This window comes from Chelon labrosus, assembly GCF_963514085.1.
Source record: "Chelon labrosus genome assembly, chromosome: 3".
In the NCBI taxonomy this organism is placed as follows: Eukaryota; Metazoa; Chordata; class Actinopteri; order Mugiliformes; family Mugilidae; genus Chelon; species Chelon labrosus.
The window spans coordinates 27,475,610-27,546,170 of NC_140339.1; the positions used below are offsets into that span (position 1 = coordinate 27,475,610).

Sequence of the window (70,561 nt, forward strand, 5' to 3'; positions counted from 1 at the left end):
CTACAGGGTTGTGTGAGTGTGGATGACCTGAGACCAAATGTTAAAGTATAGCACAGAAAGAAAAGCATTGTCAGATCTAGGAGTAAAGTATTTTTCTTTTAAATCTTTACTTTTATTTATTTTTTTGTTGCCCAGAATGAGAGTCACTATCTGATTGTGGAAACCGTTTTACAGCTTCTACATGATACAGGACTGTATACTAAGATCTGATATGTAAGCGTTGTAAATAATGGTAACCTGCGGAGGGCAGTAATGGGCCCAGTGGGGTTAAGACTGCCAGAAATCCCAGAAGAAGAAGAAGAAGAAGAAGAAGAAGAAGTAGTAGTAGTAGTAGTAGAAGAAGAAGAAGAAAAAGAAGGAGAGCGGCGAATATGTAGACCCACTAAAAGAATAAATGGCAACTTGTTTACTTATTTGTATTATACGGTATTGACATGTCTACGACTGTCTGCGAGAGCAACAATCAGTTATGAACGACTCACAAATGTCCGAAGCTGCTTTAGAGGAAGTTTCCATTTTATCGTCCATTTACTGCAGAGAAGGAGAGTTCAGGCTCATCCAGCAGTCAGGTAAATGAGCTAACTTTAATTCACAATAAACCAAACTATGTCAGCATGTACTCAGCCAGTGCTTTATTGGGAATACCTGCTGCGTACCGCTCCTTAAACACTACGACGTCGTGTTTGGCTGTTGAATTCCATCCAGGTTTGAACAACTGCACTGTTTTTGCTTTTCACCGTTCTAAGTAAGCTCTATATCAGGGGAGTCAAACTCATTTTAGTTCAGGGGCCACATACAGCCCAGACTGATTTCAAGTGGGCCGGATCAGTAACATAATAGCATAATAACGCATAAATAAAGACAACTCCAAACATTTCCCATTGTTTTAGTGCAAAGAAATACATTATGAAAATGTTTTAATGAGCTACACATTTACAAAATATTTTGTGAACAACCGCAAATTTCTTAAGAAAAATATTTAGAAAAATATTTAGTTATGTCATTGCGACCCCTAGTGGACAAATTAGGATCGGCAGTTACTGTTATTGGAAAAATTGCATTTAATGTCTTCTATGTCATTTTTGCAATTTGCAGATTCATCCCAAGTACCAGATATGGCCCTCTGCTGGGCCGGCTTTGGCTCTAAAGCAGGGGTGCCAAACTAATTTTAGTTCAGAGGCTACATACAGCCCAATTTGATCTCAAGCAGGCCAGGCCAGACCAGTAACATAACAGCATAATAACCTATAAATCCACTACTCATTCTAAAAGAGTGAACAAATTAGGAATAGCAGTTACTTTTATGGAAAAAATGCAGTTAAAATCTTTGCAAATGTATGTCACCGGCCAGTCACAGATTTATGCCCACATCCTGACCTGGTGTTCCTAATAAAGCACTCTTTGTTTAGTTGCATGATTATATGTTATATGAGTTGTTTTCAATGAACGCACATAAAGAAGTCATTAAAGCTGGAGTGCTGTTTGTGCTGACATCACTTAACTCTTCTTTACATTTAAAAATAAAGTGACCTGTCAGTCACACGTCACTGTTCAATCTAACAATACGGCTGCAGTCAATGCTTAAGTAGATGTTTCTTGGCTGCCTTCACCCTGATCTAATATCACTTCCTGTCTTGTAGCTGAGGATGGGCTTGTGGTCCAGATCAACTGTGCTGGTGATGGAGACAAAGGGCTGGATGTGAGTCTGGTGTTCCACCTGCACCCTTGCTACCCTACTTCCCCGCCCAACATCTCTGTCTCTTCCACTGGTCTTTCTAGGACTCAGTGCAACAGCATCAGACAAAAGCTGCTTGATCGAGCTGCAGCCTTACCCCCAGAGCCAATGGTTCTCCAGCTGGTTGAGTGCTTACAGGTAGGCTTTTGCATGCTACACTTACTGAGTGTCTGATGAGCACTTTGAAAAGTAAAGAAACATTTATTATGTGGAGGACATCAATTAATGTCCCCCATGTGCACTTTCGTCTGCAGCAATGTATGGCGATGATGGAGGACACTAGAAGAGGCGAGGAGGTAGCAAAAGAAAGAGAAGAAGAGACATGGACATCAGTGTTGTTGCTGGACCACATCCGTTCTCGAAATCATTACGTTGGACTGCTGGAGCGCTGGAGCCTGCAGCTGCGTCTGGCTGGGAGGCTATTACTGGGACAGATTATATTGGTGATTGTGCAGGGAGCCAGATGTGACATCAAGGTACTTCCTCACATGTTTACCACTACAAAGTTTTTACAGCAGTACTATTTTTTTTTTTTTTGTACCAAAGTGGACGCAAACTAGAATCAAGAGTCTGTTCCTTAGATGTCTGGCTCACAATTTCTTCACAGAATTACGATATTTGGTGTAAAACTAAAAGAACAGCACCATCTTCATGCCATGTGTCGTAAAGCAATCAAGGTTGTGTCAGAAGGTGTGCAACAGGACTGTTCTTATTTCAACAGTCGCAGGTAGTTGTAGCTTTACTTTTAACTAATGAATCAGAAGCAAATGGCCAAAGCTCTGTCATCCCATGACTACAGTCATGACCACTGTTCATTTGTCTCAATGTCTCAGTCAATCTCAGAGTAAACTCACATCAGTAGTATTCTGTCTAGCTGCAACAATACAGATATGCAACAAGGTCCAAATCATTCCACTATAGCATGTTGATCCTATAGCGGAAAGTAATTATAGCTGTCCACCCTAGAAGTCTGCACTGTGTAGTACCGTCTAATGGTTCTGACTGGAATAATCCCTCTCCAGGAGTTTTGTCGCCGGCTGAAGACAGTGAAGGTGGATGTTGATTCTTCAGGCAAGAAATGCAAAGAGAGGATGATGAAGGTTCTCATTGACACTGCTTTGCCTTCCTCCAGTCAACATAGGTATGGATCAGACATATCAGGCTGATGTAGTAGAAAATGGAATTAGTTAATTAATTGGTGTTTGCTCACACAGTAGTACTATATGTTTTATGTCTTACTCTCTCCTTATCTCTCTTTCAGTCTCCAGGGTTTCATAGTGAAGAACTACCAAGGACTCCCAGAACTGACTGCAGCCTTCCAGGACCTCCATATGTCTGAGCTTTACCAGCAGATACTGCCATCATTAACTAAATGACAGCAGACAGGCCATGTACTAAGAAGTCTGAGAGGACATACTCAGAGGAAGAGATGGCTGTCCACAATACTGACGTGAACAAGGCTCCTCCAAAAGTTTATTAACTTCTGATAGGTGTAATCTTGATTTCCTTTGATAATGAATGAATAAGCTAGACATCCTTTCTGTTATTTATGTTTATTGTATGTATTGTACCAATAAAGCTCATTTTTTGGGCTGTTACCATAGATGGTCCTTTTATAAAAGACAAGAAGGAACACTCAAAAGCCCAGTTTTCTGTGAAGGCTTTTCTCCACCATAGGTCACACAGCTTTTTTGAGAAATTATTATTATAATAATAGAAGAAGTAGAATTGTTCGCACAGACATGCTTTCTTGACATTGTTTCTATCAGTGTCATCGTCATGTGGACAAGCCAGAAGTCTATTGAGAAAAAAAAAATGTTTTATGGACAGATGAGACCAATAGTTTGGTTTAAATGAGAGGCTCATGTCTGGAGACTAAACAATACTGCATTCCAGCATCAGCACCTCATTCCGTCCATGAAACATGGGGGTGGTAATGTCCTTGTTTGGGTCTGTTTCGCTACATCTGGGCAGAACAGTTTCCCATCATTGATGGACCAATCAATTCTAAATTATATCAACAGATGTCAGGACATTTGTCTGTGAGCTGAATCTGAAGAGAAACTGGGTCAGTCACAACACCAAGCACACAAGTCGTTCTAAAAAGAATGGTTCAAGAAGAACTAAATGAATGTTCTGGAATAGACAAGTCGAAGTCCTGACTTTTATCCAAAAGAAAGGTTTTGGAAGCACCTAAAGCAAGCAGTTCATGTGAGTTTACCCACATCTCAGAACTGAAGGAGTAAAGTACTGAGGAATGAGCTTTTCCTTGAGGCCTGCCAGGTAGAGACAGAAAAAGTGGGAGAGGAGAGCAGCATGACGAATAAGATGATATACATACAGTACATCTGATGAATGTGTTTCTATAAAAACACGATTGAAGGCAGAAGGTAGATGTTTTTAAGAGAGATTTAGATTTTTATTCTCACCCAATGACAGCTGGGATAGGCTCCAGCAGACCCCGCGACCCTTCACAGGACAAGCGGTTAAAGAAGATGAATGAATGAACTTAAAATCAGTTCTAAAAAGTACTGCCTTAGTGAGGATCCTCCCTTTTGAACGAGGTGTTACATGTTATTTGCTATACATTTCTACAAGACATTATTGAGTTATAGAAGCTCTCATTATGTTTGCAGATATGAGACAAAAATAGTGGTCGGATTACGCGAAAAGTAACGAATTATATTTTGTAAACAGGAATAAAATTTAAAATTTAAAATGGAACCACAGACGTTCCAGCAAAACTTCAGATTCCAGCATCAGTAGTACACAGCATAGCATTCGTTACTATAAGAATGCACTATGTTGTGTGCTTTGACCTAAATCATGATTGTAATGTCTCAAATAGTCTGTTTAAAAAAAAAAGGAATATCCATTCTCTGTAGAACCAGAGAAAAAAAAGGGCAGTTTTAAATTAGTCTGGCCAAGGAGTGAGGGACTAGAGAGGGGTTTTCTCAGAATGGGTTGAATGATTTTGTTGTTGAAAAAGCAGGGATAGTACTAATCTATGTGATAATCATGATCTGTTAATGCTATGCTCCGTCTCTTGTTTCAGTTTTTTATCCCTGTATGTTAAATAGCACGTGGTGGCTGGTGGATGGCAGACTGATGGCACTCACTATGAACTGCTGCTGACGCCAGTCATGCTTCGACTATTTCCTTCACTGCACCAATATACACTCACTCAGGCGGTGTAGTCAGGGATGAGGTTGAGGTCAGGCCCCGACTTGTGTCCCACCACCCTCGTCCCCTGCACTCCTCTAGCAGTCCCTGGTAATTGACATATTGTTGTCATGCTACTACAAGAGCAATGGTCGCAAAGAGCGTACAAAGCACCAACAGAAACTCATTGAGGGGTCAAGGGTATTTCCAAAGCATAAGATATGGAGTCCCTCCAAAATTAATGGGAAGAAAAAGAGATAACCAGGCTATTTGACTGATACTGTATATATTCAGTATACATTATATGGGTTGTAATATTAAATTGTACTATTGAAATTAAAGGTGGAAAGTTCACTAGGATGATTTATCTTTGATATATATATATAAAGGTCCCTCTCACCTTCTTGGGGTGGTATTTGTGTCATCCTCAGTCTCGGGTCCTCTACCAGAGGCCTGGGAGTTTGAGGGTTCTGCGCAGTATCTTAGCTGTTCCTAGGACTGCGCTCTTCTGGACTGAGGCTTCTGATGGGATTCACTCCCCCAGCCACTACCACGGGGACCATGTTCGCCTTGACCTTCCGCATCTGCTCCAGCTATTCTTTTAACCCTTGGTACTTTTCAACGTTTTCGTGTTCCTTCTTTCTGATGTTGGCGTCTGCTGGTATCGCCACATCTATCACCACCGCCTTCTTCTGCTCTTTGTCTACCACCACTATGTCCGGTTGGTTAGCCAGGACCTGTTTGTCAGTCTGGAAGCTGAAGTCCCACAGCACCTTGGCCCTGTTGTTCTCAGCCACCTTCTGTGGTGCGGCCCATTGGGATTCGGGTACTTCTATTCCATACTGGGTACAGATGTTCCTGTACACTATTCCAGCCACTTGGTTGTGTCTCTCCATGTCGCTGACCTGGCTAGCATCTTACACCCTGCTACTATGTGCTGGACTTTCTCAGGGGCATCTTTGCATAGTCTGCACCTTGGATCTGATCCACTCTTGTAGATCTTGGCCTCTATGGCTCTTGTACCTAGGGCCTGTTCTTGTGCTGCCATGATCAGTGCCTCTGTGCTGTCTCTGAGTCCAGCCTTTTCCAGCCATTGGTAGGTCTTCTCGATATCAGCCACTTCTTCAATTTGGCGGTGGTACATGCCATGTAGGGGCTTGTCCCTCCAGGTGATCTGCTCCTCTTCCTCTGCACTCTTATCGGGTTTCTGCTTCCTGAGACATTCACTTAGCAGTTCATCCTTTGTGGCCATTTTTCTGATGTACTCTTGGATTTTTGATGTTTCATCCTGGATCGTGGCCTTGATACTCACTAGTCCTCGGCCTCCCTCTTTCCGCTTAGTGTACAGTCTCAGGGTGCTGGATATGGGTTGAAACCCTCTGTGCATGGTGAGGAGCATCTGTGGCTATATATATATATATATATATATATATATATATATGGCTCATTTTTCTGGAAGGAAAATGGATAACTGAAATAAAATATTAATAAATATAATAATGTGTTATATTTTTCTTTTCTTTAAATATTTAAACTTATTAAGCCATTCCCAGCAAATGTGTTTACCCTGAAGTAATTGGTGTTCCTACTTGAAGGCCCTTGAAGCTGACACTAACAGTAGATCTGATATGAGACAGAACAGACCTCCGAACTCCATAATGAGAGAAGTCTTCATCATTACAAGAAACAACATCAACAAATAAACTGCTCTGGTCTCAAATTAGACTCTGATAGCACGTTCCAGCTGGTTCATCTGAAGAATTTAAACCTCAGGTCAGTCACCAGTTCACAGCTGGTTGTGTGATTTTCTCTGAAACATCCCCTAAGAAGAACATTTTGAATAAATACAACTGCTCTCGGTGTAGACATGGTAATAACTTCGTAATACTGACTTGAGATAGCTTCAGAATCACATAGACAAATACCTTCCAAACAAAAACAGCCAATACATACTCAGACCCCCTTTTTCTAAAGTTGAGCTGTATCGTTTTCTTAATTTAGAACACAAAAACTAATAGGTTTATGTTTTAAAAACGATGGTTAGAGTTGATGTGCTGCCGTCCACATGCACCAACTTTCTAAAGAGCCACTGAAAACTTAAAATTCCCACTGCACCACCTACCACTATTGTACAGTGCTGTTTTGACTTCCCTCTCCAGGCAGTCTTTAACATTTACACCATTCACATACTGAGAGCTTTTGGGTTTTAAGGGGCCCTTTGTGCACTTAGTAAATCTTTGTATCCATATATAAGTATGTAGACCTGTTGTCACTTTAATGCTGTGCTACATCACTGTAGCAGTTTTCCACTATGATACTGGGTACTCAGTTGCATGTGCTGTCCATAACAAAATCAACATGACAAAAACCTAGTGCACCTTTCTTCATATCAGTCCCCAACGTCAGGCCCTGGGATCACCAAAATCACTGCAGCTCTGATCTCTACCTATTTGCTATATGAAATGTTGTTACTGATCTGCCTGTTCATGTATGTCAAGTTTTTTTTTTTATCACTTTAAGTTGTGCTATTCATCTTTTATTTATTTTTATCTTATTTATTTGTTCATTTATTTATCCCTCAACACAATTAAAACCATTTGAAGTACATTTTACTTACTGCTATCTGCCTTTGATGTCATTCCTAGGATTCATTTTATGGATGGACTTTATCTGTGAGGGAGGGAGTAGTTAGAACAGTTAAAACTGGAAACAAAGTGTGGTATTTAGTTTTGTCCTGTCTCACACTCTGTTTTTGCAGATACTTTCTCAATACAAATATAGCAAGAATGGTAAGAATGGAACAAATGGTTTGTTCAGTACACCAATGTGAACTTTTCATCGTTAATTTAAAAGCGTGGTTCTGGCTGGTGAAGGGAAATCAGTGCAGGTAAAAGCCACTGGAGCACGCAGTGATGCTATCCTGCTTCTCTGCACGTCTGTGAGCTCATATCTCACAGCTGCTCCGCGGAATGGGGACTATTTTTTAATTGGACCGGGAATTGTCAGGGACGTCATGTCGCCACATGATGGACTTTTGATGGACTGTGTTTAAGCTGCGCTGCTCATCCGGACCAATATTCAACTAGCTTTCCGTTATCTGACATCGATTTCCAAGTTTAGAATTCAGGATGTATTCAGGATTATTTTTGATTTTGATTTTAGGAAGTTTTGACCCTGGTCAGTCGGTTGTCTCAGGACGCGGCGAGCTTTACACAAACCACTGGGCTGTGCGCATCACAGGTGGTCCGGAGAAAGCTGACGAGATCGCAGAAAAATATGGTTACAGAAATCTGGGTCAGGTAATGACAGTTTCTCTCCTTTGATTTGTGATTGCTGCTCTAAATGTCGATTGTTTAGTTATCTACATACTGTTTGTGACAATCTGGACGGAAAGGCTCAAGTCAAGAATAGGCTGCCCTTACATTTCAGGCGCTTCGCTTAGAAGCATGTAGGATTCAGGAATATTTATAATAATACATTAATTAAGTGTTAACAAAGCTTTGCAAACTTCTGTTAAAGTGTAAAAGTAATTTGGAAAAGAACAGTTATCAGAATCTACCGCGGACAGATGCCTAAATGCGTAATTGTCTTGTTGAATGTGTTTGATCAGATAGGAAGTCTTGAGGATCATTACCATTTCCACCACAGTCGAGTGGTTCGCAGGGCTGCGTACTCTTTGAGGGGCCCCCACAGCTTCATCCACATGGATCCCAAGGTGAGACTCAATCCAGTTTCTGTCATGTGGGTTCAACATGTACTGCAAAGCAGACTTCCAAACATAATCTGCCAAAACTAAAACTTGAGACAGTTTCGAGCAGGGGTGTCAAACATACGGTCCGTGGGCGAATCCGGCCTACCAGAGGGTCCAGCCTGTCCTGCGGATGGATTTGCAAAGTGTGAAAACTACATTGAAGATATTACTTGAAAATTTTCGATAAAATTGGCACCAATTCCTAATATGTCCACTAGGGGTCGTTGCTCCTAAGTGTAGTAGTAGTACAAAGTCGCAGTGTAGATTTAGTTTCAAGGTTACAATAAGCTTTTTATTGGTAATTTAAGACCATAAAATTAGGTGCTTTGCAAAATTCCTTTTCTCCAAATGGCTGCTAAACTTTGTGTGATTCATAAAGAGTACATCAATTAGTACTGGAATTGTAGCAAGTGATACAATGCCTTTTCCATTTCCTTTTTCAGGTGGATTGGGCCCAGCAGCAAGTAGCAAAACCACGAGTGAAAAGGTACGCACCAAGTGACCCAGCCTTTACTCACTTCAATGACCCTAAATGGTCCAACATGTGGTACATTGTAAGTATAATACACAGGTAATTTTTGCTGTCATTCTGACGAGACAAGGCCTTTAGTGTTTGTATCTGTTTTTCCCATCAGCACTGCAATAACAGGAGCAGTGGCTGTCGCTCAGAGATGAATATTCTGGCAGCCTGGCAGAGGGGCTACAGTGGCAAAAATGTTGTGGTCACCATATTGGATGATGGCATCGAGAGGACCCACCCTGATCTCACTCAGAACTATGTATGTGTTATCCATCTAACCGTCTCCACATGTGGGTACAGTTAAAATGTGTGCCTAGAAATACATTTGTTAGGCTCCAAATTCTTCACGCCTACACCACTTAAAAAGGACAATGACGGAAAAGGCACAGGATGACACTAACTGTGGGAAATGGATTTCTTTTTCTGTCAGCCTCACATACTTGTACCTGTATCATTTCTGTAGGACCATCTTGCAAGTTATGATGTCAATGGGAATGACTATGATCCTACACCACGTTATGACTCCCACAATGAAAACATGTAAGAATACCACCTGTGTCTCCATTTTGTCACAACTAATTTAAGTTGAACGGCAACAATATGCCACAGTTTACTTATAAATATGTATAGATTCATTATTTTGTTCATTCTGGGACAGTTACGCTCTTGTAGTCTTTAGGCATTTAGTGTGTTGTCCCCAGTCAATAACAATGTGCAGGGTGTAAGGATAGGGTTTCAAGCCCCCTTTGTCCATTGCTCCATGGTGCAGTTCAGATGCTCACATGTCCATTATAGGTGCTTTTGCCAGTGGACAGGGCTCATCAGCAATTTGTGCTACAGTAACTTGTCTGTTGGGTCAGACCCCACGGACCAGACTTCACTCCCAACATGCATCAGTGAGCTACATATGACTCTGTTGCAGGTTCACCTCTTTTACTTACTTACGTACTGCTCACCCCACAAGAGCTGCAGTTTTAGAGATGTTCTGACCCAGCTGTCTAGCCATCACAATCTGGCCCCTCTCAAAGTCTCTCAAATCCTTCCACTTTCCCATGTTTCTTCCTACTAACATATTACCTGCAAAGACAAACTATTCACATTCTGCCTAATATATGCCATCCACTGACAGGTGCCATGATAACAAGATGATCAGCGTTATTCACGTGAGCAGTGGTTATGGCCAGTCAGTCATAATCAACCATGATGTTATGACTGATCCAATGCACATGCATTACACGTTGAGCTAAAAGCTCAGCCAGCACCAGGTCACTTCTTCTGCACAGAAACGGCTAAATACTGAAGAAATGGCATACACACTCACCCAAATGATGGACAGTGCAGGAACAAGCACAACAAGAAAGCATCAAAGACTGTAAGAAGCTACACGACAAATGTTTGGATCCAGAAGCAGGAGATGAAACCTGATATGAGGAAAGTGATAGCGCTGACATGATCAAATTCTTACCTGGATTTTTCCCATAGATGCTGGGTGCTGCTAACTTTAATTCCCAGATGAAAATTAACATCCAAAACTGACCAGTAACTAAAGGCCACTGGTCATAATAGTGTGGCTGCATTAAAATACATATGAAAAACAACAGATAATGAATCTCAGGAGGAAGGCTGACTCACCCATAAAGGAGACTCACTACACATCTTCCCAGACATGAGTCCAGACACCAGCAAGCTTTGTGCCACCTACATCCCAGTAAAGAGAAGACTTTGAGGTGCTACCGTGAGCTACAGCCCGTTTTACCTACCTATTTTTCCCAACAAGCTGTTGAGGATATCTTCAACCAGAACTGAATACTTATTATTTGCTCTTGATGGGGGCGGAACAGTGGCGTGGTGGTTAGCACTGATGCCTCACAGCAAGAAGGTTCCGGGTTCGAATCCATGGCCCTGCCCAATGACAGCTGGGATAGGCTCCAGCCCCCCCGCGACCCTTCACAGGACAAGCGGTTACAGAAGATGAATGACTGAATACAACTGCAACAAAAATTACTTAATCTAAAAGGAAAACATGGAACAGACAGATTTTCTAAAGTTATGGTTCCTAAAATGTGGCTCAGTAGGTAGAGCGGGTTGTCCAAGAACAGGAGAGTGAGCGGTTTGATCCCTGAAACATGCCACATGCTAAATGGTCGTTGAGCAAGGCACTATATAAAAAGAAGATCGTTTAGACCATTTAAAAGGTAAGTAAGGCAGTTAATAATAACAAACACCATCAGTTTGATACCATAAATGTACAGAGCCTCTCTCTCTGTTTCCATCACAGTTGCACAGTCAAAACTTGAAGTATTTACAATCAGTGTCAGATTTTGATATCAATCCCAAGAATTAGATTCTGATGACATCATTCTTGGCTGAATGTGCTGCATTGATCATCATTCAAGTACTGTAGAATGGCATCATAGAACAGTCACAGTAATCTTCGGTGTCTTTTTTCCTGGGACATCTGAAACAAATGACATCTTCATTATCTATATAAGCATGCATATAAATGGCAGCAGAACTAATGTGAATGAAGGCAATTTGAGGAAGACACTGAACACTGAAAATGGTGACACGAGTTTTCATATTTTCTGCCTTCTTTATCGACCTCATGAAGGATCCTGTACTGATCCTTTTGATCAATTTTTGGTTGTTAGTTGGTGATGTACATCATAGAAGTCATACTGCTGTGCTTTATTTACTGTTGGATTGTGTTATCAATAATATGCCCTTAGATTTGCTATTGAAACATATCCCAGATGTACTAAATGTCAGTAAGTCATTTTTTGTGTCATCTCTGTTAACATGAGCCAGACATGGGACTCGGTGTGCTGGTGAAGTTGCAGCAGTGGCCAACAACTCCAATTGCATTGTTGGGATTGCCTACAACTCTCGCATTGGAGGTAGAGTTCTATGTTCTTTCCCCTGCTCTCTCCTTGCAGGAACACTTTCATGCTACAGCTTAGATTGTTTCTCTATTTAGTTGTTTGCATTGTCATATGTGTTTTTGTCAGTACCAAACAGTATACAGTTTATAGTCACACTCCACCAGCTGAATGCAATGACTGTTTTCTTGTGCCATCATCATCTCATTCAGTGACGCATCTTGCAATACACTGCATGGAACAAAATCCGTTTTAAATGTTTCGAAACAGTGAATCTTAATGAATTTTTTTATCCGGCACCAACATCAGGCCAAACTTTAATTTGTTGACTTATTATGTTTCATCCATCTTCTACAAACACCCATGGAAGGTTTCAGGAGGATGCAGCCAGTGGTGGAGCAGCAATTTTAAAAGTGGGGGAGTTCTAGGGGTAGCACATGAGCACCGCATCCGCCTTTGGCCCCTGTTTCAGTCTCTTTCTAGATTTTCTTCATCAGGATATGCAAATAATATTGCATTGCCTGGACTTCTCTTCCTCATCCTACATAAAGAACTCAGTGTTAATATTCCTGAACATGGAAGTGTTGAAATATTTTATGTAAACTTGATTTTGATGAGGAAACATTCATTTCTTTTGTTATTCTTTTATCTGCTTTATCGTACTCTATATTATTATTTTATTCGTCTTATTAGATAATAAGATTTTAATAGTTTTATTGCATTTCATTGTCTTCATTTCTATTCTTTTCTAGTTTCTGAGAGCAATAACAGGGATGAGTTGATGTAGGGGATTTTCTTCATTGAAAAGAAAGTCTTAAGCTCCAACAAATACCTTTAAGTTACGTAAATGAACACCTATATGGCATTAATGCAAGAATATGTACTACTACAAAATTGAATTAGTTCATTTATGGATTGACAGCTTTCTGTTTCCCTCCTGTCTCCTAATTACATGACAACTTGAGTGGAAAAATAAGTCAATCTTCTGCTGCCTTTTCCTTTTTGGCATTCCTGACAAAAAGAATAATGCTTGCAAAACTTTGCATTAACTTTGTTTGCCACCTGGCTTGCTTAATAGTTTCGTTATTTACAGAGAAAATTCGACATTATTAACTAGTTAAATTACCGTTTCATACCGCTGCTCTGTTTGCTGTCTGCTGCTGCGAGTGAATGGTCGGCAGCTCCGTGTTAGCGTTTACTTTGCCGGGCGGCCGGGACTAGTGGGTTTGGTCAAATGACTGTGATTGGCTGGATGGCTGTCAATCAATCTAACATCCCCCACTGAAAAAGTGGGGGGGATGAAATCAGCTTGTTGAAAAAGTGGGGGTGTTGCAACACCCCCATCCCCCACGGGTGTGACGCCCATGGATGCAGCCTATGAACAAATCAACATAACATAACATTATCACATCAGAACTTTTGCACCTTTAATCTATAATCTGCTCCTCAGGTCTCACTGTTGTTTGAGCGGTCTAGTTTTGTAAACAGAAACAAATGACGTATGTTGACCTGAAAGGGGCTGCTGTTGCACTGTTGACACTGATGGCATAAGAACACAGATGGTAGGCCTTACAAGTGAAGATATGAAGCAGCAGCATTGTTGGTGACTCAGAGATACGTGAAGTTTACCTCTTCAGTGATGGTTGCATTAACAGTCTTTTTGCATTATGAGCTGGACCAAATTTTGTCAACACCAGCAAGTTATTTAAATATATGATAATCAGGTTATACTAAAGCATATGTATATGCTTTTTGTTTAAGGTCAATCATACAGTTGACAGATATATAAGCTGCAAAATTATATTTGTGTGCTGTTTTTGGCCCTGCACAGATGCACATTAGACTGATGTTAACTAATTCTAAAAATAAGTCTGTTGTACTGACCCTGATGCTACATTGGACATAGGGATCCGGATGCTGGATGGTGATGTGACTGATATAGTGGAGGCCAAGTCCCTGGGGATTCGACCTGATTATATCCACATCTACAGCGCTAGCTGGGGACCAAAAGATGATGGCAAGACAGTAGATGGCCCAGGGCCGCTAACCAAGCTGGCTTTTGAGCAAAACATCAAGAAGGTTGTTAAGAAAAATTAAAATGACTGTATATGAAAATCCTCTATATGAACTTACAGTATCTTTGAGTGGAATTACAGCAGCACACCACTACATGTCTTTGTCACACAGGGCCGCAGAGGCCTGGGGTCCATTTTTGTCTGGGCATCAGGTAACGGTGGCCGGCAGGATGATCACTGTTCATGTGACGGCTATACAAGCAGTATCTACACCATCTCCATCTCCAGCACCACAGAAAATGGAAACAAGCCCTGGTACCTGGAAGTCTGTAGCTCCATCATGGCCACAACATACAGCAGTGGAGAGTTTAATGAAAGGAAGATTGTAAGTGCTAGATAAATGGCTGTGATTATATGATACTTAGACAGTTAAAATCTACATTTTCAAACAGACAAGTGTATGTAAACGGCTAAACACTGGTTTAAAGATAATGAATTGATCCTTAAATGAGCTGCCCAGGGATGCAAAAAGAATTTCAGCACAAACTGACAAATAAAGTTGTATCGTATCGTATCGTACACAGGGCAACGACTGGCCCATTTTCTTTCTATGAGATTGGCTAGAAGACATTCACATTTTAATGTCATTGCTAGCAGTCATTTGGCTGTAACTGTTCTTTACAGTATTATATCAAAATCATGATCTATTGTGGATCACTACTATTGGGATTTTGGCTCAATAGCAGGCCATTCTTTGTGAGCTAGCTTCTCAGCAATCGTTGTTCTTTGTAAAATGGTAAAATAGTTTCAGACATTAAGAATTTGTAAATATAGCACCTGTTTAACTTATCCAAAGTGAATTCAACTTTAAAATAGTCATCATCTGCTCGGCAAAGATCAGTGCAGACCATCTTTACTAAGACTCCGGAGGGCTTCTTACATCATGTGGACAGTAGAAAGATGACGAACTGCAGAGACGTGTTTTATGTTCCAGACAAACAGTAAGACATGCAGTGTTTTGCTTGAATTAACATCTACATATCTAAATCTGGAGCTGGTGATGGTTTTGGTTTGGACCACCAGCCATGTGTCTCTTTAAAAGACAACACTTTATATGACTACTCTTGAATTTAAAGGTGTGATAAGTATTTTCCTAAAAAAAGTATAGATTCATACAATAATAATCCATCTCAATCCATGTAATTTTATGACACACTAGAATTGCATGTATTTATCTACTGAAACCCTACTCTTCTTATTTTGCTGTGTTCATTTGTCTTGAAAGAAGACTGAACTAACCTGTAGTCTCATCAAATACGCTTGAAAATAGACTGTTCAACAAAACTATTGAACAGTGTCCGTGCTTCCTTGCAGGTAACCACTGATATTTTGCAGCGCTGCACTGATGGTCACACTGGCACTTCTGTCTCTGCTCCCATTGTGGCTGCAATCATAGCTCTCGCCCTGGAGGCCAAGTTAGTCACATTTTCTATAACTTGTTGTTAATAATGCATTCTATTATTTGTCTTTCCACCTAATGTCTGTTTTGGTTTTGTGCTCCAGATTTCAGTTTGTGGTTCTTTGTATGGAATACAAAATATTCAACAAACTTCTTTGACATTTTTGAGTGTTTAGCAATTCATGACTTAAATGAATGTTGTTTGGAGTCGAGAAAACGCTGCATTCCCACATCTCTGCCTGGCACATCGTGGTTGTTCAGTGTTTTCATGATGGTGGATATTCATGAGCCTCTCATTTAAACAATTCTACTTTGGTCTCATCTGTCCACAAAATGTTTGCCCAATAGTCTTCTGGCTGGTCCACGTGATGTTTAACAAGCTGCTGATGGACAGAAGTGTTAATTAATGTTTAATTCCAAAACAAACTGTACTTGTGCATTTAATTAAACCACTTAAAATGTGTGAGGCTGTGAAAGCATAAACCTGTATTGCTGTACTGATTGTAGTGAGAGTGGATGCATTTCACTGCGCGGCTGTAGATCCGACCATCACAGTCTGTCCAAATGAGTTGAGCGTTGTGTTTGTTCTCTGCAGTCTTTTACTCACATGGAGAGATGTACAACATCTTCTGGTAAAGACATCCAGACCGGTCCACCTGAAAGCTGATGACTGGAGGACCAATGCTGCTGGACACAGAGGCACATTACACTTTGCTATTAATAATCAAATAGTACACTGGCAGCAGTAAAAATGAATACCTCTGCTGAAACCGCCTCTTGTGATCATAGATGTGACTCTTTGTATGTTTTCCTAGTCAGTCACCTGTATGGGTTTGGCCTGGTGGATGCAGAGGCCATGGTGCTGGAGGCTTCCAAATGGAAGACAGTTCCTCCCCAGCACATCTGCAGTCAAATACCTGACCGACACACCAGGTGGGGTAAACTCAAAGCATATTACAAGAAACATTAATGATCGGCTACTGCCAGATGAGCTTATCGTGAAACTTAGCTTAGAATAACATATGAACAGTGATGAGAGAGCAGCTCAAATGTCGGTTTACCCTGCTAAATGACTTGATACAATCATACAACTAAAACAACAGGGTTAAAAACAAGTGCTATTTCAACTCTAAGTTCATGACATCATGTATAGGTTCATGGAAATTTCTTTATGTTAACTTCTTGTGCTACTGCTGTGTCAACTTGGTTATTCTCATGCTTATGGAAGTCCCATGCTCATCCGTGCTGGCCAAAGCCTGAACAGCAGCATTACCACCTCTGGATGTTCAGAAGAATCTGAGAAGCATGTGGCTTACCTGGAGCATGTGGTGGTCAAGGTCCACATAATCCACCCACGTAGAGGAGACCTGGAGATAAACATCATCTCTCCATCTGGGACAAGATCTCAGCTACTAGCCAAGAGGTGAGGCACATTCCTTGTCCAGCTACCAGTTCTACTTAATACCCTACTCTTTCCTGCTTGTGGTTTTGGCTTCATCTGCATAGATGTGGACAGGTTTTTATGTTTCCTATTGTGATAAGATACCTTCTATCAACAAGAGTTGAATTTTTACATGTTACGTTTCAGTGTTCCTCATGCATTTAGGTTTCTAATGAAGGTGTCTTCCAAATATCAAACATCTACATTGCAGGCAAATATACAAAGTTTGACTCACAGTGCTGCTCACTCTATGTGCCTTCAAACTTACTGACCTTGCCAACACTAGACATCCAAAGGGCAATTTGCTTTGGTGCAGTATTGGTTTGCCTCTCCTTTCTGTTCGTTGAGCCAGGGGCGTCCTGGTAGAAAATATAGTGGCGCTAATAACAGCAGAAGATGATTGAAATAAAGGGATAGAATAAAGGTAAATGTTCACGACTCCTAAAACGGTTCATTCAGATATTTTTTAATTTTTCATCAGGAGATATAAATGAAGTGTGAGACTTGGGACGATGACTGCAGAGGTACATTATGGTTGTGTGAACATATGGAGCTTGTACAAGATAAAGAATAGAGGACTGTTGTCTGAGTAGAATCCGCATGGTCAGGGTATAGGCTATGAGAATACTTCCATGCAGCCTCATTTGGCTTCGGCCAGAGACCTCCAATTTTGTCCATGGCATTGCAACCAACTTTCCTGGACGCGAGAGGCGATTCCTGTCTGAACAGGATTGTTTGAATGGAATAAAAACAACCACAAAAACCTTCATTGCACATACAGTACAAGCTGAAGTCCAGAAATAAGTGTAGCCCCACTTTTTATACAAAAGCGTGACTGAAGCTTTTAGACAGATTAAACAAACCGAAAGCTTTTAGCTGAGCCATTGTTAAACATGAAGAAGGCTTGGTTGTGTTATGGCAATGCTTATTTGCATCCAGTATACAGTGTAGTTAAAAGAATGAGCCAAAAACAATGCATATAACGTACGGTATTACATCCAAAATAGAAGAGGTGAAAACTGTATACAAGATGTTAAGTAAACTTAACATACTGTATATGGAAAATACTAAAGCTTAGGTTCAGCTTAAGACACTGCCTAAACAACCTGGACCTTATTTCTGGCATAAAATACGGTCGTTTACTCACCCATATAACTTTTGTGTAATTCGTATTCCTTCGGGAGATAATTAGATCAGCGTATATCCATGTAGTGGGAGTGACTGGGGCACCAAAACACAGCCTCTAAATAACGCATTATCTGCCGCGAAACTCGTTCATTTCACCAATATTTTGTTATCGTACGCTAGTGCTATTCCCCGTTGAGTCCAGAGTTAGCTGATGTCTTCTGACCTGGATGATGTCGTCTCTGAGCACCGCATGCACCCGCGACGGTCGGCTTGTTTACCTGTATACGCTGATCTAATTATCTCCCGAAGGAGTACGAGTTACACAAAAGTTATATGGGTGAGTAAACGACCGTATTTTATGCCAGAAATAAGGTCCAGGTTGTAAAAAACAGCAGTTCCCCTTTAACATGACATATCACAGTGAAGTCATACTGGCACCTTTGACACTTATAGCTTATTATCTCGTAAGAAATCAGCCTAAGAAATCCATGAACACAAACTTTTAATTCCTTCTTTTCCTCATTTCATTTCATGTCACTGCTGTGTTTACAGGTTGTTTGACAGTTCCAGTGAGGGCTTCAGAAACTGGGAGTTCATGACAGTTCATTTTTGGGGTGAGAAGGCAGAAGGCACATGGAATCTAGAGATCATTGATTTGCCTTCAAAGCTACGCAACCCCAGGGTGCCTGGTGAGATCCAACAACACATGCACCTTTGGGCATTTACATCTGAGGCTTGTTTTATTATCCATAGCAAGATATGGCTTTATTCTTAAAGCTTTATTGTTAATTTTATAATTGGTTCTTGGCACAGGCAGCCTAAAAGAATGGACTCTGACCCTTTATGGCACATCTCAAAACCCTTACCAGATCTACAGTTCTCAGCTTTCACATTCAAGCCCTGCCTCAGAGCTGTTAGTGAAGGAGCCAGAGGAGGAAGAGGAGGAGAAGTACAATGGTGAGATTGTCAAACGTCTTAACTGAGTCAAATATATCAAATTTCAGTTAAAAAATGAGAAAACGTAATATGATGAGTATGTTGTTTATCAAGGGCCATGCCATAGTGAGTGTGGGGAAAAGGGCTGTGATGGACCAGATGCTGACCACTGCCTCAACTGTATCCATTTTAGCTTGGGCAGCTTAAAAAGTGGCAGGTAAAGTGGTGTCCTGCTAGTCATAAAATGAACTTGTTCTGTGCTTCAGTCCGTTGCTCTTGTGCTCAAAGTATTTTGGTTCAGTCCCAATGGTGGAATGGTCTTTTCACTAAGGCGACCTCTGAAAGTCTATTTTCTTCTGGGAAGCTGTATTTGTCTCTTTCTGTACGTGTGTGTAGAACTTGTGTGAACCAATGTCCACTGGGATACTTTGAGGACGTGATGTCTCGACGCTGCAGACGTTGCTATAAAGGCTGTGAGAGATGTGTTGGCCCATCACCTGGTGACTGTTTCTCCTGCCGAAGAGGTCTCTACCTCAATCTACTAACCTCCAGCTGCACTGACACCTGCCCCCCAGGTTACTTTGCAAGTGATAGTAAGTCAACATATACACAGTACACACAATATTCACTTGGCCGTTCATTAAACATCTGATAGGAACGTAAAATGCAGCTGATGCGTCTGCAACCTTTTGTTTACGGTGGTCTCGTGCAATGGCCATCGTACACTATGTGTTGGGAGGAGGGCGTTGGTCAAAGCATCTATTTCATGACTGAAATAACTGTTTTCAGCAAAGACAACTCTGTTAGACTAATATGTGCAAGACGTTGCCTTTCCTCGTGGTTTGGTCTGAGGCCTAGAGGTTTCATGTTCTTTGATAGGAAAATGGTTACTGGTGCTAGCAAAAAAATGGGGTAAGACAAAGACTGCTAGCTAACAAACATGAATGTACACAATGCAGATTTCAAAATATTCTTAACTGTGATTTGAGACACATGAAGCATATCTACAGTATGTGCTGATGCTGGATGAATGCCAAATAGACTCAGTAAAAGTTTCAGTAAAAGCCCACAAGGTGCCTCCTTGTCTTATCTCTGAGATCATGGAACATTTGGGCTGAACAGACACACGTGTGTGTGTGTGTGTGTTTTTAAATTACACAAATAAAGAAATAACCTAATGTTATTTCCACTATTATATTGATGCCTGTCCATGGTGTTTATTCCAGATCTCTGTCTGAAGTGTAATGATGCCTGTACGGCATGTGTGACACATGCAGACAGATGCACTGCTTGCACTGAAGGCTACAGGTATGTAAAAACATTTAGACTAACCTTCATATTTGAACTTTGCATTAAAAAACACATTGTAATGTTATTTTTTTTTTTTCCAGTCTGGCTGGAATGACTTGCATTCCTGAATGCCCCAAAGGAACTTTCTTCCATCTGGAAGAGATGACATGCAGCTCTTGTCATTCTTCCTGTATGACTTGTACAGGTGAGCATGTTTGTCAAGTATGTACTGTGTCGTCACAGAAGCAGGAGAAGAACAATGTATTTTTTTAAATACCTGTGTGTCCCAGGGCCAGGTGAGGAGGAGTGCATCCAGTGTGCCAAGGGCTACCTGCAGCAGGAGTGGAGGTGTGTGGAGACGTGTACTCCTGGATATTACTCTGGAGGGGCAGCAGGACTCTCTCATACCATGTGTCACAGGTGACTGTTTCCTTTTTTTAAACATTTTCAATGATTCAGCCAAAACTGTATGTCGTTGTATGAATGTGATTTATGCAGGGATAATAAATCTCGTCACTGCTTTGTACCCTCTCTCTTTCTGTGATAGGTAATGGATCCACTGTGTGTTGTTATCTCATCTCATTGTTCTATCTTGCTCTGTGTCTCCAGGTGTGAGGAAAACTGTCTGAGCTGCAGTGGTCCTGGTACATGCACCAAATGCAAAGAAGATTACAGTCTGATCAACCGGGCTTGTGTTTTGAATGCATCCTGTAATAATGGTAAGTTTGAAAATGTAACAGCTTATTTCACCACTACAGTTGCATTGCATTGTGTGATATTGTGTGGTGTTCTTTAGGCGTGACTGGAGGACATGTCTGGATAATATCAACTAGCACTAGACACTTGAAATGCCTCTGATTTGCACAAATTATCAGATACTCCAACAGATACAAGTAGCATTATAGAGCTGTTATTCTCCAGACAATCATAAACCTTTTTCACAGAAGGCGGTTTAACTTATCATAACAGGTGTATTAATGATGGCTGCCTTCCACATAGGGGAAGTCTTGTTTTTTGCATCTTGATCATTTGAAAGCCTTCGGTCTGTGACACACCAAGCCGGTGGTCATCTATTTTCCGGTGTCTGGCTGTTGGTGACCAGTTTTTCTGGTGTGGCCCACACCGCTGGCACTAGTCGGACCCCTGTCGCCAGATTTTCAGCCAATTCATCATGCTGAATCAGTGGTGGACTGGGTGGGTTAGATCAGTTCTCAACCTTTTTTTCAGTTATCCTCTGTGAAATATGTAAAACATAGCACTGTCACCTCAGTGTCTGATTAAGTTTTTCCACAACTTTCTTGACAATATCTGTTCCCATTTTATCAACTCTGACAAAGGCGCAGTCTTAAAATTTTCTGCGCATTTTTGTCCAGCATGGTCTCAGCTAGCACAACAGCAGCGGGAAGGGGCAGGTCTTCACATATGGTGAATGGTTTCTTAGCTTTAGCTATGAGCAAAGACATGGCATAAAAGGCCTCCAGGACTGATGTTGTAGAGGCTTTCCGCATCATGCCTTTAGATGACCTGAATTCCGAATGTTTCCTCTTAAAAAACTCAGGTGGCTTACCAACATGACGTGTATGTTGCCTGAGATGGTGCTGAAGATGCTGGCTTCATGCCACTGTTGGCTAATTTCTCCCTACAGAGAAAACAAAATGCCATGGATGGGTTGCAACTCGTAGACATGAAACCCATCAATACATATTTCTCTGAATACTGCTGGAATGTTGTTGGCTCTGACTTCGCCTTCTTTGGAACTTGTGCTTCCATGTTTTCATGAGCATGGCCGCTACACTTTAACCACGACTCCATTGTTGTAGTTCTCAAAGCAACAGTGATTGACAGGTGATGCCCACTGGCAATGTGGCACGTGCCAGGTTGGGTTAAACCATCCTGTTTTGAGGGACGTGGGGGTTTTTGAGGATAATGAAATTTAATAGCCTACTGAAAATAAATAGAATTTTATGAACTTAAACTCAGAATACTTGATAACTTAACAATATTTATTAATATTTATTAAATAACTACTGTAAAAGATTTTTGAACTGATGTAATTTTTTAAATATATATATGTAAAATTTCACATAACCCTTGGAGTGCCTTCAAGTATGTGTACCCCCATTTGAGAACCAGTGTGTTAGAGCGATCACTCTTGTTGGTGGTTAAGCTGTTGCTATCTAACAGCCTGACGATAGAGGGTAGTCTGTGCTAATAAATGTCACGTAAATTTTGAGAAAGTCCTCGTGAAGTATGTCAACATTTCAGCCTGTGGCTGACAGCACAAGTAGTTGTAGCACAAGCTGTCTGACTTTGTGGAGCATACTAATTTTAAACTTACTGTTATGAAAGTAATATTAATGCAAACATTCACTTTTGGTTCATTGGCCATCAAAGTTTGTTTTATCATATAACTTCAGTAACCAATAAACACCTTCTTTTAACATCTAAGCTAGCGTTACGATGGGCTTGATACTTAAAATTCTCCTCCTGTTACTAATTGCAGTAATTTCAGCAAGGCATTATGTGTATTTAAAATAATCCAAGTGACTAAAACCACAAAGCAGGCCAAGAGGTTGTCATTAGTTAAGGACTAAGCTGTAAAGTTGGGCATTTTAACATTGGAACTCACACATATTCACACTGAAACACTGGAACTCCCAGTGCTTCAGTGTGAATGTGTGTGCAGTTGTGTGAGTGAATGGGTAGATGTGTCGCTATGACTGTAATGCGCTTTACCATCACCTTTTGGAGACAGCCTCAAGCGGTCATTGGTTTTATTGCTCATCCCCAGAGGTCGCCATTTGATGCAAACTAACAATCCTCTCTTAATAATTTTTGATTCCAACTAATAAGTATTTACCGTGATGCATATTAATGAACTGATTTTCATCATGCTAAATATAAATCATTGATATTAAGCATCTTAGCTCCTATTACAGCCCTAAAATTATCAATGGAGCAAGAATCAAACAGTAAAGTCTGCATAATTTTAATTGTGTGCTTCTGCTCTGATCTGTCTGTCAGCTCATGAGGTGTTCTGTGAAATGGTGAAATCTAACCGTCTTTGTGAGAGGAAGTTTTACTATCACTTCTGCTGCCGTACGTGTCTGATGAACGGATGAGGAATCACCCACACCTACTCCTGTCTTAGTCAGTTCATAAAAATAAAAAAAACTAAGTGATGTGTTACAATTTGATCAAACCTAAGTTAGTTACAGTCATTTTTAAAGAATGTTTATGTTGTTCATCATAGCAGGGCATTTACCATTTTGCTCATGGTGGATACTGGAGTGAATCTCTAGTTATTGTCCAACATCTGAAGGCAAATGGGATTTTTTAAACCTCAGTATGTGGAATGTGTACCAATATTCTGTACTACTGACTAAACATCTAAACTTCTGTTGTACTGAATGTGTACAAAACTGCAATATACTGTAAGGGACGTGTCATTTGTACTCTTTGAAATTGACACTTTTATTCAAATGTAGTTGAGCACTGAGCTGACAATAAAACAAATGTATTTTATTTGGGTTTATTCGTTTGTTTTTATTTTTAGAATATTTTAGCATAGTTAAAATAATAAACTGAACTAATAAGACTAATGGCAGTACCTCTGTCTTCTTGTATGCTTGGCTGGGGGCTCTACACCAAATGTCTGAAGGTTGCCCAGAAACTTCCTGAACACAGGGCAGGGTCTTGGATAAACACAACACCACACGCTGCTAGTGGTTGATGATTGACTGGTTAGTTTTCTATCAATCAGTACATTGGAACTCATACATGAACAGAAATTGTTTCCACACACAATTTAAGACATTCAGTGACATTTAAGTGGCATCAATAATTACGTACTTCCAATTCGTTGTTGGGCAAGTCCCCTCGACCACACTTAAGCCAGTACACACTAAGGCTACTTGCATTAATAATGGTTTAAACATTTTTTTTTTAACGCTTTATCATTCATAGTTCAAAAAAAAAAAAGGCTAGTTTTTATGTTTGGGCCTTGTGTGCTCTTGTGTGAGGTACATGTAGGGGGACCAGGAGTCCATCTGGGGGTCTGTCCACCTACTGGGGTTATGATCCTCCATCCTCTCCTCTGCCTCCCCTTCTTGACTAGAACGGCAGAGACCTGATCGGGGATCCAGGTAACAGCCAAGGTTGAGCTGTGCCTGTCGCCTTTGCTCTGCAGTATTTTGTTCTGGCAATCCTTCATGCGATCAAACCAGGCTCGCTTCTCCTCGTATGAGGCAGCGGCCACAAAGAAAGACTTGCGGGGTGCACGGATCAACCATTGGTTCCTCATTCCGGCACTATCCTCTAGGTCCTCCAGCTGGATGTCCTCTGAAATAATGAAAGAGGTGGTACGTTAATGCAACTTTTCTCACTAACAGGATTACACAAGACAGTTAAAGGAACAGGGTGTAAAAAGAATAACAGCCGCAGAAGGAGAAGTACCACTAAGCACGTATACCGTATTTGTTTTCAGATTATAGATGACAATGTGGTTACGACACATGCTGCTGGCCTTCTGCTGTAAAATTCAAAGGTATATGACTGTTTTGAATGAGGTCAGATTACCTGGATATACTGAATGACCAACTTAACTTAACCCCATTGAGAATCTTTGGGATGTGCTGGAGAAGGCTTTGTGCAGTGGTCAGACTCTCCCATCATCAATACAAGATCTTGGTGAAAAATGAATGCAACACTGGATGGAAATAAATCTGGATACAGTGCAGAAGCTTATTGAAAACAATGCCACAGCAAATGTGTGCTGTAATGAAAGCCAAAGGCGGTTCAATGAAATATTAGAGTGGGTGACCTTTTTTTTGTGGTGGTCACTTTTTTTTTTTTTTGGCCAGGCAGTGTATGTCGCTGAGGTCTGAATAAAATATGCTCTCATTCCACTACAAACAAGCAAGTTTATAGGACTACTAGCAGGTCTTTAAAATCAGCCTGTTTTTCTTTGGTCTTAACAAAGAAACTTGGATGGTACAGCGGCAGGGTTCCCACTTAATCATTTGGTGTTTCCAGGTTGTATTATTTGATATTGCAGTTGGACAACCCAACCCCCCTCAGTACCCTGATCTCAGCGTCATGAGGATCTGATTGTGGGATTACTTGATGAAAGGACAAATGACGGTCAAGCAGCCTAAATTCTCAGAAGAACTCCGACAAGTTTTCCAATATGCTGAAAAACCATGTACCTTGAAAACTGAGAAACCTCTAGAAAATCATCTCTTCTTTTCTCATGCTGCTCTCCTATCACCCTTGTTGTTTTCCTTATAAAGGCCTGAGTGGAAAACTGTTCAGTCAGGAGAAAAAGTATATTTCTATCAAGAAAGATGGTCTACACATAATTGATTTAATGTGCTATTATATTCTCAGAGGGAATTCCAGCTGCAGACCGATCTTTTTTGGCTTTCACTGGTTTTCTGTAGTTCGTCTTGAGTGTCCTGAGCTGCCTGATCTGTAGAGGGAGATGTTGTCTTGCTTGTTAGCATCTACAGTGTGTGTACCATATGCACCCTTTGTTAAGGGTAAATATGAATAATGGACAGACTTTAGCTCCCATTCATTTCCAAATGAGGAGTGAATAATGTCGCCTGGTTCCAAGTGGCACTCGTAACAGAGAACTGAAAAATATTTGTAATGCAAACTGCTGTATGTTCTTCAATTTTTTTAATGCTTTATCATTCATAGTTCACATCAAAGACAAATGTGAGGTAGCATATTTTATTGACATACACTGTACACATTAGTTAAATAAAAATCTAATTAAATAAATAAAAATGATTAAATGACATGGAGAAAACATACAGAACACAAAGTGACGACTTCACAGAATTAGTATTTGCACAATGTAAACAAAGCAGTCAGTAAAATATGCTCACGTACAGAAATGCTGTTTGTAAAAAATTACTTTACGCATTAATCTTGCCCTTGAGCTGGCACACTGTGTCCATGTTAAAAAAAAAAAAAAAGGCTAGTGTTTATGTTTGGGCCTTGTGTGCCCTTGTCTGAGGTACACGTAGGGAGACCGGGAGCCCATCTGGGAGTCTGTCCACCTACTGGGGTTATGATCCTCCATCCTCTCCTCTGCCTCTCCTTCTTGACTAGAAAACTCCACCTGATCTTCATCTGAATCTGTCCTCCCAGTGCTGCCCGCCCTGAGACGAGTCATTACTTGGCCCTCTGCCTCTGTCCTTTGAAGACCGGGGTGACACACGGTGCAGACCCTCAAAGGCTTAGTTGGATGAATGTGTTCGATCACTGCTCGCTTCTTGGAGCATGCACCGCAGACCACGAAGCCGCATTTCCGGCAGTGGTGTCGACGATGGGTTACAGAGAACTTGTGGGAGCAGCGCATGCAGACGGCAGAGACCTGATCGGGGATCCAGGTAACAGCCAAGGTTAAGCTGTGTCTGCCGCCTTTGCTCTGCAGTATTTGGTTCTGGCAATCCTTCATGCGATCAAACCAGGCTCGCTTCTCCTCATATGAGGCAGCACCCACATAGAAAGACTTGCGGGGTGCACGGATCAACCATTGGTTCCTCATTCCGGCACTATCCTCTAGGTCCACCAGCTGGATGTCCTCTGAAATAATGAAAGAGGTGGTACGTTAATGCATGGAATAAAGGTATGGAATAAGGTTTGGCAAAAGTATAGCACCTGAAATTTGTACAAACTCATCAGGACTTTACAGATTGTCCGTGAAAGACTGGTTAGAAGCAGTTGAACCCAGTTAACACTTTATTCTGCCACAACCTGCTTTTTGTCTGGAATTTTTGTCAGACGTTTTTTTTTTTTGTGTGTGTGTGTTATTGGAAAGCACATATCATGCTTACCCAGAGGGATGATCTGTTGGTTTTTGTGCCACCGGCCTCTCAGAATGATGCTGCCATACACTAGAACATCATTGAAGAGGAAAAAGACTTTAGGCTGTGGTCCCCGACGGCTCTGCTTCATCAGCATGCCCTCTCCAATGAGAACCCGTCCTGGCCGGGACAGGGGCTTCCCCGACGAACCGAATGAGTTTTCAACAGCGCGGATCCGCTCACTATTCTCCTGAGCAAATGTGTCCAGGTCCAACATGGTATTCTCGTATCTTGCGCCCAAATCAACAACAGGAGTCAGTTTTCAGCGTAGCAGTCTCTGCATGTGTGAGATCTTTTGTTTCTTGAAAAACAACCCCGTCGAAGTATTTATAGTTCTAGCTCTTGGTGACGTGAGAGGGCTTTCCAGAGAAGGTTTATGCAACACATTCTGCAAGAAGGGGGTGGGAACTAAATTTGACTGAAAACATGACAGAAAAGTAGCAGCATTCGGAATAAAAGGACTTTCTGGGGTTACATAAAAATCTGTGTTTATGTGCTGATTGTAGACATTTCATTTGTCTTTTGACTGGGTTTATAAGTAAATCTATTTCCCCTTTGACAAGAAACAATAAACACTAAAGCTGACCTTCCAAGAGCTCTCGTGCCCCAAGCAGTGTTGTCAGACTGGTTGAGCAGCTCAGTCAAAAGCCACTGTGAGAAAAGCTGTCAAACCGTTATTTCCTGTCAATTCTTCTCTGTCATTAATTTAGTGTTTGTCATTTGGAAGCTGTCATTCAAGTTTATTCATTTATTGTTCTTTTCAGCAGCTGGCAGACGGTGGCTGTGTAAATGAACCCTAATTATTAGTCATTACATCTGATACTGCAGGTCTTCTTAGCAAGAACGTCAAAACACACTGCTTTCACATGGTACCTGTGAACTCGTGATTGCCACATAGGAAGTTACACAAATATTGCACTCGACAAAATCGCATGCAAATTCTGAGAACTTCGCTGCCAGACAACTGTCAGCATCTGTCAGTCATTGGGCGAGAGGCCCAGATGTAACGTAGGAAATGAGCAGGCATTATTTAGAACCCTTAGCTTTATATTGTCCATTAGCATTATGCTGGAGTTTGCTGTCCTTTTAGTTCTGATTTGGTCTCTGCCAACTGCTGAGATAAATATGATTCTTTAGATGTTATTCTGTTTAAAACAGTGTTGCAGCTGCAGGTGAAAAACAGGTGCTTAATAGTCAGAAATAACCAAAAACAGCAATTCTTAGGGGCACAAATCCAAAACAATGAAGTAAAAGAGGCCATAACTGCATCTTCAGAGAATGTTTCAGTTGTATCAGTCCTCCTCATGCATCTCCATTTTAGTATATTATTATTAGTATATTAATATTTAATTACATTCATTCATTAGATTCATGTACAGTTTTTCTCTGTTAAGTTAGGGGATTTTTTTTAATTCTTCCGTTGCCTAAACCAGATCTGCAAATGGACCTGCTTTAATCTTGAATGTGTTTTCAGTGTAAATGCGTCCGTTTCCTTCCACTACACAGACTTCCTCAACTGTTCTAAGACTTCATTTTCAGAGAAGCCGTTTCACTTCAGGGTAAACAAAAACTAAAACCAGTGTCTCCTGACTTTGCAAATTGGGGATTTCTAAAATACACCATGTCCCATTTCCTCAAGACACTTGTGACGGCACTGTACATTATCTGCAGACAGAAGCAGACATTGACGTAAAAACTGAGTTATATCATATTTGAACATCTGCAATAACACTGTAAACCAAGACAAGATGACATATTCATTTATTCATTCATCTAACCGCTTGGCCTGTGACACATGTATTTTTTTTCTCCAAAATGTGTCACAATGTTTTTCAGTGTTATAGCATAGGTTGTAATTGTTTACAATAAAAGGTGAAAAGCTTATCATGTATCTATTTTTTTTCTTTAAGACAAAGACACATGCAGTGTGACTTACTGTATACTTTTAGCTTCACTGAACAGATCCAAATCTGTATATCTGGATTCTGCAGTCTCAGTCTACATCACTAATCTGAACTAAGTGAGACATATGAATGCAAGCCTCTTTAATGGAACTATACAGTTGTTAAATAAGAACACTATATGCCTCGGTCAGTAAGAGAACTGTGTGAAACCACAGATCAGCACTTTGCACACTTGGTTTGAAAACTTCTCTCACTAACAGGATTACATAAGACAGTTACAGGAACAGGGTGTAAGAAGAATAACAGCCGCAGAAGGAGAAGTTCCACTAAGCATGAATACCGTATTTGTTTTCAGATAATAGATGACAATGTGGTTACAACACACGCTGCTGGCCTTCTGCTGTAAATCTTAAAATTCACAGGTATGTGACTGTTTTGAATGAGGTCAGCTGACTACCTGAATATACTGAATGACCAGGTTATTCCATCAATGGATATTTTCTTCCCTGATGGCACAGGCATATTCCATGATGACAATGCCAGGATTCATGGGGCTCAAATTGTGAAAGAGTGGTTCAGGGAGCATGAGACATCATTTTCACACATGGATTGGCCACCACAGAGTCCAGACCTTAACCCCATTGAGAATCTTTGGGATGTGCTGGAGAAGGCTTTGTGCAGTGGTCAGACTCTCCCATCATCAATACAAGATCTTGATGAAAAATGAATGCAACACTGGATGGAAATAAATCTGGTGACATTGCAGAAGCTTACTGAAACAATGCCACAGAGAATGTGTGCTGTAATCAAAGCTAAAGGCGGTCCAATTAAATATTAGAGTGTGTGACCTTTTTTTTTTTTTGGCCGGGCAGTGTATGTCGCTGAGGTCTGAATAAAAAATGCTCTAATTCCACTATAAACAAGCAAGTTTATAGGACTACTAAACAAATTACACATACAGTATATGCTCTACAGAAATTATGTACAGCAAAATTATGTTTTTGTTTGTGACATTTTGAGAAATACAAAACTGTGTTTCCATTATTTCTTTACACAAACTTCAGAGTTTCATTCTGTCCCAAGCAAAAATTAACAAAAACAGTTTAAATATTGTAAAAGTATAATATAATCTACATATCTAAGCATGTCCAGAAAGTTAAAGGCATTGGAAACTAGGAAACACCAAGATCAATTAGGAGAAATTATTAGGTTTTGTAACCCTCTCTACTAAATAGTAGACAACATATAACTAAAACATTGCTTAGAAAAGAAAAATGCAACTATGGGTAGTGCATCTTCGTAGCCTTCTCACAGAGAGACTATTGTTGTAACACATCACCTCCAGGATTGATACAGCAGTTGTAACATAACAGCAGCAACCTTCAAGAGGGAGCCCCAGGCACTCCCACTGGCTTTTAACTAAGCCCTCACATGCAGCATACACCTGCAGCAAAAAAAACTAGGTGTCTGAACACTCATAATTCTGGATACTGCACTTCTTACCTTGTCAGCATCTCTCTATTACCAAGCTGACAGGCAAAAACTCCTGAAACACATGACATTATATACCCAACTTTTTCCACAGGCTTAGTGCTCACAATAGCAAATTAGCTGAACTCAGGTGATAAAAAAAAAGTCTTCCCCCTCAAAATGACCTAATATCATGTGAGACAATCATACACATGTAGAAAAATCAACTGATCATCGTTGTTTCACTTCCTTTGGTGGCCAGTAGAAGAAGCAGATTCATGAAAACGTAATGTCTCTCTTGTTGAGGCAGCATTTGGAGGAGGCACCGTGTTGTCACAGGTCGATGGTCCCTCTCACTTTAAACTTCTTGGCGGAGCGTTCGCTGGCCCGCTGCTCAAACTTGCTTCCATAGATGTATGAGACGAAGCCATTGATCTCCACTGCAAACACACTGTTCCTCTTAGGGAGCACTGCCACACATGGTGAAAGGGAACAAATGTGTAAACGTGGTGAACAATTGAAGTGGCAATTATTATTATTTGTGATTTTTGTTAATCTGCTTTACCATGACATTCTAAAAAGGATTATACATTTTATATAGACATTTCTAAAAGCAATAGAAAATATATATATTTCTATATTACTATTCTACAGGGCTCATAATCCTGCTGAAAGAGGCCACAGCCATCAGGGAATACCGTTTCCATGAAAGGGTGCACATGGTAACATAACATCCATATTGATGGCGGGACCCAAGGTTTCCCAGCAGAACATTGACCAAATCATCACACTCCCTCTGCTGGCTTGCCTCCTTCCCATAGTGCACCCTGATGACATGTGTTCCCAAAGTAACAGACGCATCAGACCAACCACATGATTCATCATCAGCATTCTTCTGTTGCTCCGTGGTTGTATTCATGTTCACATGTCCACTGTATGCGCTTCTGGCAGTGGACAGGGGGCAGCATGGGACTGCCCTGAAGCCCCACACCCAACAGCCTGTGATGGACCGTGGATTCTGACACGATTCTATCAGAACCAGCATGAACTTTTACAGCAATCTGTCCTCCAGTAGCTAGTCTGTTGAATCAGACCACATGTTCATTTGCTGTCTAATACTATATATCCCAGCCACTGGCAGTTGCCATGATGACAAGACAATCGGTGTTAATTACTTCCACTGGACATAATGGAATGTCTCATTGGTGTATATCTAACTTGATTAGTAACATTGTAAAGATTTAATTACAAATGAGAATCATCAATACTTACCTTTTTAACACACACATACCCACATTTTAACAAATACGTCTAGTTGAATATTAATTTCACATACATCAAGCCATCTCACCTTTGAGTCTGTCTTCTTTGGTGATGATTTTGAAGACATGTTTGAACTCTTGCACTAGGATGCCTGTAGTCCCCACATATGATGGACACGTAGACCTGACCACTATGACATAACAGACAGTGAACAAAGAGTGAGGAAAGCTACAGTAGTGCTTGAGTTATCTCTGTGCTCATAGAAATGGCCTCATATGACGTTGACACTCATATCAAACATCCATCATGCTGTGGCAGCCTATACGGGGTGCTGGTAATGTTTCACAATAAAACGCTGATTGAGGGATATGATAAATTCTACATTAGTTTACATAATGAATTGGCACCACACACAGGTCAGAGTCGTGGCACATCTCCATTAGGCTGTGTGACATCCATAAATCCTCTCTTCATCTAGCTGTCACAAACACTATGACAACTATGATTTAAACTTCACAAATGAAAACTTTGGATGACGCTGCATGGTGGATTTAACTGTACACATCCTTGTTAAAACAGCATGTTTCTGTGATGCAAAAATAAAATAAAAGGCAAACCTACTCATTTCAGATTTTTTTAAAATATCCAAAATAACCTAATTGCGTAAGTGTGGCCACCCCCTAATACTTGAAGGTTACATAGACGCTAAATAAACTAACCTTATCCAATGTTTACATGCCATAAAACATCAGTGAGACAACACCCTTTAACACCCAATGTGGTTTAAAAAAAGTGCTTCTTGTGAAAAGGAAAATCATTTAAAAAATGCTATTAGCAGCCAGCCATGAGGCTAGAATTTTACTATGAAGGGGTGCAAAGGTCCTGGTGTTATTTTACATTGTTTCATTTTACATCACAAAAACCTGCTATTTTAACAGTATATTCACTCTAATTGACCCTTTTTGCTTCTTCAAAATTATTTGTGAACCCTACACAAATGAATTTATCTGATTTGGTTTAGATTCTGGCTACTAAATATTCTAAAGATATATCTGTCGGGAAGCTCACTCCAGTATCAAACCTGCAACACTTGATAGTTACTAACTACATACACTGTGACGTTAACTTTAGAGACAACTGAAATAACAACCTTTGATTATGGCACCATGGAAGTCTGCCTTCAGGAGCTTCTGCTGCACAAACTGTGGATTGCTGTAAAGACACAATACAAATGAACACACCATGAAAGTGAGAGGGACACATGAAATGTCGACTAAGATAGCCAATCAATGAGGAAGGGTATGCAACGCCAAACTGATTTACCTGCTTGGTCTCAATCCACCGCACAGGTCAACAATGTACTGTTTCCACAGTTCATGTAAAGGCAGGAACAGGTCGTATCTGCAATAAGAATGACAAAGACAGTGATACTGGGGAAATAAACAGGAACAGCATCACAATCAGTTTTGACTGCTGTTTGTGAGTCAAGTAATGGCATAATTTCAAGTTAAGGGGAACTACTGTTTTTTACAACTTGGACCTTATTTCTGGCCTAAAATACAGTCGCTTACTCACCTATATAACTTTTGTGTAATTGTATTCCTTTGGGAGATATTTAGATCAGCGTATATCCATATAGTGGGAGTGACTGGGGCATCGAAACACAGCCTCTAAATAACGCATTATGCCACGAAACTCGTTCATTTCACCACTATGCTAGTTTTTTACAACATGCATGAGGTTGTGGACGAACAATAGCAGTAGCAAATTACAGGTTAACAAGCCGACCATGGTGAGTGCGCGGCTCTCAGAGATGACATCATCCAGGTCAAAAGACATCATCCTGGGTCTGTAGGTCAATCTCCAGACCCCGGATGATGATAACAGGTAACTCCGGACTCAACGGGGAATAGCACTAGCATACGATAACAAAATATTGGTGAAATGAATGAGTTTCGCGGCAGATAATGCGTTATTTAGAGGCTGCGTTTCGGTGCCCCAGTCACTCCCACTACATGGATATACGCAGATCTAAATATCTCCCGAAGGAATACAAATTACACAAAAATTATATGGTTGAGTAAACGACCACGTTTTATGCCAGAAATAAGGCCCAGGTTGTAAAAAAACAGTAGTTCCCCTTTAAGTACAAAGTTTAACTAACCAATTTCTAGTGTTCAGAACCGTCCACACACACACAGAACTAAATAGATAATCGCATCGTGGCACATTTGGACAGTAGAAGAACTGTATGCCTCATCACTATTAAGCAGAATGTGAAGTTGGTCTACTTTCTCTGCCCAAATAAAATACTTTAATGTTTAACCAAATAAAAAAAGAACTTTCACATGGTGGTTGGAGGTGTAAACACTATTAACACAAGTAAGCTAATCAATGATAGCAGTGGCTCACTCCACCGAACTCAGCTAACGCTTCATTTATAATCGCGCCTCACTTCTACGGCACAACCAACCTCTGGTGCTCAGGTTTAATCTGGAAGATCTTCATCGCCCTCTTCTCCCGTGCATTTAGCCCCTTGGCTTTCTTGCTCTTCTTCTTCGTCTTGTCGTTCTTGGGCCTGCTGTAGTCTAGAATCACAGCCTTGTGGCTCAGCATGCTCTTCGGATCAAGACGCGAGGGCTGCTGAATGCTGTTCTTCAAGAAGGCTTCTGTGAAGGCCGCTGCTTTACGGCTGGTCTGAGACTGGAAATAAGTACATGACAGTGCAAACATGCAACCATTTGTGTATATAGGCATATGAATTGTCTATGAATTGCTTTATTTATAAAAAGTCAGAAGTCAATTTTCTAAATGTCTGGTTGACTGGTTGATTTTTCGATCATTAGAACAATCTTCTACTGATTATAGAAATCAGTAGAAGATTGTCCTACTGATTATAGAAATAACTAATAATACATTTCCTTTACACTTTGAGACAAACTGAATGAGAGCGTGCAGTACATTTTCACGGTTAGACTGCACATCACAGTGCATGTCCACTACTCACCTCAACACCTAGAAGCTTGACCAGCTCACCAGGAATAGCGGCTCGAACAAGAGCTTCTGTTAAAAGGAAACAAAGGGAAACTAATCATAGCCTAGCTACAAGGTACAGACCCACGGGGAAAACCCAGTTCCACTTAATTCTATGTATACAATACCAATGATAACCACAATGTTCTCAAGACATTTAACAGAACACAGAGCAGAGCTAAAATGGGAAAAACTATTTGTGATGCTTCATTGTTTTGATGCCACTGTCTTGTTCCTTTCTCAAACTGAGCCACAACTGGTGAGTTTATATTTGGACACAAATAGTTCCAGAGCCTGCGGCCGTTCAACCTGCTTGGGCTTCATGTTCAACATGTCTTGTATAACAACTAAGTAGTGCTGTATCAGGTAAATGTGAATAAGATCGGATGTTGAGAACACCTAAGAAAGCATCATAAACTAAATAAACACTCCACTGATCTGATCACGGCTTTATCGGTGCGTCTCAAGCGTTTCAGTCCAGTTTGATTTGGTGATGCCTGTTGTCATACGGTCACTAAAAATTTGAAGGCAGCAAAAGAAATGAATGCATTTAATAAAGAAAGCAGGCAATAAATGGCAAATGTCGATGTTTCGATGTGAAACACAAACTGCAGTAACACAAATCCACAATGTCAGACCCTTCTGTAGAGCGTGCAGATATTAAATCATGGTCACAGCGCCCTCTACAGGCAACATACGGGTACAGGCCTTGCATGTGGTAGGTGGCTGGGTGCAGGAAGCCAAACTATTGAAATGGTTTGTAGTGTTTGTGTGGGTCATTTGTACAGTGCTCTAAGAACTTTCTACAATTCTGCATAAAAATGACTCAAATCATCTGTGGATTTTCATCCAATTAAACAAATAAAACTGAAACATTATACTTATATACACTGCCTATACAAAAAAGAAAGTCGCCACCAAACAAAAAGGTCACACACTCTAATATTTCGTTGGACCGCCTTTCGCTTTGATTACAGCACACATTCACTGTGGCATTGTTTCAATAAGCTTCTGCAATGTCACCAGATTTATTTCCATCCAGTGTTGCATTAATTTTTGTTGTTAACCATAGTGTTGCTAAACGTACACCTGACCAACTGCAGCAGCACCAGATCATAGCACTGCCCCCACAGGCTTGTACAGTAGACACTAGGCATGATGGGTGCATCACTTCATCTGCCTCTCTTCTTACCCTGATGCCCCCATCACTCTGGAACAGGGTAAATCTGGACTCATCAGACCACATGACCTTCTTCCATTGATCCAGAGTCTAATCTTTATGCTCCTTAGCAAACTGAAGCCTTTTTTTCCCAGTTAGCCTCACTTTTCAGTTAGTACCTCTGGGATTACAAGTTAATTTAAAAGACCAAATTAGAGTCAGTGCCCCCGTTGAGAAAGAAAGAAATAAATTTAGGGAGTGAATGGACAAAGGTGCTTCCTAAGGACCTCAGAAAAAGAGTTGTTGTTGATCATCAGGCTGTAAAAGGTTCCAAAACCATCTCTACAGAGTTTGGAATCCACAGTCAGATTGAGAACAAATGGACGAGATTTAGGACGACTGTAGCCCTCCACAGGAGTGGTCAATCAACAAAGATCACTCCAGAAGCAAGACACATAACAGGCTGAGAGGTCACAAACAAACCTAGGGTAACTTCTAAGCAACTAAATGCCTCTCTCTGCAGTGTGCTTAACATCCCACGGACTAGCCAGAAGACTATTGGGAAAAAGTGTAAATAAAAAGCTGAAACAAGATTTGGATGTACAATCTGGATGACTGAGAACCTTCACAGACATACTGGGAAAAGTATCGTGGACAGATGAGACCAAAGAAGAATTATTGGGTTTAACTGAGAGGCTCATGTCTGGAGACTAAACAATACTGCATCAGCATTAGAACCTCATCCCATCCATGAAACATAAGGGTGTCCTTGTTTGGGCCTGTTTGCTGCATCTGGGCCAGGACGTCTTGCCATCATTGATGGACCAATTCTGAATTATACCAGTGAATTCTAAGAGAAAATATCAGGATGAGCAAGCACAAAGAAAAAAAACTAATACTTTTCTGTTACTTTACTTTAGTTATGAAATCTTAATTGAAGATTACTCATTTTGTCCCCAACTCCGGCCAGGTGCCATTATTCAGCTGATGCGTCAATGGTAGCACTTTCTCTTTCCTTCCATTACACTGGACTTACAATAACATATTATTTACTTGGATTATTTAATGTGTTAAGTCTAACATACAAGCCTCTGCGGACTTCAAAATAAGAAGTTGGATTTCTCATTTACAACATAGTATTTCGGTGCTTCATCGTCTAAACGCCACCAGATGTCAATATAATACACGAGTTGGAAGAAGTAGACTATACTGCATTCATTGGTAGGGCAACAATGACTTGGGTGGATGTTATATAAATCATATTTACTGTTTGTCAGCAGTATACAGTGGCACTTGTTTTGAATCATGTATAATATAAGCTTTTTTGCTCACAGTAATGGGCTCTACAGTCTATGGTATAAATGCCCACAGTGTGCGATCTGAGTAGACCCGTTGAGGAAACATAAACCAAGTTTTAAAATGTACTTACCCTCCATCGTACTGTTTTTAGGAGTGTAGAAAAGCCTCTAAGGCTCCAGTAAGACAGAACAAGTAAAACACATGCGAATCCAAAACAACCTCTTCTTCCGCCTTCTTCTTCTTCTACTACTTCCTCGGGGTTTATAACATCAGTGACGGTGATTTACTGCCACCTCCCGGTCTGACAGTGGTTGGTGCCACTGCTGCCAGCAGGAGTCCTGTCTGTGTAGTAGAAAAATAACATTTCATTCAATTCAGCAGGTTCTGTAACTCATTATGATCATGTGAAAGTGAACATAAATGTCAGTGTTCACTGAGAAAGGCCAGAAAACAAAACCTTTATGCAGATATATTGAGATATACAGCGATCTGGCATAACATTGTGATCATAATATTGTGTAGGTCTCCCTTGTGCCTCCAAAACAGTTGCGAGTCATCAGAGAATGGACATGGGCCTTCTGAGGGTGTCCTGTGGTGTCTGGCAGCAGAATGTTGTTAGTGGGGGCCTTTGGGTCCTATGGGTTGAGGGGAGGTGCCTCTGTGCATCATCCCACAGATACTTGATCAGTTTGGGATCTAGTGAATTTGGAGGCCAGGTCAACACCTTGTGCTGTTCTTCGTGTTTTTTGAGTTGTTCCTAAACCGTTTTTGTGTGTGTGTCTGTGTCAGGCTGCATCCTGCTGGGGATGGCTGCTGCCATCAAGGAGTGTCATTGCTGTGGGGTGGGGGTGTCTGGTCTGGTCTAAGTGGGTGCTACATGTCTAAGTAACATCCACATGAATACCAGGTCCAAACGTTTCCCAACAGAACATTGTATTGTCACAAGATGGCCAATGTTATTTGCTTCTTGCATCATAATGTCATAATGTTATGCCTGATCAGTGTATATATGAGAAGGCAGACCAAAATGGATGGAGTACATGTACTGGTACAGCACAGTGTGACAAAATGAAAAGCTGTAATTCAGTTGTTTGATTTTGACGTACAGAAGAAGAGAGACAGAGCTTAAAAGTTCACACAGTTACTGGAAACATGGCAAGGAGAAGGAAGTGTAAAGATTATACTTTATTGTGGAGAGAATGAGGAAGACAGATGATTAATGTTTGACTTTTGGGGGGCAACAGGACTGGGAAGTCCAAAAAACTGTGAATTTCCTTAAGGAACGTAAGGAATGTGTGTGAGATGGAGAAAGTGGTGGTGTGGCAAAACAGAGAAACTGTCTTTCATTTTTTTGAAAAACATTTATTTAAAATCTGTTCATTAACAACCATACTTCTTTCAATAAAAACATTTTTCCACAAATAAAATAGATTCAACTGTAACAATACATTACACCAATACCAAAGCACACCACATTTTCTCATTCAGATAACACAAAGAGTGAGTCTTTCCCTTTTTATCCGTTTGGTTAATAAATCTAAATGCACTGATACAAAGTCCTTGTGTCATCACTCTAGGTGTAAGTGGGGGTGTTGATGTAGTTGACAAAGTAATTCCTCTTCTGTTGGCTCTGGGATCTGCTCTCTGTAGTGAAAGAGGAGGCAAATTACAGAAAAATAAGAAACAAGAGGAGAAGGACGTTTAGAAATGAACACAGCTACATAAGGCTTTCAACAAAACATCAGCATCAACCTACCTGAATATGAGTTGAACAGAGGTTTCATATCTGATCCTCTCCACATCTGTAACAGAGCAGCTGTGACTGCGGTCCCACTTGTAGATGAAGTTCTGTGACGTATAAAGAAAATCAAGGATTAAAGAATTGGAGTTAAGTACATTTAATATTTAGTTTAATTATAAAAGAGGTTAGTTTTCTGTCAGTTTTACCAGCCATTTTATATGACACTAGAGGGGGAAATAAGCTCAGTGGCATTGGTATGAGCATTGTAAATGTCAGAGCAATTATCTAGACTAGACTTTACTTTCAGTGGCATCTTCAGATGTAAAAAAACATAAATAGTAAATTTATTTTACCATAAGCAACAAAACAACGAACTTCCAGATGATCTTACTTAGTCAAGTGAGCAAGCTCTACACCCTAAACCAAAGAGCTCATAACTGACTACATTAGCAACCTTCACAGCTTACACATTAACTGTGAGCTGAAAGGCTGGATTCAGTCAGAGTTAATCCTGCAAATCCAAAACATCTCGTTAATTTGAGTTTACACTCAACCTCAGAGATCTGTCATGCCAGCCAACAAAGTGACTGCAGTCAGCATAATGCATGGTTAGTTCCTAAAAAAGGATTTCACGTCTACTGCTTGCTGCTGTTAAAACAGTTTCTGTATCCATATTAGAAGTGGATGTGTCCGTGTTGTTTGAGTGAACAGACCTCTAAGATGAGCGCCACAAACAAGTTGACCCACATGACAGAGGACGTGAGCCACCAACACACGAAGTAGATCTTGGACCACCTTGGGAAAATCATCATCATCATCTTCATCATCATCACATGAACAATTACATTCAACAACAACTGCATGTAAAATGTGTTCTTTCTTACTCGGTAGTGTATCTGCTGTATGCATCCATGAAGGCCTGCCAGTTGTTGACTATCATCACATTATACAACAATATGATGGCTGCCTGAATAGAGAAAGAGAAGAAAAGATATATTTTTTTAATTAGTTTCAATGAGACCAGAGTTTTGATTATCAAAGTGTATTTATGACAAATGACAGTGGTAAAACAGTCATCAAAATGTCAATTAAGTGATAAAGAATAAAGGGAACATATTTTAACACCAGATTTGGTCTTATCACTGTAAATTCCAAGTAAGAGAAACTAAAGCAAACTATGAAGATCTGACGGGTCTTGTTACTCACACCAAAGTCATCAAAGTTGTTTGGCCAGTAGCCTAGCTGTTCATAGGTGCCACACTCCATGCTGTAGTTAGAGGTGATGTTTTCCATTGAAGAATTGGACAGCATGCTGGGACACACGTACACATAACAATGATGAACAGAATTTACACATTTTTAATTCTGATCTCTTTGTAAGAGAGAAACACACTCACCCGGCCATTTAAAAAAAAATAATAACAACAACTTAATACTGTAAATGAGTAAGATGGAATATTTGGGAGAGAATGGTTATGTAGCTGGGACGGATGGCTCTATTTTAGATTTAATCCAGGTTCAACATTTACTGAAGTCCAAAGATCTTTCTTTACTTTTCTTCCAATAGTTTTTGCATAAGCAATCATTGTGGCTCTTTAGTAAAAAGAACCACTAAAAGGGCTGAAACGTGTCCCCTCATATGTTTTGCATTTGCAGCTCACAACTCACAAAACTGATGAATGAATTCAGTAGAATGCTGCTATTATTTGAATGTGTTCAGTACACAAATGGTACAGGCTGCCACTCAGAACTGAAGTGATACTGCATTCTTAGCCAAAAAGGGTGGAATTAGCTCTATGTCATAAGCTTGGTTCTGTTTGTGTCCTCTGCATCGTGTGTTCTTTCTGGAAAAGATGTCATACCTCATCTCTGGAGGAGGTTTAATTGCACCCTCAAACAGCCAGATGCCAAAAACAGCAAACACATAATACACCACCTGCACAGAGAGACAAACATATTATATTTCTGCAAACGATTTCATAGGCATTCAGAAAATGACAAGACGTGTGTGCGCGGGTGGGTAGGTGTGTGTGTGTGTGCACTTGTACAGCTAGCTTTCTGAGGACCAGTTTGAAGTTTACACCATCAGAGTGAAGACATTTTGGCCGGTCCTTATGTCTTTACAAGGCTGTTTGAGGGTTAAGACTAGGGTAAGTGGCTAGGGAATGCATCACGTCAATGAATGTCCTCACTAAGATAGCCATCCAAATGTGTGCTTGTGTGTCTGTCCATAGTTTGGATTTCTCTGACAGACAGGCCCGATTCTGCAATATATTTAGAAAAATAAAGGGCAGATCAGGATCAACTGGGTGAAATATAGCTTTGTCACTTACCACCAGTATCCCTGCAAATGCTCGGAGGTTTTTCACCAGATCCAACAGTGTGCTTGCAACCAAAGCCATAAGCTGGAGATGAAAATATGGAGGGTAAGAGGACATAATAAACTTCCCGATGGAGATCTCTTGACTCTGCCTCAAGCTTTCAAGACCCAACACCAGGAGGATGAATGGAAGTGAACTGTTCCATTCATCCTCCTGGTCTAAATCTATTGTTCTAATCTATTAACTTTCACCATGTAAAGTCAAGTTACAGTAGCTGTATGTGTATATTACCATTAACACCCTATCCATTACTATTATAATATTCTTCATGGCTATTATTAGGATTAATATTACAATCAGCAAAAAAACAAATCATCTCTATTTTTTCTCTCTTCTTGCATGTATTTATTATTATTCTCTCTCTCTAATCCTTCCTTGTATACATATACTTCCTTCCAGATGCAATACACACCCACAGATAACTATCCCTGGATTACTGCCGATGCTGTGACTGCTGTTTACCTTGATGTCTGGGATGATGCGCAGGAAGCGGAACACAATCAGCATGTTGACCAAGCGAACCATCTCCCATAGAGACATTACATCATGGGATGAACTGTCCCTGTTGACGCACCCGTAGTACCCATGTTTAGTCAGACATAGTACAAACATTTAAAATGAGTTGAAGAATACCCACCAGTGAGAATAAGGGAGCCTGTACGTGATAAACATAATGAACTGCAGGATCTAATGGGTAAAAAAAGAAACATAACATAACAACAGTGATACGTTACATTTCATTTACGTTTGTGCACAGGAAATGACAAAAAGTGAATTGTATATTATAGAATAATTCTCGCCAATAATCAGCTGGTGGTTACATCAAGATGTGTCAATCACATGTGCAAAATGTGCACGTCAGGTCAGCAGAGAATTACTACATACTGAATATGTAGTATGTATGTCATGTGAGAAACATGCAGCAAACATGGTAGACTGCCTAAAAGAACGTAGACTAGGATCAAGGAAGCTGGCAGAGATGTATTATCATTTAATATATCAAAGGCACTTTATATCAAAGGTCCATTGCTTTTCTTGGGTATTCTGTGGCTGTTAAGTAAAAATCTATGTGAATCCAGGTTGCAAAGCAGAGATAAGGGCAGCCCAGTCTTTGTCTCCCCCAATCCGTCAAAATTTGCTATTCCCACAGTTCCAGTTTGAAAACAACAAAGTTACCCAGAAGGCTCACACTTTATACACATTCTCTGACAGCCCACTCATCAATGGGCCTCACCTTCCCCTAACCCCATTCCCACTGAAGCCCCAGGGCTACCCCCTCCTCCTCCGTCTGGCCCTTCCAAATTCCTTCTGCCTGTCGTTCCTGCATGATCCACTATCTGACATGACCACTGTCAGCTCTCCCCAGCTGTCCACTTCTATGTTGTGCATGTCCTTATTTTGCACAAAGCCTATCACACACAAAACAATAAGACGAACAAGCCAGACTGCTTTTGCTCCTATCCTAGAATGAAAATGAGTGCAGCGCTCAAGTAGCACTGTGGAGAGACTGAAGATGTTTTCCCATAAACAGGTATTCATCAAGCAGAGTTGCAGCCTCAAAATCTGAGGCTGTAATCTATATTTACGTCATAGAGACATACTGTAAGGGCAGTATCAGTCTTCCCCTTTTAGTACTAACTCGTATTAACTCGAACTCTTTCTTTAATAATATGAATAACAACGACTTGTCCACTGGCGAGAAAACAACACTCCTGAAGAGATGCAGTTGGTTAGTCAGACAACATTTGAATGTCAGTATTTTGTTCTCATGGAGATTAATCACAAAACATGACAGGGAATCATCAACTCGTGGACTCAGTGGTGGCGTATGGTAACAGAATGCTATCTTTTATAAACTTCATCTTTTCATATTTGACTAAACCGCAGCTGTAATGTTATATATGGAAATAACGACAGTGTGTATTCTGAGGAGTGTTACCAATAACACGACGGTGAGAAAGCCATCAAAGATGTTGCTCCTGTAGGACAGGTACCCTTTCCAGCCGAAGGCAAAGATCTTCGCACACATTTCAAACAGGTAGTAGATGATGAAGCACAAGTTGATGATCTGATAGTGGGACAATGAAAGGACAAAAACAGTTCATTTCTGTGGTAGGTTATGTTCAGTTCAAATGAAGATGATATGCAAATTTTATTAAAAAAAAATTACATTAGATTTTTAAATGCAAAAATTTATGACAGTGTGCACCTCCAAGACGAAGTTATCCCTCTCTGCTGTAGACTTTTCAGCATTCAACACCAGGACAGTCTGAAAAACACAGAAAGGTTTGATACACACAACCAGCAGTAACGCTACCGAGCAGACCAGCTTGGTCATTGTGTATGTATGTGTGTGCGGGCGCGACTTACACAAATGCACACAACGTTGGCCAGGGCCACCGCGTTGCCGAGTATAATGAGATAGTAGTGGCTGAAGATCACCTGGAGTCTCTGCAGAAGTGGAGACGTGTACTGAGGGAGGGGAGGGTGCTGGGGAGGAAACACACGACAGGGAGACATATAAGACAGATGTAATCCTGAAGCAATCTTTGAATCAGCAGAGCCTGTGTGTGCGCAGCCCTACCTCCTTGATGCAGTCTTTATCCAGCTCATCAAAAATCTTCTTGAACTGCTCTTGATCCATGAAGCCAACTTCTTCATACTGCCGTGCCATCTGACATGTCGGAAGAAGCACAGGTGAGAAAAAAGCCGCCCAAAAAGCCAACATTAAAAATTTCCAAAACTGAACTGTGTTTAAACTAAATTATGTTCTTTCAGACAAAAAGCAAAGGAAACATTCTATGCATTTGTCAAATAGCTGTATACCTATACCTCTATCTAAATGCAATGTTTTTATTTGCACAATGAAGTTTGACGTGTCAGTTTTAAATGCACACAATATAACAACTTGTAACGTTTTGGTTCAAATCTAGTGCCATTCTGCAAATCCTGACTGTATGACAGCAGAATCTTGAGCTGAAGCAGTAAAGCAGATACTCATTAGTATGGTTATTTACACTGTGATTTCCCTGCTGTGACAGGTGTCTGTGCAGAAAGTGCTGTTGTGTAGGATCTGACCGTGGTGATGGCCGCTCTATAGTAGCTTTTCATCCCAGCTCTGGACAACACCTCCAGGACTGCGTCAACATGCACACGCCCCCTTACAGAGAAAGCAAAACTGAGTGTGTGTGTGTGTGTTTGTGTGTGTGTATGTGTGTGTCTCTGTGTGTATATGTGTGTCTTACTCAACAGCCTGCTGGCCTCCATTACAGCTGAGGACATGGAAAGCTGCTCGGATCCCCAGTCGCCTTCTCATGATGGATGTTTGGACTGACATCTGGACAAGAACACGAACAAAAAGCAATATCTTCACTGTGTCTGTAACGTGTCAATCTGCAGAATCTGTTATTTTGTTAGATATCAGTGATTATAGCATACATATTATATGTACATCAATGAAAGTTTGTTTGTGTATAGTCTGTTTGAGAAATCCACTGTCACATATTCACATTCGACTGTTTTTCCAATGGTTCCTACAAGCTGTTTTAAATATTATTATGACTTCCACAAAATGCAACAGTGTGCCGTTTGGTTTAAGAGTTCATTGTTCAGGCTTTTCTGGAGACATCAGGTGTCATCAGCTATATACACTGATCAGGCATAACATTATAACCACCCGCCTAATACTGTGTAGGTCTCCCTTGTGCCTCTAAGTAACATCCACATGAATACCAGGTCCAAAAGTTTCCCAGCAGAACATTGGATTATCACAAGATGGTCAATGTTATTTACTTCTAGTGGTTTTAATGTTGTGGCTGATCGGTGTATATTAGTCACTGCTGCTGTTTTTCCCAGTCCAACATGCGTCAAAGTTCTACTGACGCCCATTTTTCCAGTTGGAAACAGTGTAGTGGGATTTGGTGAGAGAAAATAAAAAGCTAAAAAAAAAGCTAACTGCTCATTCAGTGCTCAGTGGATAAAAACAGGCAGCATGATGGCCACCTATTTAATGGTGACTCACCAGTAAATATCCCCTGAACTGGTTATAGATGATGGCTGTCAGTAGGTTCATCAGGCAGTAAGTTCCTGTCAGGAAATACACAAATAAAAATGCATTTATAATCTACTCTAAAATTACTTAATAATGACTTACATAATAAGTGCTTCTTACCAATGACGCTGAAGGTGACAAAGAAAATAGAGTAGCCTCTGTTTAGGGAGTAGGCAGGGATCATCACTGGAACAGAACAGAAGATAAAGTTGACATTCCATGAAAGTAACAATATACAGCCTGTGAGCGTGGCTCGTTCATCATGTGACTGATAGTGTACCGTCCGGGTTGTTGGCTGTGGTGAGCAGCACCAGCAGAGAGGTCAGCGAATTCGGCAGGTCTCTGAAATGTAGCTCCCACTCCCCATTCTTCTTCGGATCCTGAACAGCAACACACAGTGAGAGATGAGGGCAGGCTGGGCAAATGTACATCTCCTATTGTACTCTTTACAAAGTTTAAACAGTACGACGGAACTGTAGCTTGACTTGACTGTTCAAAACTGAATCTCTTTAGAAGTTTTAGATAAAAGAAGAAGGGTGCATTCACAGAAGTAAAATGTGTTCCTGGGATTCCTCTCAATATTTTAAGGTAAATGAGATTGTACTCCGGTGCATGGTATTGAAATTTAAGTTAAACAAATTGGAATGTTGTTACGAGCCAGGCAGGGGGAATGTATTTCTGTCTGCTTTCTATCTCTCCCTCCCCTGTTTGTTTTGTAGGTGTTGGTTTCCACTTGTGAATTCTGTGGTAATGCAGGTAATTGGTTGACTCAACCCCAGACCAACCATTGCCCAGGGCCCTAATGAAACGGGGCCCAGCTGGAGGATCCAGTCTCGGCTGCTTACTCTGCTACTTGCTGTTATCCTGCCTGTGTAGACCTTGAGCTGTGTCGACTTGTGTGTTCTACGTCAGTGGTTATAGATATGTGGTGGAAGGCTGCGGACTACAGGTGAGCTTCCTTCCACATGGAAGTAACCTTTGCTATATACACTGCTTTCATTTATTTGGCACAGCCACATGGTCCCATCCTTCCCCACAGGGAGTATGAGTAAAGCCTTCTCAGTTACGTTTTGTTGAAATAAATCGGTTTAAGTTTTCCTTCCACCCTGACTCTCAACTAACTTTGTGTGTTCTTCCCTATATTTCCCTAGTGCCACGTTTTCACTTGGCCATAAAACAGCTATACTATTGTTGTCTGTGGGAAATGGTATCGGTTTGACCAAAGACCAAAATCCAAAAATACACTTGTCTTGCACTCAGTACTTTCTGATGTCCCATTGGTTTGCACTTTTTTTTAAACTGTCCTGCATCTATCCCTTTTTATCATAGTGTTAGCTCTGTGAAAGACTGGCGACCTGTTCACTTGCCCAGTGTCAACAAGGAGAGGCTCCAGCCACCCCATGACTGTAGTCTTTAATGAAACCTTATTCAAACAGGAGGAACAATGCTCTTTGTTGGGGACTATTTTCAGCTGTGGATTAAAATATATTTGATGCCCAGCATGATGTGTGCAGGGGTGTTCCTACATGATGTAGAGTCCTGGGTATGCCATAAAGCTTTAGGTGATGACACAGAATTCGAGTTAGCTTTGGACTGGACCTGCACAATTTGCTTTTCATTTTCCACTGGTGTGTGCATTTTGTCTATGTGTATGTTATGATGTGCAAAAAGAGCACAGTGGGCACAGAAAGCAGAACTATATTCACACATGTTAGATATTTTGCAATGCAACCTCTTTGTGGAAGTTCATGACATTATGTTTAGACATTTTTAATTTGTGTTTTCTTTGAACTGTGTCCCTTGTGGGAGTTACCATCACACACAAGACAGAGTGTAATTATTACAGTACAGTACACAGCGTACTCAACACAGTGTGACCACAAAGGCCTGAGCAGCTCACCTCAGTTTTAGCAAACAGCAGCATGCCAATCATAGTGAAGAGGCACAGATGGAGCGCCAGCAGCAGGATGACACTGAAAAGACAGGAGAACACACACATGCTCAAGGTGGGGGTGGAAAAGTCCAAAGGGATGCAGATCAATTGTCGTATCATTCAGATGTCATTAATTTAGTGTAGAAAGTGACTTGGGTGTTCTTTTTATAACTCTGCTTGGTATTGGACATTCTGCTTTAATGCACTTAGTCAAACTCATGAGTCTACTACTTTTGGAAAACACTGACAAGTGCCGTGGCAAATATACTGTCCCATTCAGATGCAACAAAATTAGACAATTCACCTTTTCTTTCAGAATTAAAAAGTCATATGGAGCTTTGTTTTGTCCAATTTTCATTGGTTTTATTGGGGGTTTATAGCAGAACCACTTGAGGTTTAGCTAACCTCATCAATTTTGAATCCATGATGTTGAATGCCACTGTGGATGAATAAGAACTGTCCTCTATACGAATCAAACAACTATCTCTATCTCCAAACAGACCCCTCCTACCCAAACCTTGCTTTTCATTATCATGTTTTGGAATATAGACAGGTCACCAGACACTAACACAGCTGAGTGCATTACAAAGTAGTGGTAGTGGAATCAGAGAATATCATCATCATTGCATGGCCACATTTTGGCAAAGCAGGAACTTGTTCACAGAAGTGAGAGTGAGCTGGAACCATTATTTGATGAATAGTGAAATGTAAATAACCAACTGTGAGTTTCATTTCAGTTTATATACTGACAGTGCTGAGCTAACTGTTCCTGAGCTGCTCCTTTCCATAGAAATTGTGTCTCATATATCGTAACAACTTATTTTTTAGTTTAGTACTTAGTACTGTGATACAACTACTTCTGCACTCTTTTTCTAGCAAATATTGTTATGATGCCTAACAATGAGAGGGTTCAGGTACCTGGCGATTTCCGGCAGAGTCCTCTTGATGCATTTCAGTGTTTTTTTCATCAGAGAAGAGTTTTGCAGAAGGAAGAATGGCCGGAAGAGCCGCCGCACTCTCAGTTTCTAAATAGTAAAGAAAAGAGAAGATGACTATTTTTAATATTAGATCCCATTTGAATCATATATGATTCCTTTGAATCCACTCTGCCTTTCTTATGTGCAAGCTTGGAGACATGCAACGTGATGCAGTACAAGCAAATGGAACAACAGTTTTCTTGCTATGATCATCTAAGCTGGACTGGGGCCAATACATGTCAGCATAACTGTAAATAGTTTAGACCTAAATGACCATATAGCAACACTTTTCAGAACTTACAAGATATTTAACCAACACGAGTAGTGCAATAGATGATATTAAATTCAGTATTCAGCACTGACTCTAAGAGATTTATTCACCACTATTCACTGAGTTTGCTGACATAGAAGTTCTCCTGTAGGACTGACTGGTCTCTTAGTTTACTGCTATGATGACTAACTCTGGGTCATCACACTAGAAAATCGCTGGTTGCTGACATTTCCATTTTTTGGACTGTGCATGAGAAGATGGGGAACTGGCATGCGACTGATGCCAGAAGCACAAGTGTATACAAAACCATAAATTGAGAGTGGTGCGATTTCTCAATTTCACGTTGCATTGTCCTGCTCCTTTCTCTACAGATACAAACACGCTAGCCATGCCTGGTGCAAGAGTCTGTGGATGGCAATGTTGGTCTGGTGTCAGTTAGTGTGGTCCAGACTAATATACCTTAACACCTGTTGGGCTTATTGAGATAAGACATCATACAAACATTCATAGTACCCAGGGATGGATATATTCATTTCTTCTCCACCACCAGCCTGACATTTGTTGTTAGACTCTTAGTAGTGCTTCAGGTTTAGAAGAGAAGCATAATGTATGACACTTTGACTAAAGGATACTGTTTAGGATGATGAATTGTTGGGTTTAAATCTTTTTCTGTTGATAATTAAAAGTCAGAAACATTTAATTTTACTTCTTTAACAGGCCTGATTCTCCTTACTTAATACTGCTGTTTGATTATATAACGCTTGTGCAATAATTCCAAGAAGAAGAAAGAAAGAAGCATGTGCCTCACCTCATCACACACCATACTGAGAGACAACACCCAGTCGATGACGGAGACTGAAATGACTACAGTGTAGCCAATCAGCCACTTGCCCTTCTTAAATTCTTCCCAGCCAATCAAGTAGCTCTGAGGACAGACCGGATAAAGTGAAGCAGTGGTGCAAATGGACAAATAACCAGCTTACTATTCCAACCTGTCTGCGCTTACCTTGACAGCAAGATCACAAGTGAAGATGACCAGACAGACCATCTCGATGGCCTCAGTGAGGCCGCAAGGAGGCTCCCAGGATGAAGAACGATGATGGGGGTCGGAGGAGATGGACAGGGAGGAGGGGCGCTCCACGAATGCCAGCAGCAACACCACCGCAATGGTCAGGCCCAAGCCCCTGAGGCAGGTGAAGACAGAGACATAAATGGACGTAGGTATGTTGGCAAAACATCTTGATTACATTCCTAACAAACTGTCATGCATAATTTGCTATATTTGTATCCATACTGCCAGCCAACTCACTTATGATGCAAAGGACTTTTCATTGCCATCTTGCATGTATCATGTATCGCCTATCTTTATCTGTCTCTCTCTACCCATGTAACGTCAAGCAGAAATGTCCCCCCACATGACTTGGGTTCTGCTCAAGTATTTTGTCCGTGCCAACATAGCTCTAGTGCTTCCACTGGAGGTTCCAGTTTTGTGTTTTGTGTCAGTGACAATTCAAATTGTCTCTAGACGCTTAAAGCCACAGCCTGAACCCCACAGAACAAGCACTTAAGAGACCATGACAAAGAAAACCTTTCTTCTCAGAAATGTGTCACTTTGCCTTTATGTTACATTAAATATAATGTAATTTTAAAAATAGTCCGTACCCAGTGCCACTGTGCCTCAAAATTTGGTGCCTCACTTTTAGGCAGAAATGTAAACAATTCTGAGGGAGTGCAAATACTTTCAAGTGGCACTGTCCATGTGTAATTCACCTGCTCTTTTTCAAAAGGTTGTACCGGAGACCTCTATGTCTTACAGCTTGAAAACCAACTATGAGGCATACAATGAATACAGTGGTGATAACATTTAATCTATTTACATGCAGGAACAATGGGCCTCACACATAAATGCTTTCTTGTCGTTCCCTTCCATAGGTTTACTGTATACTTAAAAAAAGTGAGAAGAAGAACATCCTAGGTGGGATTCATGAAACGTGCGCTGACAGGCAATTCTGTTTTTACTACCTATGTATGCTGATGAATCATGCTTGAACTTAAGAAGGGCCAGGCACAATTTATATAAGGAAACACCCAGCTGCATGCAAATCATAGGTCACTGCTCTCAGTAACAAGAGAAATAAATACCTCCCAAGAGCAGCAAAAAGAAAAGAGACATTACTTCTGCACAGGAAGAAACTTTACTTAATGAAGACTACTAAAGAGCTGAACAGAAGTAATATATTTATTATTTTCTACAGCAGTGCCAACTGTTCAGCCAAGTGCAAAGCGTTGGAGCATCTTAGTGCAATTAATGCAGTATGTGCAGAGTGCATCTGTATAATCTACCTGAGATCACTCAGATTTTTTAATAAATATCATATTTAATAATTGTAATCAGTTCTAATTATTAATAGAATGAAGGAGTGCAGATAGTTTTTCTTCTGTGTTTAATAACGTAAATTGCTTCATCGCCAGCACAGCTTATTTTTCATTGAACAAAAGGCAAGTAGGCTTTTGTGGTCGATGGCACTCTTAAATTTTTGTTCTTACCTAAGAACAAATGAAAACTAGGCAACAAAAGTTGTGCATACGGATAACTAAGGATCAAATTTGTGCATGAGGTCACTTAAGAGACCCCTGAAACCTAAATATACTCCTGTGCTTTTCCTGAAATTCCTACATCTACAAATATTTCCAGTCACAGTGCACATGTGCCACTACAACATCTCCTCAATAGTAACATAAACATCATCAAGTACTCATAAAGCTCTAGACCTAGGTAACTGTTAGAGTGTGGGAACTTACCACTGGCATATCCTGGAATAGTACCATCGATACAGGCGGAGTGAGCTGGCATCCACCCGATGATTGATAGACCGGTACTGTAGATAATATATTTTATATTGACAAAAGAACAGGAGAGACAATAAAAGAAGAGAATGAGACAATGCAGTAAAACAGGAAGGCAAAATGTATAAGCCACGAAACGTCACAGAAAATATTGTATGCAGAAAATTTGTATTTTTTTCTGCCTCTTTAAGATAATGTAAGGACCTACATCAGAGTAAGGAGGTGCGCTCTCTGCAACATAACTACTAGAGGAAACACTAAATTTTTATGTACACATGGATGTAGTATGTGAGGTCAGTGTCAATGACACTGGATGGATGTCAGCATCAAGGAGCAACAATTGCAAAACTATGGACTCAACCTTGACTGGGGGCAGCCAGATGTCTGTGCTCTTCTACTCTTTTAAGTGTACAGATGTTTTGTGTTCTACAGTATGTCAAGAGCAAAATTCTGATATCATTTCTAAAGGTGACACTAAGTCAATAAAGGAAAACTAAAGCTTGTGGAATCTAACCCATTACGATCTCTCAACAACTTCACCGCAGACATCAAGAACTGTTGGCGTCCAGAGAGGATTTACTGAAACGGGTGAATAGGGAGTTACACCAGTGACCAAAGTCGTATTACAAACCTCTTGACCATGTAGTATTTTCAGCCCCCATGAAAACATTATCAGTAATACTGAAATGTCACTGCACTTACGTGAATGGCATCTTCAATGAATACAACAGCTTGCTGGATATAGAAGTCCTCCTGATCTGTGTGAGACAAGAGAGAGTAGCATGACTATCTAAGCTTTCGCTCAGAAGCAGAGTGAACAAAGATTTAACCTGTATTTCTCTGCATCCCCACGTGTAGGTCCACCCAGTGAAAAACTTAGCATGGTTCCGGAGCAACAGAACAGAAACGACTTCTTTGACAAAAACATGCCAAAGACACAGTCTCAGAGAAGCTGTTGTCTGTAGAACGGGTTGGACTGGGAGCTGGGAAGGTGTGTTTTGTCTTGAGGCATATCTGGGACTGGTAATGGGATACAACTTTTATATCTACTGAATTACTAAGACTACCCACACTTTCAGAAAGAGTGAAATGGAACAATTAAAATGAGACCTGCACACCCGATGAGTCAGACCATGGCCACCCTCCCTAGGTTCTTCTGTTTCAACATTCCCATACTTCACACTAATGCACAAATTAGATAAAATAATTTTGTGTAGCAATAAACAGAAAGTGACTTTACAGTCTCACAAGAGTGATTGTGGATTAGCACTCCCTAATCCCAAACAGTACTATTGAGCACCGAATGTGCAAGGCTCCTATACACTGACTGGGTTATGAGTGTTTCTCTAGCCACGTGGGTGCACCTAGAAAAAACAGGTTTGCCCTACACACTGTGCTCAATTTAATGTTCCCAACTCCCCCTTCCCCTTTCACTCTTCTCTTCCCTTCCCTCGAGATTAGGAGGAACCTTGGATAAAAGGGACCTGTAGTGTTCAAAAATCACACTTTTAAAGCTTCAAACTTAGACCCGGTATTCAACGTTTAGCATGATAACAGTATCACCAGCATCAGTGAGTTATACAGCGACCAGCCACAACATTAAAACCACTGACAGGAGCAGTGAATAACATTGACCATCTTATGACAATTCAGTGTTCTGCTGGGAAACCTTTTGACCTGGCATTCATTCATGTGGATGTTACTTAGACATGTAGCACACACCTAGACCAGACCAGACACCCCCACCCCATAGCAATGACACTCCTTGATGGCAGCAGCCATCCCCAGCAGGATGCAGCCTGACACAGGCACACACACAAAAACGCTTTAGGAACAACTAAAAAAACATGAAGAACAGCACAAGGTGTTGACCTGGCCTCCAAATTCACTAGATCCCAAACTGATCAAGTATCTGTGGGATGATCCACAGAGGCCCCTCCCCTCAACCCATAGGACCCAAAGGTCCCCACTACCAACATTCTGTTACCAGACACCACAGGACACCCTCAGAAGGCCCATGTCCATTCTCTGATGAGTCACAACTGTTTTGGCGGCACAAGGGAGACCTACACAATATTAGCCAGGTGGTCATAATGTTATGGTTGATTGGTGTATAATGACGTCACATAAATGCCACTTGCTGAACTCTCATCTTTTTTGCTTTTTTTTCAAATTGGTGTTTTTTTAAAAACTGTCACTCTCACTTTCCAGATCATCCTCCTGAAACTTTGACAGAAACCCTCTTAGCAGTAGACCCTCCTCAAAGGAAATGCATCTCTATATTGTATAACTTTTTGTGGTCAGCCACCTTGAGGCCTCTTGCATCAATAAGGAGTGCATGGGAGGACAGGCTGAATACGAAACTAGCAGAGCAGCAATGGGATCCCACCTTAAATTCAGTCCACTCTTCTTCAGTATGTGCTCCACATGGCTTAATCCAATTGTCCCTAGCAACACAAGCAGCCCTCCTGCATATGCCTTATGTCCCTGTTTGGCTCTGACCTAAAACGCGTTTGTTCACGGGGTGGGAAGGGACAAAACGGTTATTGACAGCTGAATAATTGTCTGGATGCACAATTATTTTGATGATAACCGTCATCAAAATAGCTACCAATATGTGTCTTTATGTACAAAAATTCCTTTTCAATAAAAAAGGACAAAAGAGAACTGCAGTAGTGTGGGAAATGATAAAAGCTTGATAATAGAATGACAACAACTGAGGTTAGAAATTTAGATCTTCAGACATCAGAGTCTCTGATGACCGTAAAAGTGGTGCCTGATTTGGGGTTTTCAAAAGTTATATTTTGTTAAATAACTGAGGCACAGCTGTCTCTTCAGATACGTTTCCAGGAATAACTTTCCTTTTCCGCCTCACTGCAAGAAGGTTCCGGGGTCAAATCCAGGCCGACTGGGGCCTTTCTGTGTGGAGTTTGCATGTTCTTCCTGTGTCCGCGTGATTTCCCACCAGATACTCCAGCTTCCTCCCACCGTCCAAAGACATGCTCATTATGTTCATTGGTGATTCTAAATTGGCCGTAGGTGTGCATGTGAGTGTGAATGGTTGTCTGTCTCTCTGTGTTAGCCCTGTGATAAACTGGAGACCTGTCCAGGGTGTACCCCGCCTCTCGCCCGATGACAACTGGGACAGCTGACTTTCCTTAATCTGTCAGATACTGCAATATAGTGTTCTGCAAAATAAAATGGTTAATCTGGTATTATGTCAGAGAGGGTACAGTTTAGTAAGAATGTTTGAAATGATTTGCTGACATTAACATAGTGGAGCTTGTTGGGTTGATACAGCCTAGAAAATACTACTTTAGTAGTGGTTTATTCCTGTGCTGGGTGTGCACCTTTTCTTGGAATTAATAGTTAATCCTAGCCTCACCCAGATTTGACTTTTTCTAAAACTAAAACTTTCTAAAAATCTGGGGAAAACTGCATGGTTCAAATATCTTAGTAAAGAGCCCAGCAGTAAAAACATAAGGGTGTCAGACAGCTAGAATTAATTAATTCATTCATTCATTCATCTTCTATACCCGTTTTGTCCTGTTAAGGGTCACGGGGGTCTGCTGGAGCCTATCCCAGCTGTCATCGGGCGAGAGGCAGGGGTACACCCTGGACAGGTCTCCAGTCCATCTGGGCTAACACACAGAGACAGACAACCATTCACACTCACATGCACACCTACGGCCAATTTAGAATCACCAATTAACCTAATGAGCATGTCTTTGGACGGTGGGAGGAAGCTGGAGTACCCGGAGAGAACCCACGCAGACACAGGGAGAACATGCAAACTCCACACAGAAAGGCCAGCCGGCCCATGGATTCGAACCGGTGACCTTCTTGCTGTGAGGCATCAGTGCTAACCACCTCGCCACTGTGCCGCCGACAGCTAGAATAATAATAATAAAAAAAATCAACCGTAGACTTGTTCCACAGCTGTCAGGTGATTATGTGTAATGATTGCCTTTTCTATCCAGCAGACACACAGATACAGACATGATGATTCAAGTAATTATTTCCACACACACACATATTTGGTGCTGCTGACTCATTGCAGGATGTGTCATGGAGGTGGTGGTGGGTGCCACTGACAGGGTAACACATAAAACGGCTGCAGAGCTGCTGAAAGTCACCGCCAACATACACCAGATACAACTGACTGACAAGTGTGAGCTGCACTTCTCACACTGCAGCAAAAATGTGACCGGAGGAAACGGTTGCTAGAGCACCCTGATTTTACAACTCAACACCACTGACATTAACGGCCTGTAAAGCCACGGTAGTCCGGTTCATATTTTTCTGTTTATATGCAAGAATTTAAATGATGTACAATGCACACATTATCGACTGACTTCACAAAAATAGCAAAAGACAGTTCAAATCAAGGTTTTTTCATGTTGCATCACTTGTGGATTTCGATGATGGCACAAGTTTGTATGTGGTTCCCGTCTAGGGGTATTGTCAAAGTGCTCAGACTTCCCCCTACACTCCAAATAAGTGTGGTGTTCAATAGTGATTCTAAATTGGCTATAGGTGCACAAGTGAGGGTGAATGGTTGTTTGTCTGCGTTAGCTCTGTGATAAACTGGCGCACTTGTCTAGGGTGTAACCAGCCTCTCACTCAATGAGAGCTGCTATAGGCTCCAGCCACATGTGACCCTCTACAGAATAAGTGGTCATAGATAATGGATGGATGGATGTCTGACAGCATGAATGAGAGGATGTTAAGGTGACGACCACTGACACACTTGTTGGTTATTATTTTAAAGAATAAAGTTGAGCAACATTTTTTTAACAATGTACTAGATTTCTCCAGTTTTATATATAATATATCCCTTCCATTCATCTTACCAAGCAGTAGCTACAGCTGAAACTCATTTCAAAGGACGAGAAGACATTTGGATCGTGAGTTTATTCATCTATTGAGTCTAAGCTGGAGAGAAAAAAGAAAGTTTGAAATTCATCCGTAAGTGCGTAGGGAGGCACACTGTGTCCATAATCATACAATGTAGTTCATTCATTCATCTTCTGTAACCACTTGTTCCTGTGAAGGGTCAAGGGGGGGGCTGGAGCTTATCCCAGCTGTCACTGGGTGAGAGGCGGGGTACACCCTGGACAGGTCTCCAGTCTATCGCAGGGCCTTCTTGCTGTGAGGCATCAGTGCCTCCATACAATATAGTGTATCAAGCAAACAGTCCCACTTAATATGCTTGTCCGTTTATCTATTCAAGAAAATGAGCCAATGTATATCTGTGAGTTGCAAAAGTAAGTGCACCTCTAGGAGAACAAGTTAATTTCAAGGCCAAATTAGATAGAGTCTATCTGTTCAGAGGTGTTTCCAGTCAATGTAATGAGACTTAGGTGTTGTTCAGTGACACGTTTAGTTAAAGGAAAATCTGGGATTTGTCACAGTTTGGTCTTCATCGACTGGAAAATGTTGAAAAACCATCTCTGAGCATCTCAGAGAGTTTGGAATACAAAAATCCACAGTCAAACAGATTGTAAACAAAAAGAAGAGATTTAACTATTAGCCTCCACAGTGATGGTTGACCAACAAAGATCACTCCAAAAGCAAGACGCATAATAGTCGGAAAGGTCACAAAGGAAGCCAGGGTAACTTCTAAGCAACTAAAGGCCTCTCTCACATTGACTAATGTTAATGTTCATGAATCCACCATCAGGAGAACACTGAACAACCATGGTGTTCATGGCAGAGTGGCAAGGACAAAGACACTGCTCTTCAGAAAGAACACTTCTGCCAGTCTGCAGTTCGACCAACATCATGTGGACAAGCCAGGGGACTACTGGAAATAATTGTGGACGTTTTGTGGACGGATCGGACCAAGTTGTTCGGTTTAAATGAGAGGTGTACGCTTAAAATGCAGAGCAGTCAAAGACTTTACGCCTGTGTGATGCTTTTTGTCAGTGTAGCTGTGTAAAACCTCATACAGATATTGAGTTGAATCAGCTCATCCAGTTTATTTACTGCCTGTTTAATGTTCTATGGACTTTATGCAGAACACTTTACAAGATTAGCTCTTCTAACTTCAGCTAGTTCGACATCAAATTAGGAGCTGAATGAACATCTGGAAAATTATTAAATAAGAAACACAACAAACGTACTAGCAACCTGTCTAATTTGTTTTCTCTTGATGTCTATGGTATGCTACTGCTGTATGGTATGTTATTAGCTGTGTGCGTCATGATTAGGCTATATGCTATGCAGGCTTTAATCAGATATATGTCAAGTACATATAACAGGTGTAGATAGATAGATAGATATCCCTCTTTCATCCTGTTCCATCTACTGCACTCTTCTCATCCTCTCCCCTTTCTCTTTTTCTGTCTCCACGTGGCTGGCCTCAAGTAGATGGGTCCCTCCACATGAGCTGGGTTCTAGCCACTGTCGCCTTAGTGCTTGATTTGGAATTTGAAATATCCAGAATGGAGAAGATTAAGACTCCTCTCCTATATGCTGTAGTTTGAGGAAAACTGACATGACAGAAACTGCTGCTGTGTCTTTAATACAGGACAAACTAGTTGTTCCTTTTCACAATAATAAAATAATTCTACCCAGGATCAAGGTCAATACTGAATTCAGTTCGAATCGCCATAGACCTATAAACCCAATATGGCTTACAGAGCAACCTTTATATTATCCATGTTTTAAAACTGTTAGAACATAATAAGAAGTCTTTTATGACTGTCCACGTGAACATCCTTTCTCAAACTCATTTAACCAAACTCAGCTGGAATTTCAGAAGTCATAAGATGACTCTGAACTAGTAATGCACCTGAATGCAGTCAGCACACATTATAAGGCAGTACGCTGAATGACCTTAGTGATATAGCTACAGTAGGTCTGACTTTACAGAGGTGAAGCATTGTAACCCAAAGCCGTGTGATGTTCAGAATGTGACTGAAAACGTGCAGGTGATATTTGACCGTTCATTGCTTATGTCTTTACTTTATGACATTTTTTCATCCATAGTGGGGAAACAGCTTTTTCTACTCTGTTAAATTCATCAGACAGCAATAGTTTACAACTTTACGTGTTCAGATTTTACAAAGCACTCTGATCTGACGAAAATAAGACGTATTTACAGATCTATCACTAGTCCCAGGAACACCTTGCCCAACAGGATAGTATTTAAAGGCCCCTGGCTCCTCTGGCGTAAAGCTCTTGTTGATCACAAAACAATTGTTGATCACATTGTTTCATCTTACACCTACCTAACTATCTATCTGGCTAGCTGGGCTCTAGTTTTCTCTGTCATTTCTCTCATCTGCGAACTTTTCCCCCCCATATCGCTGAGACCTGAATGCCTCACCACCAACCCAGCTCACCTGCGTTCCCACCAACAGTGCACAGCTCCCGGCCGACAGAGTCCGTCCGTCTGCTGCCCGACCCAGAGCCATAATCCCCGGAGGCTCCGCTCTCTGTCCCGGTCCCGGTCCCGGTCAGCAGACTGTCCGTTTCCATCCAGGAGTTCCACGACTCGCGTGAGCAGCCACCCCACCGCGGCCAAAGTGAAAGCAGCGGTTCTGGAGCGGGTCAGTGAGCCACGGAGGAGCCGAGTTCAGTCTGTGGAGTCAATCTTTAACTAAACTTTAACCTGCCCTCTCAAACAGCTGTCCGAGTCTCGTGCACATACCAGAAAGGCAGGGGAATATGTTTTTAGGAAGTCGCTGCTCTGAGGTGCTCCTCCCTCCCTTGCCCCATAAGTATCACTTTACACTGGCTATAAAAGCAGACTCTGCAGAGCACGAATCACATGAAGGGAGGAACACTCCTGTAAGAGGACCAGGCGCTCTTCAAAACATAGCAAAGTTATAAGGAAACGTGAAGACAATAAATATTTCCGGGTCACCTTCGAGCTTTCTCTGAACGTTTCAGACTTCAAAGGAGCTCCGTAAGACAACGTAGACTGTTGTTGTGGTTATTCAAATAAAAGTGAACTTAACTGGCACCCTCTTCAGTTTCATATAGTATAGCCTGCTGTACTGCTGACATACACCCTTTAGGAATAACACTATGACATGTCTGTACTAAGTTACTGCTTTGTAAACAGATCCAGCATGAATGCCGAATGTTTATCGTCATCAGATGACGAATAAAAAGTTCAGATCAGCTGGATCAGCTCCACATTTAACTGGCAAAACACAAGTGAGCTGCTATGAAGAGCAGCAGGTGACGGGCTGCACACCTCCAACTTGTTGTTCACAGACTCCTGCGGCGTGCTGATAAAATCAGACCACGGTGGCTCACAGAAGGAGGAAAAACTGCTGATTATGACATTTACTGAAACAACAATTCACGACCACATTTACTGTTTAGCTTTAGCACCTGTAACTAGTGTCACTAAATCAACCAGGACTGAAATGTTCTGAAGACTGGCACTTTTATAATCATGTATGCTGTATGTTCTTTTCTGACTGATACATGAATGTATGTCCAACAGTTTAATTTTGAGTAAAATGTGAGTTATAACATCTGCAGATAAATGTGGCTGTATGCATATGTAGTGAATGCAGAGTTTATGTAGAGATATACACCAATCAGGCATAACATTATGACCACCTTCATAATATTGTGGAGGCCTCCAAAACAGTTGTGACTCATCAGGGAATGGACATGGGCCTTCTGAGGGTGTCCTGTGGTGTCTGGTAACAGGATGTCATTAGTGGGGGCCTTTGGGTCCTATGGGTTGAGGGGAGGGGGCCTCTGTGGATCAGGCTTGTTCCAGTTCAGAACATTGCACAGTCACAATATGATCAGTATTATTCACATCCCCTGCCATTGGTTTTAATGTTGTGGCTGATCGGTGCATAAGGGATCTCATACCAATATTCTCAACGTTCTTATAAATGTATTGCAATAATAAGAATTCCCTTATTCATTCCACATAGCTAAATTCTTTGTCTGCCTTTGACCCATCTGACTCTACCCTGAAACCAGGATGTGAACCTCCGACCCTCCAGGCTCAAAGCTGTTGCTCTAACCACTACACCACAGCTCTCTAACAAGAATGATAAATACTAAGTGATAAAAAACAAACAAACAAAAATACCACAAGAGCTCTTTTCTACTGTTCAGATGAACTTGAACAAGCATCCGGTGCACTCAGACTGTTAATATGAAAAAGGAGACCATTACATAAAGTATGGAATAAAAGATACCGTATATAAAATAAGAACAGTCCTTGCTGAGAAGGAGGTGTGTCACACTGTGTCAAGCCCTGCACAACACATCTTCCACCCAGAGGGATTTCATTTTTAGCATCAAGCTTTTTATGTGCAGAAATAAACAAATGACAGTCTTGTGCATCTAAGTAACTGGGAAAAAAATGACATTTAGTCACCATTCTCATCTGAAAAAGGGAGCTGCTAGATTTTAGCCTCACTTGCCCAAATTGAAATTCCTCAGGAAGTAATGGATTGATGGATCCTAATGACTCTGGAGGGCCCCAGACGTTTCTTCCACCAGCCGTAACATGTTCTCAAAAACATCAGCAGATTTTCATCTAGTGCAATAAAGAGGTGCTGTAGTATTTGTCCAGTGCTTTGGTTTATAATTTCTCCAGTGTGGACATCCAACATTTTATGAGTAAGCCCGTAGCACAGCTGAGTCTTGTTTGGAATATAGTGTATGCTTGTCTTATACAAAAACTATTGCGATTGCAATGTTTATTTGAGGTTGCCCCCAGTCATAACCTTCATGGATGTCCTGACAGCCACCACAACATCAGTCCCGGGCAGCAGGTGGATACTACAAAGGCTTGACAAGCTCATTTCATGGGCAAAGCTGTGTTTCAAACCATCAAAATCGAGATCCCTGACAATCAAGAAAAAGAATCAAACAGACAGACAGTTCTGTTTCACAATCTTGGGGACAGCCATCCCAACACTGTCCCAAAAACCATTCAAGACCCGGGGAATTTTTGTGATGACAGCCAGAGGGGTATAACTGCTATCCAGAAGACCTGGAGAAACCTCAAGGCTAACTGAAGCTGACAAATCTGGGTTTCCGGGCCGGTTCAAGGCTTGGGTGTACAAGCACGCCATGCGTTGTGTGGGACAACCAACACAATTCAGAAGCCTGACAGAAGAGTTTGTGGTGACACGAACAAGGGATGCCATGCAGTATAGAGACTCCAAGGATCCAAAAATAGTTGTAGTCGGGATCGAGGTCTGCACTGGCAGGAAGTAATGTGCTTCCAGAGAGCTGCGGGGGGTAGAGTCACAGCTGAGTCGGAGGGCCCTGACTGGAACCATCGTGACAGGATGAGCAGAGCTGGGTCATATTATGAGTAGCCACATCAGCAAAGCCACAGGGAAAGATTGGCATCAGGAGTAGAGGAAGCACGCATCAGCAGGATGGTGGGACACAGCCAGCAACGAGCTTAGACAGGGTGAGAGAACGCGGTGCAACATAAGATCACCTGATCAGACTTTTGGTGGTGTGACTTTGAGAGCATCAAATTAGTGGTTCCTGTCAAACCTCACAAACCCCCACACATGAGGCCAGGCTGAGTCAACTTCCGGTCCCCAGCGTGGTGGGAGAAGAACCCTGCAGAACCTTCTCAGCAGCAGCACATGGCTTGTTGCTGCTGGGATGCAAGCCAGTTCATGAACAACCCCGGCTGGGTCAGAGGTCTAATGCTGAAAGATCTGAAACCCACACTGACACCAAGAACAAAAAAATATCTAAATCTGCACTGAAGCTAGTTTAAGGCTGCATTGTTGGTAAATGCGTAAACTATTGCAGATGATCTAAAAAGAGCCACCTATTCACTACCAAGCTACTGCAAGAGCCTGCAAATCCTGTATAAAGTTGATCTTCATAAATATGTGAAGCAGACCTCATGGCATCCTATTAACATTCTTTCTTAAAATATCATGAAACACAACCAGCTTCTGTGTCTGTGTAAGTTGATTTAGTTGGGAGGAGACGGTTTCTCATTATCTGAAGCCAAAGATAACAAGAGCCACAGCTTTCAGGGGTAAATCATTCCAAAGAGAACATGCTAAGTAGATTTATGATTATATCCTCTAAATACTGGTGCAGGATAGGTCTGGTGCCAGTCTGACTAATCAGCTAACATAATGAAGCCCAATGACTTACTGAGATCCATTAACATTACATGAAGCAAATTAAGGAGCAAATAGATTCTAGACACTTAAAACTAGCAAAATAATATCATATCATTCCGAGCCAAAAGAATCACTTAGTAAGGAAAATTAAAATACATTAGGATATCTAGTTTAAGTAAATTACACTCAAGAGACTGTTATTAAATTGCTTTTTAAGATCATGGTTATTTACTTTAGTTGGTTAAAAAAACGTATCCGTTTTTTCACCTTTTCCATCTTTCCATACGCTCTTTCCTACTCTTTCTGCCTTTTTGCCATTTGTCTTTAGCCGTACTTTTAATCTATATTTGCCATTTTGGTTTTAGTTTCAAGTTATTCTCTTTTTTAACTATCGAGAGCAAATGTATCTTCCGTTTGTGTAATAATCCAAGTTAACATCAAGAGTGCCTTATGTAATAATTTTCATTCTACTTTAATTGTATTTGGAAGACTTTGGACTTTGTATTTCCTCATTGTATTCACCTCTTCAAGATTGTCAAGTAATGGCATCCGCCTACGGAGCAAACCACAGTGACTCAGTGTTACGACACAGACAGAAGTCTCCAAATTCACCACCAAGCAGCTGAGAGCCTGGTAGGTAGCGGTGACTTTGGGAGCATCTATTTAGAAGTTGTCATGGGAAGTCCCGGAGTGATTGTCACAAAGTAGCCTAAAACCTCTGCACTCCTGCACAGTGGCAGGTTGTTGATGTCAGAATATTGATCTTAATCCTTTCATTTTAGAGTCTCAAGTAGCCTGGTTTAACGTAACCCATAATCGTAGTCAAAGCAAACACATTCTCTCTTTCACTGTTGCCCATTAAGCTTAACTTTCAGAAGATCAGCCACATTCATTTGGTTAACTTTCATTGTTTATTATTCATTTATTCTGTGTAGTTTTTCTCAACAATACACCCATTGATATGTGTGTTCTGTTGCAATAGTGAACAGAGATAAATTTAATTGGCCATCATAAATTATTATGTAATTTCTCGCCACATATGATTTGTGTTGTTTTTATTGTCCTATCTAATGTGTAAATTGTTCACTATGTGGAATCATCAACCCCAGCGGTGGCTTTGGTCACATTGCCAATATCAGAGTTAGCGTTCTAAAAAAGATTATTGAAATAATATCTATTTGATCACATGCAACACTGAGAGGTGCAAAGCACTGTGATACTGCATCCATGTTATGACGGATTTTCACTGCATGCTGAAGATCTCTAGTTATTGCTTAGAGGTGTTAGCGGCCATCTGGGACACCTTTGGGAAAGGAAAGAAAAAACATAAAACAATTTCTTAAGAGGTTTGTTTCCAGCTTTGTCATATATTATAGTGTGTTAGAACAGATCACAATAGCCATCCTAATCAACAGTCCAGGCATGTGTTTTTTTCAGATTTTTCTTTACAAGCAGGTTTTACTGTCACTTTCAACATAAGAATGAAGTGAATCTTTATTAATAACTACCTGGTTGTCGATGCACCTGAACTGCCAGGTCCAGCGTGTGTTATAGAGGAATGGTCGGAGGTCAAAGCGGTTGTCATCAGGACTGTAACTCTCAGCGTGGTAGGACGGCGTCACTGTTGTCATCTTGTGGCGGTTCACAGAGTACATCCTGAAGAAGTGTTTCACCTTCTGGGCAGCCTGACCAGAGACAACCATATACTACTTACTTTTTTTTAGATTAAAGTCTTGCTAACAGCAGCTCATTTTCAATATTGTGTTTCCATATTAGACAACAATATTAAAATAGATACATAAAAGTTCTAAATGACAAAAATCCTTCAAATAGTCTCAGGTTGTACCGCTCACTGTGTAATGCCAAAACTGGACTTGAGAGTTTGCCATTTTCAAATCACACAATACATCGAGCCCAACATAATCAAAGATCTTTTTCAGAGTGGAAATTTGTTCCAAAAAACGACTCATGTGGTTATAGCTGTAGGGTCAAGCTAGCTGAGATAACTATGTGAGACTATGTGTCAGTCCTAGCTTCTCTTGATATGTTAATTGGACAGATTCATGGTGCCATCATTTCATGATCTAGTTCCCCTTTCATAAATGGCACAAAAAACAATATCTTCCTCAACAGCAACACTGTAAAATTCTGTTATATTTTGTCTCCTAATTTTCTGTGTCTGTTTCTAAATTGGAGATGTGACCATTTCTTATTGGAAAGCCTCTTGCAATAATCCAAGAATTCAAAAAGGACTGAAAGAAGAACTCTAGCAATCAACATTCTGTTAAATAAACTTAAACAATGTAAAGCAGATTTTCCGGAGTGACAGTACTGGGATTACAAGAAAATCAAGAACCCAGCAATGTCTAAAGGACAAGTCAATATGACAACTGGAAGAGGGGAGGATCCAACAATTCTAATTGTTGGATTAAAATATTAATCCAACAAGTGACTGTTGGATTAATACGAGAAAACTCAGAAGTCAGTGGCTACTAACATAGTAAATGTGAATATGAACAAAACCAAGAGATAGAGTGTTCCCTCAAGGGGCCTATATAATGGTGGGAGAAAAACTCCAGTTAGGGTTAGGGTTAGTTTTCCTCTTATCTTTAAAAAAGTTAGTTTTGCAGTCAATTGTATTGTGTGTACTGTAAAATGTACGTTTGACTGACCTCCATGGGTGAGAAAGCATCCTTCCACATGTGAATGAGTTTACAGAACATACTGAAGGGGCCGCACCTGGAGATCTTCCTCAGCCGTCCGATCACTGATAACTCAGAGTAGGTCATCCCCATGTCTGCCTGAGGAGGGAAGAGTGGGGGTTAGAGAAAGACAAGAAAACAGCAAATTGTAACAAAGCTAATAGTCAGACAATAGTCTTTCAGGTTCAGTACTCCTGCTAGTAGTAGTGGTCTTCAAATCGTATATGTCATACCCAGTCCACAGAAAATTTAATCTACAGGAGCAGGATGATGATGATCTATCAGTTAACATGTATGTACACATGCAGTATATGCAAAGATGATAAGATAGGACTTTATTCATCCCCATAGGGAAATTAGGGAAAGGGAAATTAGCAGGCACGATGTACATGGAACACCAGAACCAAGTTGCTGGCATAGTGTACAGAAGGGGTTCAGTTCTGATGTTCAGGTGCCCAGTATAGGGCGGGAATCAGCATGGCCACCGTAACTGATCTATACATTTCCATGCCTCACCTCGTCTGTCTGTGAAACCTGTCCGTCTGTCAGCGGCTCTAGTTCAGCTGTGGGTGGAGCGGCCAGGATTCTGAAAATGAAACCAAAGCCACTGTCAACCTGAAAACCACATAACATGCTTTAGTGTGACACCAAATACACTCCTGAAGGTTGTCTTTGTGTCTTGAATGAAGTGGGTGAACATACTGGAACCGATTTCATGCTTCTGCTCTAGCATCTGTGCTGACAGTACCAGCAGGTATGTGACCCACACCGACAGTTCAATGCCCCCAAAAGTCTGTCACCTGACCTTACCCTGTCAGAGCGGTAAGCTGGAAACGTTCAGTGCAGTAAAGCAGGAAGCTCTTCAGGTCTGTCTTGCTGATGCCTCCTATTGGGTTAATGTCAGCACTTGAGCAGTCATATTTGGTGAAATACCCTGTCAGACTGAGAAGGAAAAGTATTTTAACGAAAGAAGCGACATGCTGTATTATGATTATTTTATTATCCACAAAAACGCTGTTTGTCTGAACAAACACGGCATTTTTCTTTTGTTTCAGTTATACCAACAATGTTTTGTGACTGCCACAGTTATTGGTCTGTTTAACAGCCTTCATACAATCAGTTTTGCAACATCCCCTCTGCAAACCTTTGATGCATGTAACATCTCATGCAAATGGTGGTCAGTGAGGAACTGTTGACAGTAAGTGAACATTTGGAAGCAGGAGAAAGGGAAATGTGTAAAGAAGTAAGTCACGCATCATATGGTGCCTTCAAAAGGGGGTTGTGTATGCCATGCTCATGAGAGAGTTCATATGAATATTCCAACCTTAAGTGGAAAATTTCTGAATGCACAAGTTCATAAGTTGTGACGTGTTTGCTGATACTTTCAGGAATGTCCACCAAAGTTAATATTTCGGTGGATAGAAAATGATCTTATTGTTATTCACATTAACAACAATGTTGATATGTTATAAACTTGTGAGCCTGCTAAACTGTGATGCTTCTAGAATCCAACAGTTGCAGAGCAGCGGCGTTCTAATGAATCATAGGTGATGATACCACCTTTTGTGAACTTCCTGCTGTAATCACAAGCTGACAAGTTCCATTTGAAGATGACATGTGTACACTATGTTCTTGAAAAAGTCCCCTCTTGTGGTTTTCGCACACTCGGAAGTGGAAGTTTTCTGAAAGCTCCAAGTAATGAGCTGAGACCACCTCATTATCAAGGTACGTATAGTTTTCCTATGGAGTCTTGAAAACTACTACAAAGAAATACAAACATGAAATATCACATGCATCTGTGGTCAGGTATACCTCTCATCCACGTTGGCAGAGCCCAACACCAACAACCCACCAGGCTTACCCCGAGCCCAGAGACTCAGCTGTGCAAACAAGTAGGCCAGGACCATCCTAACTCGAGCCTGGGAATGCACACACACACACACACACACACACACACACACACACACACACACACACACACACACACACACACACACACACACACACACACACACACACACACACACACACACACACAAACATGTCTGTGACTATAGAAACTACTAAATGGTCATAACTGTGTTACTAATGCATCAGCGTCAATACTGTGGTTAAACTGCCAGAGCAACTGTGAATAAAAAGCAAGAGGGTCGGCAGAAAAGCGTTTGTAAGAAATCAACTATGATGATGATGACAGCAACAGAGAAACAAAGTGTGAAGGGGGGTCCGACCTGCACATTCTGCATAGCAAGGTTTTCTCGGTGACTTCCTCCATTGGCACGAAACTGAGGCAACCGACCAGTAACCACTGAGAATATACCCAGAATGCCTTTCACCGCCATGTCTATGTTAATATTCATGTGTGTGCTGCAAAAGAGATACATAAAAATGGATGGAAAGTAACTTAAATGAAAATAACTGCATTTCACTAAAACTTTGTCTCTGTTTCAAGCCTTCAGTTATCACACACTTCATTGGCTACATTGCAGAGATGAAGATGGACTGTAGATCCAATGTTTCTGGCCATTTCTGGCCAGAGTCTAAAATATCAGAATGATACATCATTGTTTTAATACCTGCCAATCTGTTTGGCTAGGTCTCTGGCCCTGTTGCGTGTGTCCTCTGAGGAGTTTTCACTGGCCATGTAGCAGGTGGTGAAGATGCGACCACACAGCTCGCTTGGGTGAAGTGGGCGGTATGATTCATCTCCAACCACCCTGCGGACGTCCTCTAGCACCTGTGCGTCTGATAGTTGGAGGAAGATGAACGGAAGAGTAAAGAGGAGTGAACATTTTGGAAACTCTTTTGTTAGAGTATAGGGAGACAGCCAGTTAAAATCCAGAGAGTCTGTATTCAAATGCAAGAAGTTGTTTATAACAACGCAGGGAAAATGGCAAGAACATTTATCAACAGTTTCACTGAGTTATTCAGGACACTCTAAGTGTACAGCGTTAAAGCAAACAGAATCATACTTACTGCCATCCTCTACGCTCTGGCAGAGCAGCACACACATACAGTGGACGATACAGGCTGTGGAGGAGCTGTCGACGCCACCACTCAGAGGCAACAGGAAACCAGCCTGGTACACCAATCAGAAGTGAGCTGGCAGTCAAAATCCAATTGCTTGGTAATATCAGTGATTTTAATGAGGAGTACTCTAATCTAAATGTGTGTTCCAGCTCACCTGTCCACTTCTCCTCAGGTAGTCCCACAGCCAGCAGGCTGGTCCTAGACTTAAACAACAAAGGTTTACACTGCTGTGCAATCTCTGCATGGAGTCCTTCTTTGATATTCAGACGTTTCTCAAGAATAAAAACTTAACGTGTACCAAATTAATATAATTTGTACCTGATCTCTTCTTCTGGTGTGTGACAGTGCCATTTTATTGGTTGATGGGTAGGGAGGTAAATATCGTCAACGCTGGATAAGGAAAAATTAACTTTGACCCTGTGGCAAGGCTTGGGTTCACTTTCCTGCATCAGAGAAGCACGGTAGAGAAAAGCAAACACTCAGTCTGTATTCTGAATTTCTATTCCATTACTGAATAAAAATGGCCATTATTACAGTACACCGGTTATACATCACAAGGATACACAACAATTCATGATGATTGGACAGGATTTGTCAATAATAGACAAAGAGAACGTAACATTCACAGACTATTCAACATCAGATATTCATCATTCAACATTCAACTCCAACACCATTATACCCTTTGACGCAAAGAAGATATTTGACGGGGCAGAGTAGGATTATCTCTTCTTGGCCCTGTCAAGGTTTGGCTTCAGCTCCATGTTTATATCATGGATCAGGTTTCTCTATGCACCTGGAATGGCCTCGGTACAAACAAACAAGCTTAGCTCTGACTTCTTTGATTTAACACAGTCTACCAAACAGGGCTGTTTGGTATCCCCACCGCTGTTTGGATTAGCTACCAAAGCTTTGACAGTCTCTCTACGAAGATCATGCTTCTCCCTGCCTCTCTTTCAATCTTATTATTCACAGCTCTTGCATGGTAATGTCATACCTATTGGTAATAGTAATAAGCCCATCTGTTTAATGCATGATAAAGGTTGGAAGGTGGTGTTCTCTCACCATGTGTGGCTGACATAGCTCTCCTCTGTAGCTACGCACATCCTCAAGATCCAGAGTGGCTGTGATCACCTCCTACAACACACACACACACACACAAACACAGATCATTCTGGCAGCTTGTGCCGACATCAACTTCCCAGCATGTTTACCTGTCATCTCAGGAATCCTGTGTCACTGCATAACTTACCAGAAAAATAAAAACCTGTTCAGTACATGTGCACATACTGCACTGCACACAAGACACCTGCAATAATGCCACTTCACATCTGTCCTTTGGGATTTTAAACTACTGTGATGTAAATTGTTCATACGTGACCGTAGACCAGGGGTGTCAAATACACACCAGAGGGTCCAATCTGGCCCGCAGGATGAATTTGCAAAGTACAAATATTACATAAAAGACATTAATTGGAATTTTTTAATTAAAAGTAGCTGCTATTCATTTTTAACATAAGGCAATAACTGTGGAATGTAGATGTCTGTGTGTGTTTGTCTTTCATGCCCCAGCATATATTTTATTTTTATTATATTTTATTACGTTTAACTTCTGCACTGAATGGACTGCACTCAATTTCGTTGTACATGTTACAATGACAATAAAGATATTCCATTCTATTCTATTCTATTCCAAATTGTTCCACTAGAAGCACTGTTTCAGTAAGAGTTGTGGACATAAGAAAACACTGACACCCAAAATTAACAGCAGATAACAATGTGTTGAAAGTGCACTTATTCTTCTTTAGAAATTTCAGGTTGTTCATTAAATGTTTTGTAAAAGGACAGTTCATTAAATGTAAACATTTTCATAATGTACTTCTACTGCTTTGCAATATAACAAAGGGAAACATTTGAAGTCGTCATTATTTATAGGTTATTATGCTGTTATCTTGCTGGTCCGGCCAACTTGAGATCACATTGGGTTGTATGTAGCCCCTGAACTAAATGACTTTGCCCCCTCCCCCAATACAGACTCATGAATATTTAACTGTCACATATGTTGACTGGCATATGTCACCTCTACTGTATATTACCGATACTTGGACAGACAGATGCTGATTTTTATTGGTCCGTCGTGAGACATCCTGTGATTTCTTAATAGATAGAGAAATGTTTTGTTCTTTACATGTTAATACGTACCACATCAT

General features: G+C 41.0%; 6 protein-coding genes across 10 annotated transcripts in view; 2 read left to right on the forward strand and 4 right to left on the reverse strand.

The window, feature by feature from the left end:
* Positions 1–233: 233 nt before the first annotated feature.
* Positions 234–3,429, forward strand: rwdd3 (RWD domain containing 3). The gene is made up of 5 exons (XM_084541827.1): positions 234–569; positions 1,641–1,873; positions 1,990–2,211; positions 2,758–2,876; positions 2,997–3,429. The coding sequence occupies exons 1-5, from the start codon at positions 470–472 to the stop codon at positions 3,109–3,111; spliced, it is 789 nt and encodes a 262-aa protein (XP_084397953.1). The 5' UTR covers positions 234–469; the 3' UTR covers positions 3,112–3,429.
* Positions 3,430–4,938: 1,509 nt separating this feature from the next.
* pcsk6 (proprotein convertase subtilisin/kexin type 6) lies at positions 4,939–21,112 on the forward strand (the record flags this gene model as incomplete). The annotated part of the gene is made up of 21 exons (XM_084541919.1): positions 4,939–5,008; positions 8,060–8,196; positions 8,508–8,612; positions 9,092–9,202; positions 9,284–9,427; positions 9,632–9,708; positions 11,977–12,065; positions 13,954–14,126; positions 14,235–14,447; positions 15,437–15,537; positions 16,117–16,220; positions 16,337–16,454; positions 16,750–16,944; positions 18,643–18,779; positions 18,904–19,047; positions 19,141–19,243; positions 19,423–19,619; positions 20,253–20,334; positions 20,418–20,521; positions 20,607–20,736; positions 20,926–21,112. The coding sequence occupies 21 exons, from the start codon at positions 4,939–4,941 to the stop codon at positions 21,110–21,112; spliced, it is 2,721 nt and encodes a 906-aa protein (XP_084398045.1).
* Positions 21,113–26,014: 4,902 nt separating this feature from the next.
* Positions 26,015–27,521, reverse strand: plekhf1 (pleckstrin homology domain containing, family F (with FYVE domain) member 1). The gene is made up of 2 exons (XM_084541332.1): positions 27,165–27,521; positions 26,015–26,913 (listed from the first exon to the last, which is right to left on the reverse strand). Exons 1-2 carry the CDS (start codon positions 27,409–27,411, stop codon positions 26,303–26,305), a joined length of 858 nt encoding a protein of 285 aa, XP_084397458.1. The 5' UTR covers positions 27,412–27,521; the 3' UTR covers positions 26,015–26,302.
* A 1,055-nt stretch (positions 27,522–28,576) lies between these two features.
* pop4 (POP4 homolog, ribonuclease P/MRP subunit) lies at positions 28,577–37,743 on the reverse strand. The gene is made up of 7 exons (XM_084541524.1): positions 37,453–37,743; positions 34,839–34,894; positions 34,305–34,534; positions 33,155–33,232; positions 32,982–33,043; positions 31,920–32,021; positions 28,577–31,038 (listed from the first exon to the last, which is right to left on the reverse strand). The coding sequence occupies exons 1-7, from the start codon at positions 37,457–37,459 to the stop codon at positions 30,902–30,904; spliced, it is 672 nt and encodes a 223-aa protein (XP_084397650.1). The 5' UTR covers positions 37,460–37,743; the 3' UTR covers positions 28,577–30,901.
* A 417-nt stretch (positions 37,744–38,160) lies between these two features.
* tpcn2 (two pore segment channel 2) lies at positions 38,161–59,497 on the reverse strand. 3 transcript variants are annotated; one of them, XM_084540985.1, is made up of 25 exons: positions 58,873–59,497; positions 52,226–52,281; positions 51,479–51,555; positions 49,683–49,860; positions 49,485–49,601; positions 48,347–48,453; positions 47,396–47,468; positions 45,776–45,875; positions 45,616–45,681; positions 45,466–45,530; positions 44,690–44,781; positions 44,523–44,604; positions 44,029–44,118; positions 43,815–43,934; positions 43,654–43,713; positions 43,439–43,512; positions 42,082–42,099; positions 41,907–42,006; positions 41,397–41,468; positions 40,926–40,999; positions 40,270–40,375; positions 39,948–40,030; positions 39,777–39,858; positions 39,079–39,170; positions 38,161–38,966 (listed from the first exon to the last, which is right to left on the reverse strand). In XM_084540985.1, exons 1-25 carry the CDS (start codon positions 59,006–59,008, stop codon positions 38,891–38,893), a joined length of 2,196 nt encoding a protein of 731 aa, XP_084397111.1. In that variant the 5' UTR covers positions 59,009–59,497; the 3' UTR covers positions 38,161–38,890. The 3 variants fall into 3 exon arrangements, 2 of the variants coding, with proteins under 2 accessions (XP_084397111.1, XP_084397110.1); XM_084540984.1 differs by having other exon boundaries at positions 42,082–42,131; positions 43,384–43,512; XR_014698967.1 differs by lacking the exons at positions 38,161–38,966; positions 39,079–39,170 and having other exon boundaries at positions 39,780–39,858; positions 39,948–40,026; positions 42,082–42,131; positions 43,384–43,512.
* Positions 59,498–62,596: 3,099 nt separating this feature from the next.
* nadsyn1 (NAD synthetase 1) overlaps positions 62,597–70,561 on the reverse strand; it is a 13,767-nt gene continuing 5,802 nt past the window's right edge. The window contains exons 9-21 of one of the 3 annotated variants that reach the window (XM_084541510.1): positions 70,554–70,561; positions 69,417–69,488; positions 68,670–68,794; positions 68,506–68,554; positions 68,298–68,400; positions 67,898–68,066; positions 67,553–67,688; positions 67,134–67,240; positions 66,132–66,263; positions 65,838–65,907; positions 65,292–65,420; positions 64,128–64,304; positions 62,597–63,922 (exon numbers count right to left, since the gene is read on the reverse strand). The exon at positions 70,554–70,561 is cut by the window's right edge and continues 124 nt beyond it. In XM_084541510.1, the coding sequence (XP_084397636.1) occupies positions 63,887–63,922; positions 64,128–64,304; positions 65,292–65,420; positions 65,838–65,907; positions 66,132–66,263; positions 67,134–67,240; positions 67,553–67,688; positions 67,898–68,066; positions 68,298–68,400; positions 68,506–68,554; positions 68,670–68,794; positions 69,417–69,488; positions 70,554–70,561 (1,313 nt within the window). In that variant the 3' untranslated portion in view covers positions 62,597–63,886. The remainder of the gene's footprint in view (positions 63,923–64,127; positions 64,305–65,291; positions 65,421–65,837; positions 65,908–66,131; positions 66,264–67,133; positions 67,241–67,552; positions 67,689–67,897; positions 68,067–68,297; positions 68,401–68,505; positions 68,555–68,669; positions 68,795–69,416; positions 69,489–70,553) is intronic. The other 2 variants (XM_084541511.1, XM_084541512.1) reach the window with 2 other exon arrangements.

What these genes read in the sequence shown, in the direction of transcription:
- plekhf1 (XM_084541332.1), bottom strand. Translation starts at nt 27,411, where the DNA reads ATGTTGGACCTGGACACATTTGCTCAGGAGAATAGTGAGCGGATCCGC. An exon ending in CCAACAGATCATCCCTCTGG is followed by an intron (nt 26,914 to 27,164) that starts GTAAGCATGATA and finishes TCATTATTTCAG; the next exon opens with AGGACATCCAGCTGGTGGAC.
- rwdd3 (XM_084541827.1), top strand. Translation starts at nt 470, where the DNA reads ATGAACGACTCACAAATGTCCGAAGCTGCTTTAGAGGAAGTTTCCATT. An exon ending in GAGCCAGATGTGACATCAAG is followed by an intron (nt 2,212 to 2,757) that starts GTACTTCCTCAC and finishes ATCCCTCTCCAG; the next exon opens with GAGTTTTGTCGCCGGCTGAA. An exon ending in CCTTCCTCCAGTCAACATAG is followed by an intron (nt 2,877 to 2,996) that starts GTATGGATCAGA and finishes TCTCTCTTTCAG; the next exon opens with TCTCCAGGGTTTCATAGTGA.
- tpcn2 (XM_084540984.1), bottom strand. Translation starts at nt 59,008, where the DNA reads ATGGAAACGGACAGTCTGCTGACCGGGACCGGGACCGGGACAGAGAGC. An exon ending in AGTTCAGGGGATATTTACTG is followed by an intron (nt 44,782 to 45,465) that starts GTGAGTCACCAT and finishes GTTCTTGTCCAG; the next exon opens with ATGTCAGTCCAAACATCCAT. An exon ending in TTGTGGCGCTCATCTTAGAG is followed by an intron (nt 39,171 to 39,776) that starts GTCTGTTCACTC and finishes TATACGTCACAG; the next exon opens with AACTTCATCTACAAGTGGGA.
- pop4 (XM_084541524.1), bottom strand. An exon ending in ATTAAACCTGAGCACCAGAG is followed by an intron (nt 33,233 to 34,304) that starts GTTGGTTGTGCC and finishes TTCTTATTGCAG; the next exon opens with ATACGACCTGTTCCTGCCTT. An exon ending in CCATGGTGCCATAATCAAAG is followed by an intron (nt 32,022 to 32,981) that starts GTTGTTATTTCA and finishes GTTATGTCATAG; the next exon opens with TGGTCAGGTCTACGTGTCCA.